The sequence below is a fragment of the Malania oleifera genome, chromosome 10 (assembly GCF_029873635.1).
Source record: "Malania oleifera isolate guangnan ecotype guangnan chromosome 10, ASM2987363v1, whole genome shotgun sequence".
Lineage (NCBI taxonomy): Eukaryota > Viridiplantae > Streptophyta > Magnoliopsida > Santalales > Ximeniaceae > Malania > Malania oleifera.
The window spans coordinates 5,697,130-5,768,770 of NC_080426.1; the positions used below are offsets into that span (position 1 = coordinate 5,697,130).

General features: G+C 37.8%; 6 protein-coding genes across 11 annotated transcripts; 3 read left to right on the forward strand and 3 right to left on the reverse strand.

Moving 5' to 3' along the window:
* The first annotated feature begins 10,437 nt into the window (after positions 1-10,437).
* LOC131167017 (uncharacterized protein At2g39920) lies at positions 10,438-14,309 on the forward strand. Of its 3 annotated transcripts, none has more exons than XM_058125742.1 (5): positions 10,438-10,687; positions 11,256-11,371; positions 12,184-12,625; positions 12,930-13,130; positions 13,889-14,309. In XM_058125742.1, exons 2-5 carry the CDS (start codon positions 11,302-11,304, stop codon positions 14,103-14,105), a joined length of 930 nt encoding a protein of 309 aa, XP_057981725.1. In that variant the 5' UTR covers positions 10,438-10,687; positions 11,256-11,301; the 3' UTR covers positions 14,106-14,309. The 3 variants fall into 3 exon arrangements, with proteins under 3 accessions (XP_057981725.1, XP_057981726.1, XP_057981727.1); XM_058125743.1 differs by having other exon boundaries at positions 10,469-10,585; XM_058125744.1 differs by having other exon boundaries at positions 10,479-10,687; positions 12,187-12,625.
* Positions 14,310-15,358: 1,049 nt separating this feature from the next.
* Positions 15,359-18,123, reverse strand: LOC131167018 (L10-interacting MYB domain-containing protein). The gene is made up of 3 exons (XM_058125745.1): positions 17,745-18,123; positions 16,135-16,480; positions 15,359-16,062 (listed from the first exon to the last, which is right to left on the reverse strand). Exons 2-3 carry the CDS (start codon positions 16,474-16,476, stop codon positions 15,610-15,612), a joined length of 795 nt encoding a protein of 264 aa, XP_057981728.1. The 5' UTR covers positions 16,477-16,480; positions 17,745-18,123; the 3' UTR covers positions 15,359-15,609.
* A 2,341-nt stretch (positions 18,124-20,464) lies between these two features.
* Positions 20,465-21,878, reverse strand: LOC131167021 (glucan endo-1,3-beta-glucosidase 2). Its single transcript, XM_058125747.1, has one exon. The coding sequence runs from the start codon at positions 21,763-21,765 to the stop codon at positions 20,620-20,622; it is 1,146 nt and encodes a 381-aa protein (XP_057981730.1). The 5' UTR covers positions 21,766-21,878; the 3' UTR covers positions 20,465-20,619.
* A 1,061-nt stretch (positions 21,879-22,939) lies between these two features.
* LOC131167022 (uncharacterized protein At2g39910) lies at positions 22,940-44,495 on the reverse strand. 3 transcript variants are annotated; one of them, XM_058125750.1, is made up of 10 exons: positions 44,375-44,495; positions 43,757-44,297; positions 43,575-43,661; positions 25,827-26,017; positions 25,083-25,278; positions 24,697-24,761; positions 23,848-23,949; positions 23,662-23,761; positions 23,295-23,424; positions 22,940-23,144 (listed from the first exon to the last, which is right to left on the reverse strand). In XM_058125750.1, exons 1-9 carry the CDS (start codon positions 44,413-44,415, stop codon positions 23,416-23,418), a joined length of 1,332 nt encoding a protein of 443 aa, XP_057981733.1. In that variant the 5' UTR covers positions 44,416-44,495; the 3' UTR covers positions 22,940-23,144; positions 23,295-23,415. The 3 variants fall into 3 exon arrangements, with proteins under 3 accessions (XP_057981733.1, XP_057981732.1, XP_057981731.1); XM_058125749.1 differs by having other exon boundaries at positions 23,295-23,437; positions 25,827-25,981; positions 44,375-44,471; XM_058125748.1 differs by having other exon boundaries at positions 23,295-23,437; positions 44,375-44,471.
* Positions 44,496-44,663: 168 nt separating this feature from the next.
* Positions 44,664-47,552, forward strand: LOC131165969 (putative pentatricopeptide repeat-containing protein At3g13770, mitochondrial). The gene has a single exon (XM_058124160.1). The coding sequence runs from the start codon at positions 44,664-44,666 to the stop codon at positions 47,550-47,552; it is 2,889 nt and encodes a 962-aa protein (XP_057980143.1).
* A 17,572-nt stretch (positions 47,553-65,124) lies between these two features.
* LOC131167023 (LIM domain-containing protein WLIM2b-like) lies at positions 65,125-69,125 on the forward strand. Of its 2 annotated transcripts, XM_058125752.1 has the most exons (7): positions 65,164-65,444; positions 65,528-65,675; positions 65,800-66,011; positions 66,326-66,425; positions 66,522-66,556; positions 66,682-66,771; positions 68,651-69,125. In XM_058125752.1, exons 3-7 carry the CDS (start codon positions 65,877-65,879, stop codon positions 68,858-68,860), a joined length of 570 nt encoding a protein of 189 aa, XP_057981735.1. In that variant the 5' UTR covers positions 65,164-65,444; positions 65,528-65,675; positions 65,800-65,876; the 3' UTR covers positions 68,861-69,125. The 2 variants fall into 2 exon arrangements, with proteins under 2 accessions (XP_057981734.1, XP_057981735.1); XM_058125751.1 differs by lacking the exon at positions 65,528-65,675 and having other exon boundaries at positions 65,125-65,444.
* The last annotated feature ends 2,516 nt before the right edge of the window (positions 69,126-71,641 follow it).

A 71,641-nucleotide genomic window follows, 5' to 3' on the forward strand; every position in this document is an offset into this window, starting at 1 on the left:
TAGACTTCGTCGACGACATCGTATTTTGGGGATAATAATAATAATTTCAAGGAATTGCCAGGGCTTCGTCGACGAGTACATAAGGAATTTCGTTGACGAATACATGGCTTCGTCGACGAGTACATAAGAAAATTCGTTGACGAATACAGGGCATCGTCAACGAGAAAATACCGAGAGAGGGTCTGGGGCAGTCTGAATTTTGTCGACGAATTTATTGAAGGATTCGTCGACGAAATAAATTCGTCGACGAAGTGACGTGTCTCGTCAATGAATCTAGCCCTATAAATAGTGGAAAACCGAGATTTTATCCATTTATCCGCGCCCTCTCTCTCTCCTCTCTCTCTCTCTACGACTTTCTCTCTCTTCTCTTTTGTATTCCGGCCCCACCAGTCACCGGATCGACGATCCATAGCTATCACAACGCTCTTGACAGAGTTATCTACAAGTTTGCCAGAGCGGATCGTTGGGAAAATAAAGTTGGATTTCATCCCAAATCCAGGGTAAGGTCTTTTATTTAGTTTTTGACTTCTTGGCAATTATAGGAAATGATGTAGGTTAAGAAATACTGATGGTTTGTTTTGGAGGATTATGTTTTTAAGATGTTGAGTTAGGAACCCTGCGGGTATAGAGCCAAAATTTTATAGGGGCTTTTCAAAGTTAAGGTAAGGGAAATATGTTATGCTAGGAGTTTCCTTAATGTTATTAGAGATTTCATTGACACATGTTTATTTCAGTTTATTATACAGTATTTACAACTTATGAGTTTAAATACTTGTGTGGCCTAAGTAGACTTTTATGTGACAGTGCAATTTATATAGCTTTTATAATACATACATACATATATATATATATATATATATATATATATATATATATATATATCATACTACACTGAATGTATGAAAGTAGTCAGTATATACAGGTTTTTCCCAATATATGGAATTAAAGCAACGACTCATCACTGCCCCGGTGCTGACAATTCCATAAGAAGAAGATGGTTTTGTGATCTACAGTGATGCATCTTGGAAAGGGTTCGGGTGTGTATTAATGCAACAAGGGAAGGTCATTGCATATGCTTCTCGACAACTCAAGGACTACGAGAAGAATTATCCCACACACGATTTGGAACTAGCAGCTGTGGTATTCGCACTAAAGATCTGGAGACACTATCTCTATGGTGAAAGGTGTGAGATTTTCACAGACCATAAAAGTCTCAAATACTTTTTCACACAAAAAGAATTAAACATGAGATAAATAAGATGGTTAGAATTAATCAAAGATTATGATTGCACCATCAACTATCACCCGGGAAAAGCTAACATGGTAGCAGATGCATTAAGTTGAAAGTCAATGAATGCGTCAGTCTCGGCAATGGTGACCCAACATCAAATTATGATGGACCTGAAAAGATTTGGTGTGGAAATAGTGGAAGGAAATCATCAAGCTCTCATTGCTAATCTGGTAATCCAACAGACCTTACCAGAAAAGATTAAGGCTGCACAAATGGAAGATACAGAGCTAGTGAAGATTATGGGTAAGGTACAGAGTGGACTGAAGGGAGACTTTAACATCTCTGACGATGGAGTTTTGAGATTCCAAACTAGATTATGTGTGCCTAATGACAAAGATATCAAAATAACAATCTTGGAAGAAGCTCATCGATCTATTTATACAGTGCATCCGGGAAGCACGAAGATGTATAGGGACTTGAGAGAGTCTTTTTGGTGGAATAACATGAAGAGGGAGATTGCACAATTTGTGGAACAGTGTCTTACTTGTCAGCAAGTAAAGGCTGAGCACCAGAGACCAGCAGGACCACTGCAACCACTCCACATTCCTCAATGGAAATGGGAGCACATCTCCATGGATTTTGTAACTGGGCTACCTCCAGCACTCCATGGACAGAACGCCATCTGGGTGGTTGTTGATCGTCTATCGAAGACTACTCACTTTATTCCAATCAAAGTTAACTGCTCTATGACCGAGCTTGCAGAGTTATATGTTCAAAAGATAGTTAGAATACATGGCGTGCCCATGTCTATCGTATCAGATCGAGATCCACAATTCACATCACAATTCTGGAAGAGTTTGCAAAGAGCCTTGGGATCACGACTTACTTTTAGCACAACATTTCATCCTCAAACTGATGGACAGTCAGAGAGAACCATTCAGATATTGGAGGATATGTTGAGAGCTTGTGTACTGGATTTCAAAGGAAGTTGGATTCAGTATCTACCGTTAGTTGAGTTTGCCTATAACAATAGTTATCAGTCCAGCATAGAGATGGCACCGTATGAAGCGTTATATGGTCGAAAGTGTCGATCCCCCTTATATTGGGATGAGGTTGGCGAACGACAAATTTTAGGTCTTGCGATTATACAATGGACCTCTGAGAAAATTAAGCTCATCCGGGACAAAATAAAAACCGCTCAAAGTCAGCAAAAGAGTTATGCGAATACCTGACGGCGTGAGTTGGAGTTCGAAGTGGGGGATAATATATTTTTAAAAGTCACTCCAATGAAAAGAATCATGAGGTTTGGGAAGAAGGGCAAACTAAGCCCCAGGTATATTGGACCATTCGAGGTATTGGAGAAGATTGGTCTAATCGCTTACAGAATTGCCTTACTGCCAACACTATCGAGAATTCATGATGTATTCCATGTCTCAATGTTAAAGAAGTACGTTCCAGACCCTTCTCATGTAATAAGTTACAAGTTATTAGAAGTTAGTGACACTCTATCATATGAAGAAGTACTAATCTAGATTTTAGACAAGAAGGATCAAGAGTTGCGCACAAAGAAGATTTCACTGGTAAAAGTGTTCTGGTACAACCATGACATTGAGGAAGCATCATGGGAACTAGAAGCAGAAATACGCCAGAAATACCCACATCTTTTCAACGATAGTAGGATCGGATAAAAGTACAACATTATACAAGGTACTTATTTAAATCTTTGTAAATTTCGAGGACGAAATTTTTATAAGGAGGGGAGGATGTAATAACAAAAAAAAAATGAATAATAATAATGGTCATTTATTTAATATCAAAATGAAAGTGTTTCTCTGTTAGGATCCTTGATTCCATGCTTGATGCCTAAGAAAGACCTTGTCTAAGCGAGTGCTCAGAGACCATTGCGGCTCAGTCGCTCCCTAGAGGTCGGCCTGGTCAAAATGAAATTTCATAAGATAAAACAGAGTAGAAACTATTTATATACGTAAATAAGTACATAAAATAATGTTTTGACTGACATAATTTGTAAAAATATATGATAAAATAATAATAATATAAGTATCCTATGCGGGGCCCACAAGACTGTGTGGGGCCCACATAAGTCTCGAAGCCGTGTAGAGGTTTACATGAGTCTCGAAGCCGTGTAGGACTCATAAAATCGTATGAGGATTATTGGAGTTACGTAGGATCCATTTGGGTCTCGAAGTTGTGTGGGGCTTACATGAGTTTTCAAATTTTAAATTTAATTCTTGTTAAAAAATAAATAATAAAATAAATAAATACTAAAAATAGTTTAAAAGTAATGACAATGATAATAATAATGATAATAATGATTAATAAAAATAATAAAATAATAAAATAATTAATTAACTAATTGATTAATTTATTAGGTAAGTGATTAATTAAAATTTTATTTAATGAGAATGGTGACAAGTACTTCCACATGACCTTCATCCTCATCTCATACTCAACCCATACCTTACCCATCTCTTGCTCATTCTTTAATTTTAAAAAAATTATAATTTCACCCCTCTCCCCATACTTTTACAAATTCCATTTCTTCCCCAAAATTTTCCTATAAATAGGGAGCTCTCAACCTTCATTTTTCACAACAATTTTTTTAAAGAAGAGAAGGATTAGTGAGTGAAAGAATTTGTGGTGGAGAGAAAATATTTGAGTAAGTTCTCACTCACCCACTCTTTCCGATCTCATTTCTAAGAGATAGTCACTGTGTTCGTAGTACAAGATAAAAGAAGAGGTAAGTAAATCAGATTATGTTAGATTTTCATTTAAAATTTATACCCGAGTTTATTTGTAAGTAAATTTCGTTTATGTTACTTTGTTTCGTAAAATTTCCTCGAGTTTATTTTTTTATGCATATTTAATTATATCAGTTTTAATTTTAATATTCTTACATTTATTCTTGGGTTAAGAAATATTCTAATCCACTCGGGTAATTTTCAACATTTCTTTCTATTCAAAAATAAATAAATAAATATTTTTAACACAAAAATTGTGTGGCATGAGTTTATTTCTACGTTGCATGTATTTATGAAAATATGAGTAAATATGAGATTTTTACGCTATTATTTTAAATTGCATAAATTATAATAAGATGATTTTAAAACCCCTTATGGCAACGAAAGTTCAAAGTTACAGATGCTCGGTACCGCAGCTTAAAGTTTAAACGGATTAGAGTGCACCCACACTGTTTACAGGGTGGTTATTTATGTTAGTGAATTTCTCCTGAGTGCACACCTGATTCCGAACCAGGATTTAATAAGGAAAATTTCATTTAAAGTTTACGTACGTTGATTTAGTTTGGTCTGCCAGCCAGCTAAGTTCAGTCTTCGGACCGCACAACCCAGTCATGGGGGTAAACATGACTTATGACAAACAGGCCTAAGAGTGATTTTTTTTTTTACAATATATGTTTATACATATTTAATTATGTGTACAAAGTTATTGATGATTTGAAGGAAAAGTATAAGTTTACATGAAAAAGATCATTCTGGTGCTTAAATGACGATATAAGGAACACGTATAAGGAAAAGTATATGTATAAGTTTACATAAAAAAGATCATTCTGGTGCTTAAATGACGATATAAGGAACACGTATAAGGAAAAGTATATGTATGTTTATCATTAAATATTTTTATAGTTTTAAAGTTAAAAGTTTAATTTAACAGTTATAGTATATGATTATAAAATTTTACTGTTGTAATTGATGATAAAAGTTTTATACAGAAATTTTTAAATTTATATTTATTCTAGAAGCAATTTTGAAGTTATAGTATTAAATATTGTTTTACGAAATTTTTAAAAAGCTCATTTTGGCCACACACTAATAATAATCTTATTTACTTACTGAGCGTCGTCTCACTCAAATCATATTTTTATTCCAGATAACTCTGAAGGACATGTCGGAAATCAGGCTTAGCAAGCATGCGGGTGGGTAATATTAGTATTGATTAGAAATATTAGTATGATGTCAAATATTTATGTTTGTGTAATTTTCTTCTTTTGAAATAAATGATTGTAATATGGATAATTAGTGCTCTAGTTTAATAATAATTGAGTTTATTTACTTCCGCTATAAATCAATAGTAAAAAGTAAATATTCCAGACCCTTCGGGGTTGGTGTGTTACACGTAATACCCTTCATCTCAATACCAAAGTTACTACATCCATCGTATTTATAAGTACACATTCCAAAAGAGTCCTAGGGTCACTTCTCACAAAACCCATCTGACCCTAACAAAATACTTACCCTTCAAAAAGGACAGGTCAACTGTATCTATCTCAGCGGAGCTTTATCCGCTCTCCTATTTGGAGCTCTTAAAATGTTTATAAAATTTAGGGGTGAGACACCTTTCAGTAAGGGAAATAAACTAATACTAGTGTGTAGCAACATGAGTATTCGTGTTATACATAAACCATATATAAGCATATTTAGTAAAATGTTATATCATATCTGAGAAAACATATATCATCATAGCATGGCAGAACATATTGCATTTTCATAAACATAATTCATCTCATATAATAATAATAATATGAAAACAACTCTGGTAGGTTAGCTGACTGTTGTCATGTATTACCCCCTCTCATGACTGGGTTGTGTGGTTCGAAAGCGGGACCCGACAATGGTTGGTTGATCACTGCCAAGTCAAAAGTACAGTTTGTAAGTCCGATGGGTCTGCCAGACCTGGTCCATACACTAGGGGCGCTCACACTTCTTAAAACCACATCGACTATTCGTCCTCACGCTACTCTGTACAGCAGCGTTAACACAATATCGTGATGATCACGAACATATAGCATCGATACCGTGCAAGTGCTAGCCTAGACCAAGCCAACCAAGTTCTGATAACATATAATATATAACGAAACTGTGATACATGAATATTTCATACTATTAATTGCCAAAACAATATCATCACATCATTTTGCATATATATATATATATATATACACATCATGAAAATCATCGGCCCATATGCCGGTATTTCATATTTTACCATAGCTCGGCCCGTACGCCAGCAAATCATATCCATAGCTTAGCCTGTACGTTGGCAAATCATATCCATAGCTCGGCCCGTACGCTAGCAAACACATCCATAGCTCGGCCCGTACACCGGCAAACATATCCATATCTCGGCCCCTACGCCGGCAAACATATCCATAGCTTGGCCCGTACACTGGAAAATCATATCCATAGCTCGGCCCGTATGCCAACAAACATATCCATAGCTCGGCCTATACGCCGGTAAATCATATCCATAGCTCAGCCCGTACGCTGGAAAATCATATAAAATTCTCGGCCCGTACGTCGATTTTTCATTATAAAAATCCATATCTTTATCATATTCCCAGAAAACAGTATTTCATTATAATTTCTACTCATGCCACACGAAATAGGTTTCATATATATTTAAACATATCATCCTTTTACAATAGTATTTCCCAAACATAAAGCATATATAAGTATATTTATTTTCCTGAAATCAGATGTTGTAATAACATACATACATTTTCATAAAATAACTAGTTTAGTATATCCCCTTACCTGATTCCTAAAGAGCCCCTAAGAAAACAGTCCTGCATTCGGAGGGTTTCCCATTCAACACCCTGAAAACGACATTTCCCATAACTAAAGTTCAGTATTTCTACGAGTACTACGCTTTCTACAACTGTCAAGAAGTCAAATATTGAGTAGAAAGCCTTACCCTGAATTTGGGATGGATTCCGAACTAATCCCACTAATGATCCACTCCAGTAGATTTGCAAAGAACTTCCCCAAGAGTGTCGTGGTGGCTTTAGATCGTCGAACTGGAAAAATATTGACCCGAAATCTTAGAGAGAAGTAAGGGGAACTGAAGAAGGAGAGAGAGAGGACTTCTGCGGCAAAAATCAGCCATGAAATGGCGTTTAAGGCTACTTATACACTAGCTTTCGTCGACGAGCCACGTCACCTCGTTTACGAACTCTCTCTTCGTCGACGAAATTTAGAATTACCCAAAACCTCTCTTGGTATTTTCTCGTCAACGAAACACACCTTCGTCGACAAGCCCAATATTCGCGTTTGTCGATGAAGACCTGATTTGCCCCCTTTTTAATTTCCTTTTTCCCTTCCTTTTATTATTTAAATATTATAAATCCTCTAGGTTACTACACAATTAGTGGCCAAAGGCTTTCATTAGCAGCCTGACCTTGATTATCACGAGACATTCAGTTTTGTGGTTAAACCTTTGACAATTCGTCTCATCTTGTCCATTGCTGTGTCTCGGCATTGGGCATTGCGTCGGCTAGATATTGAGAATGCCTTTTCACATTGGAATCTTACTGATAATATCTTTATGCAATAGCCTTAGGGCTTTGTTGTTCCAGCTCATTCTACATTTGTGTGCAAGCTCAACAAGGCAATTTATGGGTTGAAACAAGCTCCAAGAGCTTGGTTTGATCAACTCAGTTCCTAGTTGCTTGAGTATGGATTTCTAGTCTCCAAAGCCGATCCTTAATTCACTTTTCATTTTCAATACTATTGTTGTTAAAATTTTCCTGCTTGTCTATGTCGATGACATAGTGATAACTGCGTCTAACTCCTCTGCTAGTGATACCTTGATTGCTGCCATGAGTATTGCCTTTCCTGTTCGGGATCTTGGGAATTTGTATTTCTTTTTGGGTCTTGAAATTGGTCATACCACAACTAGTTTATTCATGTCCCAATGAAAATATATAAAAAATTTACTCACTCGCAGCAACATGCTTCAATGCAAACCCATGTCCTCACCTATGGTTGCATCACTTAAGCTTTCTAAATTTGATTCACCTGATTTTGCTGATCCTGTTCTCTACAGAAGCTTAGTTGGAGGTCTTCAATACCTCAATTTTACATGCCCAGGTATATCTTTTGCCGTAAATAAACTTTACCAATTTATACACTCACCCAAACTTACTCATTGGAGTGCACAAAAAAGGGTCCTACGATATCTCAAGGGTACAATCAACCATGGTTTATTTTTTACTTCTCACTCAGGTTTTGTTCTTCAAGCTTATTCTGATGCAGATTGGGGTGGTTCTCTAGATAATCGAGAATTAATTGGTGGCTCTTGCATCTACCTCGGTAACCATTTCATATCATGGGGCTCTAAGAAATAGAAAACAGTAGCTAGATCATCCACTGAAGCTGAATATAAATCCTTGGCATCTTCGGCAGCTGAATTAATATGGCTTCAAACTCTTCTCAAGGAACTTGGTATGTTTTTACCTCAAGCACGAACATGCTGGTGTGACAACCTTGGTGCAACAGACCTTTGTGCCAATCCTATTTTTCATTCAAAAACCAAGCGCATGGATATCGACTACCATATTGTTTGAGATCGTGTTGCTGCCAACACACTCAGAATTTTCTTTTACAGCTCCAAAGATCAACTTGTGGATATTCTTACCAAACCGTTAGTTGCAAAAGAATTTAATCATTTGACAGCAAGTCTCAAAGTGGTATTAGCAGTTATACCAATCCAACTACAGAACAGAATAAGTTGTAACCAAACATATTCTCTCCTATTAAATTGTAACCATTTTTTTATTTTTTCATTTCTCATGAAATATATATATATATAGACACAACTTTCATAAATAAAATACACAGAATACACAGCAAGTTTCCCATTGCTGTCAACATTGAGTGTGCTGGTAAACAAATTGAGTCCGACTGATAAGATGAGAACCAATTTTATCATGACCTTGAAGGGTTTTGTCTCGTCTTCTTCTTGCACTTTTAATCTTTTTGTCTTGGGGTGTGAAGGTTAACTTGAAAAATTCAGTGAAAAAGTATACACAATGGTCCAAAATATTTCTGGATGCAATAGCTTTGGCTGAGGTTGAAGGGTTGCATTTGTTTTATTTATCCTGTGAGGTCATGTGTGTCGGGTTGGTTGCGATAAATGTTGTTGATCAAACACGCAATAAGGTACTTATCTTTTTTAATGTTGGAGTAGACTCTAAAAACCTTTTTTTTTTTTTTTTTTTTTAAATGGTTCGCCTAAACACACAATTGAAGCTCTAAATTTAATATTAGGTAAAATTAGAGAACAAAAATTAATAATGTATCTAATTCTATGGTGTTTTAAGACTTTTATTCTATAATAAAGAACAACTGTGTTATGCATGGTTTTCATGATGAACATTTGGCATTCAAATTTAATAAATATAAGTTTTAGGTCATGTGAAAAGACAATAGACAAATAGCATTGGCCCGTGAGGAAAGGTGGAATGGAGAAGCTAAGAAAAATATAAAGATTTAAAATTTTTCAAACATTATTAGAAGAGTACTAAAAAATAAAGCATAATATGATCTCCATCCAATTACAAGTTAAAAGAACGGGTCCATGGTGACCAAAATAAAAATCTCTTGGATTGAATTTTACCTATTGGCAATTTTTCAACTTAAAAAATGTTCAAAGGGATGATCAGAAAACAATCAAATGATTGTTTTTTTTTTTTTTTTCTTTTTCAAATGCAATTAGTGAGAACCATATATGGTAACTGTGCAGGACTGAACTGTAGATTGGTCGTCAAACTCACCACTCCCAACGGCTTTAGGATACGTGGCAGAATGTATGTGTTGATGTATTTTAATATTATTATTTTATTTCTTATTTTGGGAATATGTTCTTGGATATTCATATTTAATTAAGCCATTCATTCATTCATGTATTTTATAAATGAATCAGATTAATTATATGATTGTATCTTGAATCTAGGTTTATTTCTATTTAATTTATACTTATCTTATTTATTAAGTACACGAAGAATCTTGAAATATTAGCATAATACACTAATATCTTCTTTTCATTCTTATTATATCATCTTTCCTTTAAGTTTAGAGAATTTGACAAGTAAAAAAATATGTTTTTAGTATAACTTTAGACTCTCTGTTTGTGTAGAATTTCGGGTGTATCTCGTGGGAGAAATGTCTTGAGAAGTTTTATTATACCGGTTCATGAGTTAAGTCAAATAACTGAGAGAGCTTGAATCTCTTTAAAGAAATCGAGATATTCGTGCCTCGGCGTATTTGTAAATAGTATTTATATTTACATTTTTATTTGTGTTTAAGTTTAATACTTTTTGTTTTTATTTTATTAAATTTCCTAACAGTATGTCCATTTTCTTAGAGAAATCAGCGGTGCAAATAGTGATTTGGGGATATAATTCCCATTTTGCCTCTTGGAGTCTTGGGGATAAAAGGGTCAGTCCTCAGAGTCCGACGGTCCTTCCGCACAATCATCCATAGAACGAACTTTCGTGAGGCGAAAAGAAAGGGGAGACGCAGCCGCAGAGTGACAAAGGTAATGGCGGCAATAAATCGGAATTTGGGCATTGTTTCTCCTAATTTTAAAGCCTGCCCATTTGCCACGCTTAGGAATCAGTCTGTTCAATGTTGCTCTCAGGTAGCTAACACATTCCTTCTCTCTTTCTCATCAGCATCAGCATCATCATCATCATCTTGTGTAAGAATGGATGAATTCCCTTTGGTGGGCATATGTCAAGTTTTAGATTTGATCTCTCTCTCTCTCTCTCTCTCTCTCTCTCTCTCTCTCTCTCTCGACCATAGTATGAGGATGTGGACTGGTGTGGGCATGAATTCTGGGTTTGATGGATACTTGCCCGGTGAGGGCGTAAAGGAACTAATTACAGATCTAATTTGTTACATGAGTATTTTCTGCAAAACTAGATTATTATGGTTAGATGGAACTGTTTAGAAGGATAACTCTTATTATTACACTGTATAGAGACCAAAAAAAAAAAGTAGGAACTTTACTGGGACTTCTGCCTGTAAATGTATTAGGCAGAGAAGTTGTGATGGTGGCTAGCCGTCAGGATGGTAATCATAAACGAAGCAGCTTGTAAATTTCAGAAGTTGAAGTAAATGGGTGATAAACCATTTCTATTTCCAGTCGTCATGTGTGTGCAAGTACTGGGATGGCTTATATCATATGCAACTGTTTCTGTTGGCAGGTGATTCTTCTACGGTAGATCTCATCTTGCTGATAGACTTTGGCTCATGTCTGCTTATGGTCATGAAATGGAGCGGGGTTACTCCGCCCGAAGTCTTTCCAGTAGGGAAGGTTCTGGTATGTCATGCCCTTTTCTCTGCTAGCTGCCGAGTAATATGCCATAGCTCAATTTAATGCTTTGTTGAGAATAATGGGATTTGATTGTTCATAATAACTGTCTATGAATGGCTTAAAAAAATTTAAAAAGCAAAAAGCACCTTGCAGCTACATCAACATGAGATCCAAAATTTAAGGTCCTCTGGCCTTGGATATACTGGCAAATTGAACACAGAGGGTTATTGCTGATGTCTAATTGTTTCTTTTTTGGTCCCATCATAGATTAGGTAGAGAAAACTTCCACATTTCAAGTTTGTAGCATAATACTAGCATGAATATGTCTGGAACTTGGAAAACATTTAAGGAAAGAAAAATATGAAGGAATTTATATTTTCATGTTTGGTTATTAAGGAAAGTGAAAAAGAAAATAAAAAAAATATACAAATTTTATGAACAAAATTTTGATTCTACTCATCATTAATATTCAATTTTTTCATATTTTCAATCATATTAAAATAAACTTTTATTTTCAATAGTATTTAACATAAAAAGAAAATACAATGGAAAATGAGTTTCCTCCTCTTTTTCCTTTGCTTTCCTTTTTCCAAGTAAAATTCTTGATCCAAACACACACCCTGAAGATCTTCAGATTGGATTCTTTGGGTAATTTTAATATAAATATAATGTCCATCCTCTTTACATGGATTGTTCATACATCATTTCTTAATTTCTTTTCTCAGCTGGATAATTTTGAAGTGTTGGCATACATTTTTAGCAATATCTTTAACCTCTGATTTTGTATCATCTGATTTTTTTCTTTTACTTGGGTGCAGCAGTGGGAAGCCATTATATGGTAGAGTCAGGGTTCTTTATAACATCATTTGCCGCAACAATCTTCATTGGTGGCCTTATAATTGTTGGGGTCTTATTAATAACGTTGCTAATTGCATTAACAATTATGCTACAATCTTGTGAAAGTAAGAGCGCAGGGGCTGTTGAAATTTCGGGAGATGATTACAATTATTGCAAAATCTATGCAATGCATGCCGAACTTAACAGCTTGGGAGTAGATGATTTCCCTTCAATTTGCAAGGATCTTACCATCCCATATATCAAAGAAGGCCAATATTTAAGAGATCTAAATTTTTCTACGTTGCTAGCTGAGGATTACTTCAACAGTTTTATGCCACTCGATGATGGTCTAGATGTGGTCTTGATGGACATAGATGATCTTCTTCCTTCAAATTTTCATTACAACAATCAGTTGTTGCACCAGTAATTTCCCTTAACCTGTTAATATAATTGTTGTCATTTTGTTGTGGAATGCATATTGCACCTCTCATGTTCAAATATTAATCATGGGGCATATTTTAGGCATTCTTTTAACATGCAATTGTTCATTGCTCTGCTCGGTTGGTAATATTATATCTTTGCATCTATTCCTTCCCCAGTCTGATGCATTGCCTGCTCTTAGTTTGGTGATTTCACAGATAATGTCGTTGCTTACTCCTTTACAATTTGTCTCCTCTTATCTCAAAAAATATGCCTTTGGATCTTATATTATTTTCTCTTGGAACAGATTCAGTAAATTTGATTGTGATGATTGTGTTGAAAAGGCAAAAATTTTGAGGTGCACTACCATCCTGAGATTATATGTGAAGCTTCAAGCAAGTGGGTGGCCTTTGATCTTGTTATCGAGGAAGCCTGAGAAACACCGGAATGCCACCATAGAGCATCTTTTATCTGCTGGTTTTGGAGGTTGGTCCTCTTTGATTATGAGGTATACTTCCTATTCCCGTTCTTTTAACATTGCAACTGAATTCATTAATAGAAAATGACAAGAAATTTTGATACATTATTGTACCTTTTGTATTCTTTATTAAAATGCTGAAGACAACCAAACATCACATGATACCTTGTAAGGTATTAAGTTTCTTGGAGATACTGGGTTTCACTAGGTGGGGTTTTTGGAAAAGAGATAAGGCCTTCATAAAACACAGAGAGGGTGCTGTAAGGCAAAGGTTTTGCAGTCACCAGAAAATGTATACTCTAAAGTGGAGCCTGCTTCCTGTTTTTTAAACTGATGGGAAATTTCTAAAATTTGCAAAAAATCTTGTGTTGGTTGGCATTTTGTGTGATTGTCTTAGATTGGAAATGTAGATGTTCTTAAGTTTTGGGGATTGTGTTTCCTAGTTTTTCCACACCATCTAAGGAAAAGTTTGTAGAAATAGGTTCGTCACTTCCGAGCTATTACCTCTTTCTATACTGCATTCTGCAGTTTTTTTTTCAGTTTCTGGGTTATGCTTCTTGCTTCTGTTCATCATGTAATCTCCTGTCCAATTTGATAACTTGAACACTAAACTGCTCCTGGTACTGAATCTTTCGGATCCCATTAATCTGTATACATAGTTGCATATATTACAAACCTGCCATTTCTCGAGTTCCTATGTATTATTACAGTCTCTGCAGTTTTTTACCCCTTATTTGGTTTCATATTGGCTTTAGCTTCTATGTACACTTGATTTCAACTAATTGCAGATTGGATGATGAAATACAAATGAATAGCTCTCAATATTTTTCAAGACGGAGGGCAATAATGCAAGAAGAGGGGTTCCGAATTGCAGGCACAATTAGCAGCCAGATGGATGCTTTAACTGGCCCATGCTTGGGAAAGCGCATTTTCAAGCTTCCAAACCCTATTTTTTACTACAATTCTGAGCATCACTTCATAGAAAGCACAAATCAACAGAGATAGATCACATTCCATGGGGACTGACCTGATTTGTTCTCCTGTTTTTTCACTTGGCACTCTATTCGGCAACACTATGTATGCCCTTGTCCAAACTACGTTTGCTCTGCCTAAGTATATAGTTGTGTATACAATATTAATAACAATCACTTGTAATTATTAAATTTATGTATTATGGAAATGAAAATTCTTCATTCATATTGAGTATAATTTATGGCATTTTGTATTGAGAATGTTTTAATTGAGGATTTTATAATGGAAAAGAAAAGAGAAGAAAATAAGTTGGAAATCAATTTTGTCTATCTCAAGTAAAATTAAGAATGAAAATTTATTCAAATGTAACTGAAAATTGAGAAAAGTGAAAAGGATAACAATATGTAAAAAAATAATTGTTCATTTGTTAAATATTTTGTTTTATTTATTGTTTTTTAAAAAGTGAACACACACACACACACACACATATATATATATATAATATTCCTTTCATATTTTAAACTTCCAAACGAGGCTTAGTGTTTCTACAGAAGAAGCAAATTGCCTCAACTAGTTCACCAGATGCAAGTTGTTTGCGAAGGCTGATCTGATTGTTTTTGAGACATTTCTCAATGTGTTGGCAATTGGCATGCGAATATATTGTCTGAACAATATTGACTGGATTTTTTGACAGGCCTCTTATAATTAAATTAGTATGATACAACCATGTTGTGGATCTGATTCTCTAGGACTCTTTTCACCAATCTGAAATGGCATGTGTTGCGGTGGAGTGAGTATTGACACGTGACAATATTATATATATTACCTTTGATAAACATTATTTGCCCTAAGCTTTGCTCTGGAGGGTTATTGGATTATTCCCTGATCAATCTATATTCAGTTTCCAAATAGGTTCTTCCAACTTCATGGTCTCAAGTTATGCTAAGTTGTCCCCTGTAAAAATAGGTCATTTTCATGTCCATAGTAGGGCATACTAGGATGATCATCAAGTTATTGGTCACTAAACTTTTTTAAAATTTTTTGTTTGTCTGCCAATTTTTTTCTAACATGGTTGCCATACAATTATTGGATTAAAGTTATAGCAATATTGATAGTAATAACTAAGATTGTAATGATTTAGAGATTACATAAGAAGGGAGAAAAACTGCAATGACTAATACAAAACCTTTACAGTGACCAAAAGTTCCTCTCTAAAACAAGTTTGCCTCCTTTCCGATCACCAAAATAACAATCACATTAATCAAATAAGAATTAAGAACCAAAAATGATAAGCAAGAGGAAGAGAACACATATTTTCCAGGTCCAAGATGTTTCTACAAATTTGATATGCTAGTGACAAACAAACAAAACAAAGATAAATGTACTCGACGATAAATTTGAATATTTAAAAAATTGAGTACAATTCCCCTAGCAACAACAGACTGAGAATTCTAAACTAACATTCCAAAAAAGTTTCAACACGACCAAATCCAAAGCTACCTTAGTTGTTGAACGAGTCCAAAACACAAAAGCCACCCTAATGCAAAGGTGGACCAGCTGATTTCCGCCATTGTAGCCATGCAACCCTTATGCCTGGAGTCTTCAGTTGAAGGAAAATTTCCCGATAATCCTTCTTAAGGAAGACATCCAATGCAAACAAGTACAGCTCGCTTCCAGGTTCTACTTCCTCAATCTCGTCTAGACATTCAATGCATTCCCCAATGCTATAGTTTCGTTCTCCTTGAACAGATTGAACTGTTACAGTGCTCCTCGATTCTACAGCATCACAGTGTTGCTGAAATTTCCTATAAGGGATTGCATTTTCCGCAACCCTTATAGGCAAAAGTGAGGAGGCTGAACCATCATTCTGCTTTCTACGCTGAGTTGGGGGTTCTGTTTCCCCAATAGTCACTGTTCCATCAAAGATGGTTTCCAGTTGGTCAGCGAGCTGGAGCTCCTTATACCGAAACTGTGCAGCATCTGGGTTTGTCTGTCAAAAAATAATGCTGTTAATAATCTGAATTCTGTGTGAAACCTTCCTCATTTCAGTTCAATAGCATACCTGCAAATAGTTAGTCCAATCCTCTTCACTTGCGCCAAATGTTTGGGTGTTGGGATCCCATTTCATGCTACTAGTGCCAACAAGCTTACACCAGACTTTCCATTGCTCCTTAGTAACATCCCAATGATTCTTCAGTTGCTTCTTATCATACCTCAACCCTGATCTTTTACAGAATGTATCAGCAATATTCCTCCACCCTTCCTTGGTAAAATGTGTCCCAGGTTTATTCCCCTTAAGTGTCTGCTCTAGACATAAATCAACAAATATTTTGTGGAACGCAGGGGTCCAATTGGCTTTCACCTTTGGAGTTGAGGCCCCATAAGTCCTTTGTTCACTTGCCATTTGTCTGCAAATTTAAACAGGCATGAAGATATGATCCATCAACTAATTAATAAATGAAATTCTGACAAGAAAATCAGATTGGAAAAATCCAGCCTCCTTGCAAACATGGAGGGAGGGAGAGAATACACTTGACAAAGTGGAATAGGATCATCCGATAACCAAAAAAACAACTTTGGTGCCCAGGTGGTATTTGCCTGTCGAATAAAATGGCACCAGTAAGCTTGTATGGATTACTCTGCTTATGCAACACCAATTATATTGGGTCAGCACACATGCACTCGGGGCATCTAGGTCCTCACAAATCACAATATCCATGGTGCATCTCTACCATCACAACGATCCACCATTTTTAAGCAGCAATGCACATTTAAGTATTGAACACTTCATATATCATCTTTGAATGTCAAAATCTCAACCCAGTGTCTTGAATTAGATAATCAAATGTCCGGAAAAGGAGAATAATAGAATTAGTTAGGAACACTGAACAGAAATGTATTCCCATAACCTCTTCAGCTTTTCTAGCTGGTTGGGAAGGACTCCTTGTCCTCCAAATCTTGTATGCTGTTTCACTATTTTAATAAAATTGTTTTTTCTATATTAAAAAAAAAGTATTCCCATAAGCCATTTAACAACTATGATGATTTCATAGATGAATACCTAGAAACCCAATGAACCGCGGATGGAAGTAAAAGTAAATCCTGAAAAACATGGCTCGGTATTTGTTGTTTTTCTACCTCTTAAATTTGAGATAGTTGTTGACTTTCCCCCTGTGTCTGTGCATGGTACCAATTACCAAAGGAAAGTAGGAAAACTGTTTAGCAGAAAAAAATAATAATAATAATTTCCCCCCAACCAAACGGGGCAATAGAATGCAGTCCCCAAAGATAAAAAGTACGAAATACATAATTTATACCCAAATGATTAAAGAGCATTCCATACATTCCTCAAACAGATGTTTCTGAACGACCCCATAAACCCAGTTGAATGAACAGAAAGGTGTACAGGAAAGAAGCAAAATTATGAAATTTATAGCAATGCAATCATTTAATTTGCTAATTTCATAAGACAAAAGACAACAAGAACACCAAATCACAGAAAAGAAATTGAACAAACCCAGACGAATTCTAATTCCATCTTGTTAATTCTCCAACCGCGATATGAAAAGGTGAAGCACGGCACAACATACACAGCACGCCAGACAAGGGATAATCATAATAGGAATTTAAGAAAAATACATAAAAGGAGAATGAAAGTTGTATTGAACTTACCCGGAAAATCGCAAGATATATGCGGGATTAAATCCTTCTGATTACAATTATCAAAGGCCTCCTTGAAAAATGCAGCCAAAGAATTAAATTGGAGAGAAATCGTCTCCTCGAAAGAAAATGTCAGCACAAACTTCCGTATGATTGAAAATTTGGAAGAAAAGAATCAAGGACGGGTGATAGATAGCTAAAGATCCAACACCATAATTCACGAATTATAGATAGCTAATGATCGAAACAGATATATCTCTGGGAATTGGGATTCCACAGAGCAGCACTTCGGGAACCCCACACGGGAACAAATTTCATACGGATCGGGCAAAGTGGTAAACCTAATGGCCAGAGAAGGTTCAGATTGTAAGAACTCGGCTCCATTTTTATTTACCCTAAAACGACGTCATTTTTGTTTGGAACAACAAGAAAAAAGGTCTATATTTTATTTTCAATTTTTTTTTTAAAAAAAAGTACAAGCTTTGCTCTTCTTCTTTTTTTTTTTTTTTGAGTAAAATGATATGTTAGTCCTAATAGTTCTATTTTAGTCCCAACAATTTTGATAAATACAATAAAGGATTTGTATTTATTAATTTTATTTAATTAAGTACCCATCTAAAATAATTTAGTAATTATAAATTGGAGGGTAGAAATTTAGGAAAGCCCCTCTGCTCTATGGATTATTCAGCCAAAGTATATATTATTTTTAAATCATTTTATGCTAATTATGCACTTAAAGTCATAATCATTTCACAAATAAAACTCCTTAAGATTTTTTTTTTAAGACTCTACGCTCTGAACAAATACTAGTGATGAAATGTGTAATGTTGATTCAACAATATTTTATGTAAGGAAAATTCACTAATATTTTTAATTAGATTTAATTAGGATAATAAAAATAATCGTAAAAAAATAACAAGTAAAAATTCTGAATTGTACTAACTAAAAGTATAGGAACTAAAATAGATTTCGATTTATAATATAGGGATTAACTTATGTTTCACTATTTTTATTTAACAAAAAATTCTAAGCACTTTTTATTATTTTTTGAAGAATTATAATTTAATTTCATTATATTTATATGGAACAAACATAATTTAAGTTCAAAAGAAGGGCATGTCCTTCATTCAATGCCCACATGAGTCCAAAACCATGCATGCCAACCTTAGAGATATTGCACCAACAATTTTTTGGTATGTGAAAATGGTTTATTGTATATAGTGTTGTTTTAGTAAAACAAATGCAACAAAATCCTTGTCTTTTTGTTCAATGAGTGATCTTGAGGCCCAACATGAAGTTATACAATTAGGAGTGGTGGTATATATGCAAACATAAAAAGTTTCTTACAATTATTTACACCATGTAAGAAAAAAAAATGCTAATGGTATGTAATATAAGCTCCTGTCCAAATTTTGAGTGATAGTACGCCAAATCCTAAAATGCAAAAAGTTTACCGCTTAAAATGGTACTAAAAGATGGGTTTTGTTCCCTACGAATCAAAATTCCAAGAAATCTTCCAAATCAAGTTTAATTGTCTCCTTCTTCAAAACATTTGAAGCACCAACAATATTTTATTCTTATTTTTCTTTCTATTATCACAATGCTTAAAATAATGTCGCATAACTTATTTAAAAATGTATTGAGTAGATTATGCTCAAACTTAAACAAAATATACTAGTATATTATTATTGCTGATTCACACACGCGCGCACAAATGCAATCTCCTTCATCTTCAAAGGGTTTTCTCTTACACAACTTAGCTCCCGTTTCCTATCATCTTTCATCTTGATTTGGGTATGCTTTTCCTTTTGGCTTTTCAATTACTTTAAAAGTTTTTTCTGTCTTCACAAAAACTATAGTGAATCCAACAAAAACAACTCCAATCATCTATTAAAATAACCACTAAGAATCACTACCATTAGGTCAAGAAATTTTTTTTGGAAGCCTCAATTACAGAGTAAAAGATAACTCATCTCCCATTGCATATATATATATATATATATATTTTCCATTTTTCATAAGAATCAAAACTTACAATTTCAATATAAAAATCACAAGTTTTAACTATTAGAACGTTTCCTAAGAAATAATTCAAAAAAATTCATTTTTCAAAAAAAAAAAAAAAAACTTCTTGAAAAAGGAAAAACGAAGTAAACTAAGTGCTAGAATTTTTTTGCCAAGCACGCAGCTTTGTTTACCCCCACACATTATTATTAATAGAGATTTTAACTTGTTAAAACTTAATATACATTATTACCCCCACATTCTAACAACTTTAAATTTTTAGATGAAGTGGTAGACTAACATAACTCATCGCCAAATCTTGCATTACTAAAAATAATTCAACACCATTTTCTCAACACACATGCTTGAAACTTGAATAATTCATGTTTGACATCTTAAGTTTGAATCCCAAGGATGGAAAAAGTAATGAGAATTAAGAAAATGTGTTATCTCTTGCCATGCAATTCAAACTCGATAAAAGAGAAATTCCAATAAAGAGAATGAAACAATGAGGTAAGTTATCATGCGAGAAAGAAAAACCATTTGAAAAATCATTATCAGAGCATTTCAGAGAGCCTTCAACAAAGTTCAAAGAAAAAAGGAATTTAGCTGCTCAAAATTCTCCTGCGCAGCATTACTACATTTCTGCTCTGCAAAATCTGCGTCGTCAAAACTCAGAACGCCCGCTGTGTATAGCACCATTTTTCAAGAAAGAAAGACCCAAAAAATTGAAGAAGAAGCTTTCCATGTTCATAACGAAGCAGGCAGAGCACATTTCCCCCAAATCCCAATCACCAAAAACATCCATAAACGCACGTTATCGCCAGACTAGGGAGAAATTTATACAGGGGTTTCTCCAGATTAAGCAGCCAAACACAAAGAATCAAATCAAGACGGCGACGGCCAACAAAGAACACCACCCCATATTCAAAAGCACGCCGATTCTGTCGGAGCGAGAGAACTGGATGCTGTACTTCTTGGTCATGTTGGGAAACAGAATCCCCCATTGACGCCCCGCTCCCGCTTCCGATGACCCCTGCTTCACCTCTCTGTCCAACAGCTCGTATATGTACGTCGCCGCAAGCCCTTCCTTCCTCAGCGGCGTCCCCAGCCCCGACCTCAGGTGCCTCACCAGCCCCTTCACGTACAGCTCCGCGTAAACCCAGTTCGCGTCCACCTCACCATCCTCGCCGGAGCTCGGCCACCCCGTCTCCGTCACCACCACCGGAATGTTCTCGTGCCCCGCCACCGCCATCGCGCTTATCACCGAGTCCACCATCATGTCGAACAAGTTCCGGTACCGGACTCCGGTGAGCAGGTCGTCTCTGAAGTTGAAGGGGTTCTCCTGAAACAGGGCGTAACCGATGGGGATCTCGGAGTGGAGCCTGTAGACGTTGTAGGGGTAAAGATTGATCAAGAAGGAGGAATTGGTGTCCTCCAAGAACTGCAGGAGGGGTTTGATGAGGATCTCGGCGGCTGGCTCCTGGAACTCGGCGGCGGAGGGAGGGAACGACGTCGTCATGATATTGATGAAGGAGAATGTGCTGGAGACGGAGATGGTGCGGATGCCGATATCGCGGAGGCCGAGGTGGATGTTGCGGATGGCGGGGAGGAGGAGGTCGGCGAGGTCGGAGGAGTTGTCAAGGATGTTGTTGCCGACGGAGATGGTGCATATGTGGGCCCGGGGGTAGAAAGGGACCACGTGGCGGTAGAGCCAGCGGAGGGCGGCGGAGCGGTTGGCAGCGATGGAAGGAATGAGGTAGTTGGGGACGCTGAGGAGGAGGGAGGTGTTGGAGTAGGCGAAAGCGCGGACAGTTAACGGGTCGGGTTCCGGCAGTCGGACGGAGTCTATTCCGAGGGAGTCGACGGCGAAGGCGACGTGTTCCGGCGGCGGATGATGGGGGGTTCTGGGGGAGAAGGTGACGCCGACGACAGGTAGAGAGGTAGCGCCGGGGAGTGGGGAGAGAGAGAAGAGAGTGAGGAGGGAGGAGAGGAAAAGGGTACTGGCTTTCGTGAGGGAGAAAGACATGGTGGGTGGTTCTTGGTGGGTTTAAGGGAGTGATCTTGTTTTCTGAGATTTGAGAGGGGAGAGGAAGAGAAGATGGAAAATGGTTATGGCGACTGGCGAGAAAAGAGTGTCGGGCACTGCGCAGTCTGCTTAATTTAGTTGGGACTGAAAAGGGGTGGTGACAGTTGATACGGTTATTTGGGCGGTTAGAGCAGTAACACGGTAAGGCCAGAGTGTGAGCCCGACGTCCATTAAAAATCAAGCTTATCCTGGAGTGTTTGGTCAATGAGAAAAAATCAAGCTAAATTGACATATGAGCGTCCGGAAAAATGCCGATGGCCCGTCCTTTATTTGGTCAATGTGAAAACCTGAGGTCAACTAAGGATGCTTTGCAGTATCAAAATTTAGAACTGCTCGATAATAACTCGTTAAACTCTTTTATTAAACTAAAAGAATAGATCTCAAATTAAATCACACTCGGCTTGTTAAACTCATAAGGTAACTTATTTATCAATTCATTCAACTAACTTCGTGTCAACTCACTTACTAGCTCATTTATTGGATCACTAGTAACTCATGAACAAATTGGTTGGATGTTAAACTTATAAACTAACTCAATATTTATCTTGTTAAATATTTGATTTTAACTTTAAAGTACATTTTTCAATAATTATCTTAATTAGTTACCAATTAATTTAATTAATTTAGTAGCTTAGCTTGTTTATTAATTTAGAAACTATTTTAATCAAATTGAGTTTGAATCTAAACATGAGCCTTTGAGCTACACAAAAACTTGGCTTATTTATTAATGTGAAATGAACTTTAATCGAGTCAATCTCGAGCTATTTTTCAAATAAACGAGTCAAAGCTTGAGCTAGCCACAACTCTACTCAACTCAACTCGATTATAGCCTTATTATCATAGAACCATGAGAATATTTACAAAAAAATTATAAATTTTTTTTTTAAAAAAAAATCTAAAATATTACACTAATAGTAATAAAAAGATCATTCATTTTTTGCAGATTAATTCGCTTGGATCCTTTGCAAAATTAGCCAACTATATATTTGTAGATCTCTTAAATTTAGATTTTTATTGAATTTGAATAAAATGTAATATAAAATTGTAATAAAATTTATCTAAACCTAAACCTAAATTCAAGATCTGAAATTCATGCTTTCAAGCACACGTAAAATTGCAAACGCAAGATTTTTAATATCCTTTTCCTGGATATAATGCTTTTACAGAACATAATTTACAACCATAAAAATTCTATCACTGGATCAAAAAAGGGGTGAGCCCCAAAGAAGAACCCTAACCCTCACAGTTTGACAACTGTAGGATCAAAGAGCATGTAGGCCGCAGTAATTCTCGGATTTCGAATTCCATTCCAAATAAAGCTGCCAAATAAACCAAAAATTTGAGATAAAATTAAAGAATCTGGCGGTGAAAATCAAGAATCCCATTGTTAAAACGTTGAAATCAAATGTCAGGTGCAAAAATCAAGAATTCCATTGTTAAAACGTTGAAATAAAATGTCAAATTGGTACCTGTACTCAAAAAATAAAAATGCCTCAATGCTGTTTAAGCACTGGCATTTCTGCCAAACATGGTATATACTCAATGCAGAAGTTCATGTTCTTCCACTTTCTGCAGGATCATTGGTTATCATCATACCACCTGCATACAAAATCTAAATGCAACAGCTTAGCATAATAGCATACACAGGTATCAGGAATTCAGAAGTTAGGACAGTCTTAACACAACATACAGTATGTGTGTCGGAGAAACAAGATCGAGCTGAAATAAAGGGGTTTTCAGAAAGCAGAGAAAATGGAAATCCAACTGTTGCAGTTAAACCAGATTTTAAAACTTGAATTTGAATGAATTAAGACATTTTCATGGCTGAGTTTCTACCGTTGCAGCATTTCTTGCACAGAAAGATGGGCCAAGAGTTGTCAAGTTTGGATCATCCCTGTGTTTGTCCCATGCTGCTTCAAACTGCCGGCCCTTGCACCTTCAGATTTCAAATGAATAAATAAACAAATAGAATAAGACGAAAGATGAAGAACAAGACAGCCATAGCCACTCTATAATCCTTACTGCCGAAGCAAGGTCAATATCTGAAGAATGTGTGTTCTGATTTCTTCTCGAGCCTTTCTCAATGCTGCCTCCTTGTATATAACGGCAAGTTCATCCACCAATCTGACACCAAGAGACATGAGATTAAACAGAATGGAATCCATAAGGATAAGCTTAAATTGCTGCCAATCTAACTACTTCCTCTTTCCCTAAGTAAGTTGGCTTTGGAATAGGTTAACCACTAAAAAGGAGACCGCCTTTGTTTTTTCAGAGGCAACCTAAGAAGCTAAAGAATTCCCAAAGAAACAATATGCTTTGTGTTGGATAGAGTTCCAAGATTACAATGAATGCAGTTCACTTGTCTTAAAGGTGAATTTCAACTGTAAATTATTGATGTACTAAGCTTGAGCCTCATGCAGAACTAAGAACAATGTCAAAAATACAGAAGTCCTGCATTAACAGTAGTTATTAGACAAAAGTTTTAAGCAAAAAGCAGTAGTTTCACCCCTTTGTTTCCTGATACAAATTTATACTTCAGTAGAAAAAAGAAAAAGGAAATACATTCATAACCATAAGAGGGATCATCATCATGGTCTGGCAGAATGACATAAAGCTGCACAAGTAAAAGGGTTTTATGGTACCTGAAATAAGTCCATTTCCACATTTAATATGGCTTGCTTCTTGTTCTAATTATTAAAAAAAGTAGATTTCAGAATATCACCTGATCCTAATTTGCTGTTTGATGAAGGGCTTACATATTCAATTCCAATACTATGTATGACATGATGAAATGGTTCATTTCCACGAGAAATCTCAATGCCAGCTAACATTCAATCTTATGTGGGTATAAAAACAAGCTTAATATTTCACCTTTCGATATATGATGTGCTCCTTATCCATGTTAACTTTATGACTGTATGGAGTCGTTTAAGGACCTGCAAGAACAAAAGAGCAAATGAGCAATCATTGATATTTGAAGTCAAGATAAACATCAACACCAAATGATCTTTTTCTCAGCTTTTGTTGATCACAAATGCCAAAGGAAACAGTTGTGAGTCAGTGGAACAATCCAAAGTTCCGAACTAAGGATAAACAGTAAAACAAAAATTTATTACACATCATTCGTTCATTTTGAAAATCTGATGCAAAATTGTCGAAAACATTTCTTGTTTGACATTACTAGGCAAATTTAACAATTTAGTTACAATAGTCTTGGACATATGGTTTAAAAAAAAATAAGAAGATGTTGTTCTTACCAGTACAACAGTATGATCATCATCAGCATGCATCCACTGAAAAAAAAGTGGAAATATGCGCCTGAAATGAGCTAATAGCACAAGACCCACGCCGTGGAAAAGTGGCTCAACAAATTCAAGCCATTCAATACGGCGTTCCTTATTCCTTGGTTGCCGTTCTAAGTGACTGAACATCTCATTCAGCATCCTTTCAAACCTGTGGGTAAACAAGAATGAATGAAGCCTATAATTTTTTAGTTCCCAAAGTTGGTAAATACACATTAAATATCAATACTATTGTGCACATCTAGAGATTTAATTTAATCCATATTCCATAGCAATGGCCTTCAACTCCATCAAATTCAATTTAGAGGAAAACTAAAGTCTGCAACTTAATTTCAGATAATAATTAAAACCTATTGAACAAAAGAAAAGGAAAAAACTTAACATCAGATTTTCATCATGTTGTGGAAGTCATTCACTCATCAGTTTGCTTACAAAAGAAAATAAAACAAGAAAATTTTTAAAAGTGAATGAGACTGCAGAAGACAAAACCTAATCCTTAGTTTTCTAAACACCAATTATATTATATTCATTCCAGAAAAGCCTCATTGCTCATCATTACAATTCTCATTCTGCACAATTCTATAATTCTTTCGATTATTATTATTTTTTTTTAAAACTCTGTAATTCACATGTCTTCACGTCAGAAAAATCTAAGCATAAACATGAAGGAAAGTTTTATATTATATAGACAAAGTATACCATGGGCTACGAGGATTACTTCTCTGGATACAAGTTACTAGCAGCACTGACATCTCAACCACAAGTTGCCATATTTCATCATTGGAAGCAATATTTTGGCAGCATGCATCAAGGACTACATCTTCATACCACCCAAGCTCAGCAGCATTCACGTTCTTTGCAAGATGTATAAAGCTAATCATGCTCTGCCCCTAAAATTATCAAAGAGAAAGTGTATCATACAACAAACAAATTATGATGGAAATGGTATATTCATCTCCAATTATTGTTCAAACAAGGATCCATGCACATGCACCACCCCAAGGGCATTCACAGAAGATATTCAAGTAAAAAAACTCCAACGAATATCTTCCTGGATTCAATAATGGGAGAGAATTGCCCAGCAAATTTTCCAGGAGGGGTTAAGTCCAGGCTGACAGTGTCTTTAAGCATGGGTCTTGGAGAAAAATATATGGTGTCTTTAACAACAGCAACTCAGCAAGAAGCCCTTCAAGGCAAATGCCACTGAACATCCTTTATAATGCAAGAAACACAAGCACTATTAAAAATACGAAGATCTGTAGCTAAAGGACCAGTATTAGTTCCCCGAGGACTGATAGGGTGCCAATTATCAAAAAGAAAAGAGGTAAGAGTTTCCATCACCCATACTGTCTTTGATGCAGTTATAAGTGGCAGCTCTAACTCTAAGAACCTTTCCCAAATCCAAGAGGTATTTTTCTTTTTTTCCTTCTTTTTTTTTGGAAAGAGGAGGGGAGGTGGTGTGTGTGCTTAGGGCTATTGCCAAAATACTTTTATTATCCAGAAACCCATAAAATAGGCTTTGAAGAGCATAAGAAAGAGGAGCTTAGCAGCAGAGACAGAATTTCAGTCTGCAATAGAGTTTAAACCAAGACCCCCTTCAGAAAAGGGTCTATAGACTTCAGCCCAAGCTACCTTCCAACCTTGAGAATGCCAATCTTTGCCCTCCCATTAAAATTTCTGCTCAATGCCCTTGATAACAGCAGCAGGGAGAAGCATAGTTGTCAAATTGAGATTCAAATTGTGAATCAAGATTCCAATTTTGGGAATTGAGAATTGATAATTGAGTTAAATTGTGGGATTCAGTACAAATTTGCAAAATCAATTCTAAATGACATGTGAAGGAATCAAGAAAAAATAAAAAATAAAAAAACAGAACTTTTGGTGTTTATTAAAAATCAACAATGAAAAAAATATTATTTCATGCATATTCTTTCTCAAATAAAAAAGAGAAAAATAATTAACTTAAAAAATGATAATAATTGAACAAACTACTAAAAAATGAACCAACTTTTGAATCATAACAACATAATGAAACATGAGTACCACCTTAGTCGATGAGTGTTCTGCCCCTTCTTCTAATGGAAGAAAACTATACTCCTCCAAGAGTGAAGAATGGTTTGTGAAGGCAACATAAGACATGAAGTTCTATTTACTCCTATGTTTTTAGCACAAAACTGACGTAGGCAAGGGATGGTTGATAATTGTGTAAAAATGGAAGCAATTAAAAAAATGTGGTTTTACACTAGTAGGGCTTGCCAGGATATGACAGGTTTAGAATCATGTGAATTGATAGATTCATATCAATTTATTAGATTCAGGAGGTGAATTGATAGATTTGGCAACAATTTAGTTGTTTCTAGATTCGCTACTAAGATTTGAATCAATTTGGTGTAAAATTGACATAAATCATATGAATCAAATCACGAATCTTAAGACTCTTAACAGCTATGGCAGAGAACTAAAGCTGAATACCAGTACCCTTGTATGGTAAGAAGAACTGATTTAATAAGTGCAGTCTTCTTGCTAGGTAAGATGTTTGTTTGTCCAACTATAAAACTTATTAGAAATCTTGTCAACCAACAAATCACAATAGAAACCCTCTTAGCAACAAGGGACATATCAAGGTATTTTACAAGTAAAGTTCCCTCTTCAATGCCCAGAATCTGTTGGTATTTTATGGGTGTTTCAAATTGAGCTTCTTAGACTTGTCCCACATTGGAAATGTGATCAACTTTTCAACCAACTTTTAAACTTGCACAAACTAGAAGTAGTATCTTCTAGTAGTGGTCTAGATTATGGCCCATAGTCAACTCATGCCACACATGTGCCGCCTCACTTTGCATGCACTGATCAGACCACCCTTTTATACTGGCCATCAACATTTTCGAATTATGGGCTGTTTCAAGGGTTTAATTTTTGGTTTATGACAGCAGCTTTCTTTTGTTAATTCATGTTTTAAATCTGCATTTATTTTAACAAATTCTGCAACAACAATCTTCTTATGGCTGCATTTGAGTAGTCATAGGCTTTTACTTCAAGCCATTAGCTAGGACTTGAGGTTACCCCTCTGGTGCAGCTTATAGAAGGCTTGCTCCAGCTCTTTCCATCCCATCCCAGCTCTTATATTCTCTTCTCTTCTCCTCTAATTCTCACTTACCTCCAGCAGTCTCTGCTGATTTCTGGCAGCTTCCTATACTTCATGAAATTTGAGCCTGCTGTGGTTTTGTCCATCAATGTTACTGTTGGATTACCACTTCACCTAAAAGCTTAGGCAGTTAAGTTGTGACCCAACAATTTATATCAAGCTTTAATACTCCACTGCACTTGCAGCCCGACAGTGCGTGAAGAGAGAAAGACATGATAAAAAACACCCATTACAGGTATAACACATAATAAATGCGGGCAATGAGACTAAGACCCAAGACCTCTTAGTAACCAGCTCTAACAAAATGTTAGATTATCACCTTACTTAAAAGCTTAGGCTATTAGGTTGTGCCAACAATGTATATCATGCTTTAACAGTTACCAAATACTGTATCTCTTACAGCACTGCACACAAACATGAGCAGTAATCGTAGAGACCGAGTGTGCAGTGACTATTTGCATCAAGAGTCATTCTCCATAGCTGCAAAACCGGTTCTACGGATTGTGTTCCTCCCCCGCCTCAGCTCTACTACAGTAATCGTCTGTTATTTTCTCTGTTTAATTTGTCTGTTCGATTGTGATTTTCCAACAAAAGCTGACTTATAATTAATCCTTTTTACTTGCTCTGGAATGGAGGAAGTAAAAATGGTTGATTTTGAGGGATTAGAAATGAAGCTTGAAAAGAGGGCGAAGAAGCGAAGAACATGTTTGATGCTCATTACAGAACCAAAGTCCCCATATGAAAAGATCATAAGATCATTAGCAAAACTCAGGTTTGTGATAGAATTCAATTTACACCAACTGTGAAACTTAAATCCACCTTGTAAAACTACCCTATTCAAAGCTTGGTAAGCACCTCTATAGCCGTGACAAAAAGGGAGGGTTAAATGGGATCACCCTCTGTCAAACCTTTCTCCCCCTTAAAAAAACCTTTGAGTTGAGCCATTGATGAAGATTGAGAAATAAAGGGTGAAAATACACCCTTTGATCCAAGAAATAAATGGCAGAGGGGTTTTAATGGCAGTCAAAATGGAAATTATAAAGTTCCAATCAACTGAATCAAAAGCTTTCTTGATATTATCCTTGAGAGAAAATTTAGGAACAACAGCTTTCAAATGGTAGTTGTGACGCAAGTACGCAACTCTTGGGCAAAGTAATATTTTACCATAAATAGTCCTCCTTTTAACAAAGGCTGTTTGGTTTTTAGTAATAAAAGCACCCAGGCAACTTTGTGGTTTATTAGCTAATATCCTGGTGCCACACTCAAGAGGATATTAAAACAGGCAATAGTGCAATAAACTGAAGAGGATTCAGGATTTTTCACTTTACGAATGTAAGTAAGAAGAGCGGTATTAACTTCCTTTAGCAATTTAGAACTTGCAATAACAGCAACAACAACAAGCCTTAAGTCCCACTAGGTGGGGTTGGCTACATGAAATCTTTTCAGCCAATCCACCCAATTGAAGTCATGGTCCTCCACAAGAGCTATTAATTCTTCTCTCAATACCTCATTTCAAGTTATTTTAGGTCTGCCCCTACTTTTTTAACAATCAAAAACAATAACAACCACACTCCTCCTCACAGGTGCGCTGCTTGCCCAGCATTTCAAATCCCCAAACAATGCAAGCCACCCCTCCCTTATCTTGTCTTCGCCCGGTGCCATGCCTAGTTTATTGCGTATATGCTCGTCCCTTAATTTATTTCTTAATGTTATACAACTCATCCACCATTCAACCTTAACATTTTCATTTCGGTAACTTAACTTTTTGTATATGTTATTTCTTAGTTGACCAACATTATAATCCATAAAGCATAGTGTTAGGGAGTGACAATATAATGGAGAAAAGGGGGAGAGAGATACTGCTATAATTGTATTCTCCAGGGATTTAGAATGAATATATGATTATTTGTGTTAACGTTTGTATGGTTACTCTCTTGGATTTGAAGAATATAAGTAGTCCTTTTCATTATGGTGTTTTGTTGCCTTGGATTGTGATATACCTGATTGTTGTAGCCTTATTCCGTGTGTGTGAATATATTGCTCGTGTGATATCATATTGCTCCTTGTTTCTCTTGAGTATTGAAACTCACTTGGTGCTCGTGCTTGCAGGCTTGAACATGTGAGATTTGGCTGACTCATCCGGGGAGAGCTCTCAACAAGTGCCGCACAGCCCCTACTTGAGTTCCATTTTGGGGTCCGGGACAGTTGGTATCAGAGCACAGTGTGTGCGAGCATCATGAGCGATAACATGAGAAACAAGTCTGGAAAAGTATAGCACATTGAAGTGCTTGAGACAAAACTGTTAACCTTGGAGACAACTTGTTGTGAACTCCAAGGGTTGGGGGCAACATTGATGAAGGAGAAAGGCGTGCCAACAGAGCTTGAGGCCACTGAAGAAAACCCTAGAGGAAATCTCTATGGGGTATCAAAATTTGAGGAGAGACTTGAGGAACTTGAAAAATTCATTCCACGTATAAAATCCCTGAAGAAAAGGCCAATAGAGCTTGAGGCCTTCCAAAGGAGTATCGAGCAGTTGGAAGCCTTTGAGAGTTGGCTAGAACATATTGAGGGCATATTGCCTTCTCTTTCATCCCAACGGGGAGAGCCAATAGAGCTTGAGGCCTCCCTATAGGAGCTAACGGATAATTTTGATTTCTTTGCAAAAGATGTTAAGGAGTCCATCACTACTTTGAACGAAAATTTGAAGGAGATGGCCAATGTCCAGAGTGGTGTGACTGTGGACCAGGTTCAGAGGGATTTACAAGAGATGAAGGTGAAAGTGAATGCAGTGGCGCAAATAGCCCGAAGGCCAATTGCGGAACCAAGTGAGGGTTTTCGATTAAAGGTACCGGAACCCAAAAGTTTTGGGGGTACACGAGATGCAAAGAAACTGGATAATTTCTTCTTTGATATGGAGCACTACTTCATGTGTTCACGAGTTGACCTAGAAGCGGACCGCGTAAATATGGCAACCGTATACGTTGTTGAGGATGCTAAATTGTAGTGGAGAACTAAATGAAATGATATTCAGCACAATAAGTGTGTCATTAACACTTGGGAGGGGTTGAAACAGGCGTTGAAAACCCAATTCTACCCAGAAAATGTAGAGTACATAGCACGATGCAAAGTAATGGAATTGCAACAGACCGGCTCAATAAGGAGTTATGTACGAGAATATCAGGCCTTGATGTTAGACATCATAGACATAACTGAATCTGATAGGCTATTTCATTTTCTCCGGGGTTTTAAGATATGGTCGAAGAATGAACTACGCCAGCAAGGTGCTAGTGATCTCTCTTCCACCCTCGCCGCTGCTGAACGGTTGGATAATTTTTCAAACAGTTCTGGGAAACGAAATTTCCCCATGTCCGCCAATAATGATTCTAGGCCCAATAAAGTGTATAAGTCCACAAATGGGGGAAAGGACAGGGAGATAAATAGTTCTTGGAAAGATAAAAGAGCACCCATGACTAAGGAGTGGAGGGGCGAACAAACAGGTGGTGGGGAGCGTCGGGTGCCGATCTCATGTTTCCTTTGCATGGGACCGCATCGAGTGGCGGATTGCCCTAAACGAAAGGTTTTGAATGCTCTAAAGGCCCTTCGAGGGGAAACCGAAACCCTGAAAGCAACCCCAAAAGAAAAACAGAATATGGTGGGAGCATTGAGATTTTTGGGGGCATTAGAGCATCAGGTAGTTACCAAGTCATCTCAAGAGAAGGGGTTAATGTATGTTGTCCTACATTTGAATGGAAAGAAAATCAAGGCCATGATTGATACACAGGCCACCCATAATTTCATTGCTGATTCAGAAGCCCAACGGTTAGAATTACAAGTAGACAAGGATGTGGGGAAGTTGAAAGCAGTGAATTCTCAAGCGTTAACCACGGTGGGAGGAACACCTAAAGTAGCTTGCCAAATGGGGTCATGGTTTGAAACAATTGACTTCACCGTGGCACCCCTCAATGACTTTGATGTGGTATTGGGGATGGATTTTCTTAAAGTGACACGCTCTATGCCGATCCCAGCTGCAGATGTCTTGTGATAATGGGAGATACACCTTGTACGGTTCCCGCAGCCTACAATACTTTCGATGAGAGGAAGTTGCTTTCAGCCTTCCAATTCAAGAAGGGAGTAAAAAGGGGAGAACCTTCTTTCGTGGTTCTACCAGTAGTTTCAGAAAATGAAGAAATAGGCGAATATCCAGTTGAAATTAAGGAAGTTTTAAAAGAGTTCAAGGAGGTAATCCCAGACTAGCTCCCCAAGGTTTTACCACCTCGACGATAGCTTGACCACGAAATTGAGCTTTTTCCAGGAGTAAAATTGCCAGCACGTGCCCCTTATCAAATGGCACCGCCTGAGTTAGCTAAACCTAGAAGGCAACTAAATGATCTAATTGCAGTAAGATTCATCCGCCCATCAAAAGCACCTTTTGGGGCCCTAGTGTTATTCTAGAAGAAACAAGATGGAAGTTTGCGTTTGTGTGTAGATTATCGAGCTCTTAACAAGGTGACGGTTTGCAACAAGTATCCCATTCCATTGATTGCCGATATTTTTTATTAGTTAAGTACAACTAAATATTTCACTAAACTAGACTTGAGATCGGGATATCATCAAGTGCGCATTGTAGAGGGAGATGAACCCAAGACCACTTGTGTCACCCGGTATGGAGCATTTGAATTCCTTGTCATGCCTTTTGGGTTAACAAATGCACCTGCTACCTTTTGTTCTTTAATTAATCAGGTTTTTCGGGACTACCTTGATCAATTTGTAGTCGTTTATCTTGATGACATAATGGTTTTCAGCGCATCCTTAGCAGAACATAAAGATCACCTTCGGCAGGTTTTTCAAAAACTCTGAGAAAATCAGTTATATGTAAAAAGGGAGAAATGTGTTTTCGCTCAAAAGCATATTAAGTTCTTGGGGCATATCATTGAAGAGGGCCAGATACATATGGATTCAGCAAAAGTACAAACCATCAATGAATGGCGAGCGCCTACATCCGTTAGAGAACTGAGATCTTTCTTGGGGCTAGCCAACTACTATCGAAAGTTTATAGAGGGGTACTCTAGAAGAGTTGTATCGTTAACAAATTTACTGAGTAAAGGGATACCATGGGAGTGGTCAGAAGAGTGCCAATCAGCATTTATTGAATTAAAGAAAAAGATTGTAGGAGATCCTGTGCTAGTCCTTCCTGATGTGACAAAGCCATTTGAAGTACAAGAAGATGCCTCAGACTTTGCATTAGGGGGAGTTCTTTTGCAGGAAGGGCATCCAGTTACTTTTGAAAGTAGAAAATTAACGAGTGCCGAATGGAACTATACATGTAGCGACCCAGAGAATTTATAATATTTAAATAATAAAAGGAAGGGAGAAAAGGAAATTAAAAATGGGGCAAAGCAGGAAGCGTTCGTCGACGACGTGGCATATTGGGCTCATCAACGAAAGTGTGGTTTGTTGACGAGAAAATACCGAAAGAGGATTTGAGTGATTCTGAATTTCGTCGACGAGGAGAGAGTTCGTCGACGAACTATCTTCTTGACCTCGGCGACGCGGTGACGTGGCTCGTCAATGAAAGCCAGTGTATAAGTATGCTAAAACCAGATTTTTCAGCAGAATTTACGCGAGGAACTCCTCTCTCTAGATTTTCGTCCCTCCTTCCTTCTCTCTAAGATCTCGGGCTAGATTCTCACCGGTTCGACGATCCAAAGCCACCACGACACTCCTGGAAAAATTTTTTGCATATATACCAGAGTAGATCATTGGTGAGGCTAGTTCGGAATCCATCCCAAATCCAGGGTAAGACTTTCTACTTAGATTTTGACTTTACGACAGTTGTAGAAAGCGTAGTATGCGTAGAAATACTAAAATTTAGTTCTGAAAAATATTATTTTCAGGGTGTTGACCAGGGAACCCAACGGGTGTTGAGTTGATTGTTTTAGGGGTTTTTTCATGAATCAGGTAAGGGGATAAACTAAGTCAGTTATTTTATGAAAATGTATGTATGTTATTACAGCAACTGATTTTAGGAAAATAAATCTATTTATATATGCTTTATGTTTGGGAAACACTGATATAAAAGATGATATGTTTAAATATGTATGAAATCTATTTCGTGTGGCATGAGTAGAATTTATAATGAAATACTGTTTTCTGAGAATATGATAAAGATATGAATTTTTATAATGAAAAACCGGCATACGGGCCGAGCTATGGATATGTTTGCAGGTGTACGGGCCGAGCTATGGATATGATTTGCCAGCGTACGGGCCGAGTTATGAATATGATTTGCCGGCGTACGGGTCGAGCTATGGATATGTTTGCCGGTGTACGGGCCGAACTATGGATATGTTTGCCGGCGTATGAGCCGAGTTATAGATATGATTTGCCGGCGTACGGGTCGAGTTATGGTAAAATATGAAATACCGGCGTACGGGCCGATGATTTTCATGATATACGTATATATGCAAAATAACATGATGATATTGATTTGGTAATTAATGGTATGAAATATTCAGGTATCATAGTTTCATTATATGTTATATGCTATCAAAACCTGGTTGGCTTGGTTTAGGCTAACATTTGCACGGTACCGCTGCTCTGTGTTCATGATCATCACAATATTGTGTTAACACTATTGTACGGAGTAGCGTGAGGTTGGATAGTCGATGTAATTTTAAGAAGTGTGAGGGCCCTTGGTGTACGGACCAGGTCTGGCAGACCCATCGGACTTACAGATTGTACTTTTGACTTGACAGTGGTCGGCCAACCACTATCAGGTCCCGCCTTCGGGCCACACAACCCAGTCATGTGGGGGTAATACATGACAATAGTCAACTAACCTATCAGGGTTATTTTCGTATTATATTATATGAGATGAATTATGTTTATGAAAATCATGTATGTTCTGCCATGATATGAGAATATATGTTTCCCAGATATGATACAGATAGTTATACTGATATGTTTATGTATGATTTTATATAGAACACGGAAATACTCATATTGTCACACACTAGTATTAGTTTATTTTCCTTACTGAGAGGTGTCTCACCTCGAATTACATGAAATTTTCAGGAGCCCCTGATAGGAGAGCGGATAAAGCTCCGCTGAGATAGTACTTTGGATCTACCCTCTTTAAAGAGTAAGTTTTGGTGGAGACAGATGGATTTTGTGGGAAATGTCCCTAAACTTTCTTATGGGATGTATATACCTAAATAAGATGGATGTGGTAACTCTGGTATTGTGATGAGTGATGTTGGGTTTATGATATTATATGATTTTATGTTTCCTGCTGCTTAGGCTTTCATACTATATTTCTGATGTATCCCTGGCACCCACGGGTCCAGGTTGATTATGATATGCTAGGTTTGTCATGTTGGTTTTGTTATATTATGGAAAAAAATAATAATAATTTAAAATTAAGCAGGTCGTTACAGTACAGCACAGGAAAAGGAGCTTCTCGCTGTGGTACACTATCTCCGGGTGTGGAGGCACTATCTCTTGGGGTCCAAATTTATGGTAAAAGCCAATAATGTGGCAGTTACTCACTTCTTGTCACAACCAGGACTAACTTCAAAACAAGCCCGTTGGCAGGAGAAGCTAGCTGAGTTCAATTTTGATTTTGAATACAAAGCAAGGAAGACAAATGAAGTGGCGGAGGCTTTAAGCAAAAAACCGAATTGGCAGCATTGAAACTCATAAGTCATTTATCAACTAGTAGGGTGGCATTACCTTTGAAAGATCTTATTAGGGAACATTTAAGCACAGACCAGCAGGCGCAGACATTGAGCAGACTAATAGCAGAACGGAAGACACGTCAGTTCTGGGTAGAGGATGGGCTGATAATGACTAAAGGCAGGAGAGTCTACGTGCCCAAAGCTGAAAATTTGAGGAAAACCTTACTAAAAGAGTGCCATGATACATAGTGGGCTGGTCATCCCGGATGGCGAAGAACTCATGCATTGATTACACAGGGGTACTATTGGCCGAATATGCAAGACGATGTGATGAGTTATACCAAAACTTGCTTAATTTGTCAACAAGACAAGGTAGAAAGAAAGAAGACCTCAGGTTTGTTGGAGTCATTGCTAGTTCCTGCAAAGCCATGGAGGAGTGTCTCTTTGAACTTCATTTCTTCATTGCCAAAAGTAGAGGAGTATGACACAATTTTGGTGGTGATTGATCGGTTTTCAAAGTATGCAACTTTCATACCAATCTCGAAGCCATGTTCAACAGAGAAGACAACTCAACTATTCTTCAAGCATGTGGTGAAATATTGGGGTGTTCCAGAAAGCCTAATCAGTGATAGGGATGTCAGATTCACTGGGGGATTTTGGGGTGAACTCTTTCGCTTGATGGGTTCAAACCTTAATCTATCCACCAGCTACCACCCGCAGACAGATAAATAAACCGAACGTTTTAATGGAATGCTGGAAGAATACTTGCGAAATTTTGTTAACTCAAATCAGAAGAATTTGGTTCCTTTACTGGACACGGCACAATTCTATTTTAACTCTATGAAATCTTCTGCGACTAATAAAAGCCCTTTTGAGATTGTGACAGGTCAACAACTGACTCTCCCGCACACTCTGGATGGTCCATACAAAGGAAATTACCCGAAAGCATACCAATTCACAAAGAATTGGTTGCAAAACATCGAAGTCACTCGAGCTCAGTTAGAAAAAGCATTGAAGCGCATGAAGAAATGGGCTGACAAAGGGAGACGACCACAACAATTTGAAACTGGAGATCTGGTTCTTGTAAAAGTGCCGCCAAAGACATTTCGATTTCTTCGCGGCAAGGATAAAAGGCTTTTACGCCGTTACGAAGGTCCAATCAGAATGATCGAGAAGGTGGTACATGCATCTTATCGGCTTGAACAACCAGAGTGGATGAAAAGCCACAGATGACCAATCCATCTCATGTTTCATGTAAGCAATTTAAAGTCATTCCACACAGATGAAGCAGATCCGCACCGACAAAAGATAAGGAGATCAACAATTTCCAGAAGACAGCTTGTAAACAAAGATGTTCAGGAGATCATTGCAGACAAAGTCGTCAATGCAGAAGGTCGTCAACAACAACAATATCTAGTTCAATGGATGGGGCTGGGGGAAGAAGAGAACAGTTGGGAAAAGGCAGAAAACCTTCAGCATGCCATACAAAAGATTGAAGATTTCAAAAATTCGAAGACAACATCATCAACTTCAACATCGGCAGAGTGAGGAGGTCTTCTACAACACATCGACGAGGACGTCGATAAAATGAATGGGGGAGGATGTTAGGGAGTGACAATGTAAAGGAGAAAAGAGGGAGAGAGATACTGCTATAATTGTATTCTCCAGGGATTTAGAATGAATATATGATTATCTGTGTTAACGTTTGTATGGGTACTTTCTTAGATTTGAATAATACAAGTAGTCCTTTTCATTATGGTGTTTTGTTGCCTTGGATTGTGATATACCTGATTGTTATAGCCTTATTCCGTGTGTGTGAATATATTGCTCGTGTGATATCATATTGCTCCTTGTTTCTCTTGAGTATTGAGAGACACCTGGTGCTTGTGCTTGCAGGCTTGAACGTGTGAGATTTGGCTGACTCGTCAGGGGAGAGCTCTCAACGAGTGCCGCACGACCCTTACTTGAGTCCCATTTTGGGGGTCCGTGACACATAGCTGGCCTTATAGCCGTCTTATAGAACTTTCCTTTAATTTTAAGGGCATTCTACAATCGTGACACATAGCTGGCCTTATAGCCGTCTTATAGAACTTTCCTTTAATTTTAAGGGCATTCTACAATCACACAACATGCCTGACGTACTCGACCATTTAGATTTTGCAAAGAAATATGAAATGGCAAAAAGAAGATTTTTTCCAATAATAATCCAACATGATTTGTAAAAAATGGCATTAAAGCCATCAGGCCCAAGGGCTTTATTATTAGGAAGGGAGAATAGCCTTTTAGTTTCAGCACTGCAGACAGAACCACCAAGCTTTGACTTGTCTTCATCAGACTAAGAGAATTCAAGAAGGTTTCTCAAGAAAGAGATGTCTCAAGGAGTAATATCTTTATTTTTAGAACCAAGAAAAGATTGATCATAGTTAATAAGAACATTCCATGGTTTTAAATGGCAGTAGTGTATAGCATAATGTTATGGTAATGGGTGTAATGGGAAGTGAAAGTAGTGGATGTTACATAACGGAAGCGGGTGTAACAATGATTTGGAACATTGATGGATATAGATTTTTTTTTCTCATGGGTCCCAAAGTTTCTACAAACTTCATTTTTGTCCCCACTAAACTGAAATATTTATTTATTACTGTCATTACCGTATTTGTTAATTTTTTACTTTTATTTTCAGGGTCCACTCTCTTATGCTTATCATTTCTAATGTTTCATTTATGTCAAGATTATGACATTTAAAAAAAATTCATTTTTCAAATCAATAAAAAATAATTTTTTAAAATTGAATATATATATATATATATATATAAAATAAGTGTTTTAAGAATTAATAATTTTATTTTTACTACAACAAAATCACCATCTAGTATAGGTTCCCTATCCCTAGACTTGAGGATATGCTTGACATGCTAGTTGGCTCTAGTTGGTAGTCCAAGAATGACTTGCATGGTGGGTATCACCAAATTAGAATAAGATAGGGAGATGAGCGGAAAACGACCTTTAAGACCCAGGACGGTTTATTCAAGTGGTTGGTCATGCCATCTAGACTTTCTAATGCACCTCGCACTTTCATGAAGGTTATGACATATATTCTACAGTCATTCGTAGGAAATTTCCTAGTGGTCTACTTTGATGATATATTGGTCTATAGTAAATCTAGGGAGGAGCATTTGATACATCTTCATGAGGTCTTTGCCACCTTGAGGGAAGCAAAGTTGTTTGCTAACCTCAAGAAGTGCAACTTTCTACAATCTAGTGTGCTCTTTCTTGGTTTTGTGATTTCTGCATAGGGAATAGCCACTGATCCACTGATCCAGAAATGATTAGAGCCATTTGAGAGTAGCCTGAGCCTCAGACTAATACTGAGGTTCGTAGTTTCATGGCTTGGCTACTTTCTATAGGCGATTCAAAGGGCATTTTGGCACCATCATAGCTCCTATCATTGAATGTTTGAAGAAAGGACAGTTTCATTGGACCCTATCAGCTACTAGAGCTTTTAGAGAGGTAAAACAGAAAATGACCGAAGCACATGTACTTAGGCATAGTGTTTTTTAAGTGGCTTGTGATGTCTCAGGGATAGGTATAGGTGGGGTCTTCTTGAGTTAGGAGGGACATCCTATAGCATTTTTCAGTGAAAAACTCTTAGATGCCAAACAGAGATATAGTACATATGATAAAGAGTTTTATGTTGTAGTGAGATCTCTCCAACATTGGAGATACTACTTGTTATCCCAAGAATTTGTACTCTCCTCAGACCACCTTGCTTTGTGATATTTGAGTTCGCAGAAGAAGTAGAGTGCAAAGCATGCTAGTTGGGTGGAGTTCCTTAATGAGTACACTTCTTTTCTTAAGCATCATTCGAGTGTTGAGAATAAAGTGGTTGATGGAATTAGTAGGGTCACAATTATTCTCCATATCTTGAAAGTTGAGGTCATTGGGTTTGATCATCTGAAGGACAAGTACTCCACTTGCCCTGATTTTGGGATTATCTTTCAGGAGGTGAGTGAGGGCCCCCGTAGGGATTTTGTAGATTTCATCATCCAAAAGGGATACCTATTTAAAGGTACTAGGTTATGCATTCACCGTACTTCCTTTAGAGATCTTTTAGCTTGGGAATTGCATGCCGAGGGGTTAGTTGGTCACCTAGGGAGGGATAAAACCATTGCCTTACTTGAGGATAGGTTTTACTGGCCTTCCTTAAAGAGGGATGTTGCTAGGATAGTGTCTCAATGCCGCACCTATCAGTTAGCCAAAGCTAAGAGACACAACACTGACCTTTATATCCCTCTACCATTGCCACTCATGCCTTGGAGAGACCTAAGTGTGGATTTTGTTCTTGGACTCCCCAAAACAGCTCGGGGACATGATTCCATATTTGTTGTTGTTGATAGATTCCCCAAGATGGCACATGTCATTCCATGTAATAAGACTTCTGATGGATCTCATGTAACTAAATAGATCTTTAGATAGGTCGTCAAATTACATGGGTTGCCAATCTCCATAGTGTTTGATACGGATGTAGAGGATTTGACACCTTACTGAGGCGCTTTTGAGCCTCCTAGTTTGCCATTTGATGCCCATGCAGGTTCAGCTGCTCCTCAGCCTCCCTCTATTTCTTGAACACAGGAAACAGTGAGTCTCCTCATGGTGGTTTTCATCATTGCTTGGTTCAGTGGAGAGGTCAGCCCGAGTCAGACACTACATGGCTTGCTGAGGATGATGTTTATGACAGCGCTCCTGACTTGCTGGAGTCATATTTGCAGTCCAACTCTGCAGAGCAGAGTTCCTTTCAGCCAGGGAAGAATGATGGAGGACCACCTATACCCCCCAGGCCGCCCATTCAGCACACGTATTTTAGGTGTAGGTTTAGGAAGGTTTAGAAAAGACTTCTTTGTATTTTTAGAGATTTTAGTATTTGTAATTATGTGTTTAGTTGGGTCCTATTTGTAAATATGTGTTAGTTGTATTAGAGGAATAAGTCTGGACATGCAAGTTATTGTACAGTTATTGTTTTGAATCACATTGCAGTTCCCCTCTCTGCCTCTCTCTCTCTCCCCCGCAGGTACTGCTATTCTTCTTCTTCTTCTTCTTCATCCTCCTCCTCCTCCCTTCTCTTTCTTCCTTCTCTTATCTCTCTTCTAATTCTGTCTCTCACCCCTGTTCTGTTCTGTTCAGTATTCCTCCTGCTGCTGCTGCTTCTATTCTTCTTCTTCTTCTTCTTCTTCTTCTTCTCCCTCTTCTTTTTCTAATTCTCACAATTCTAACATCTGTCCTACATCAGTGAGTAATCCAACAATTAAGATATCGAAATGGGTATCTGCTTCCACTTTGAGACTTAACTAAGCCAAATTTAGAGATTCCAGAGAAATGGTCTGACACTCGAGGAGGAACAACACAACTGCTAATAAACTCAGAGAGATGAGAAGCCTATCCAGCTTTCTTGCGACATGCGCATCACTTCTTTTACTTGACCAAGAGAAAAGAGGGCCAGTGAAAACAGCATCCTCCAAGTTAACTTGAAGAAGAAAAAATATAAACTCCTCGACTCCAACCATGAAATTAGCAGAAACAATGGAAGAGATTTCATCAGCATTCAATGCTGGGGCAGTGACCAGTTGATACATGTCTATGGCTGAAAGGAATGATGGTAGCAGGGCTACGGAGCTGGAAGGCAGAGGGTGGCTGGTGGCCATGAGGAGTGACTGTTTTGAAGCTGTGATAGGGGATTGAGATGAGGCTTCGAAATCAAATTGATGCAGGACTGATTGGCAAAGATATGGATGCAGGAAAATGGAGAAAAGGATAGGAAAATAAACAGGAAATTAAAGAAATAAAATTAAGACAAAACTCAACAGGGATGAATGCTCAACATTCCAATCTGCCTTCGTGGTTACACATCAAGCCTTTATATAGACTTTCTTTTAATACTAATTAAGTAAAAAATCTTTAGGAATTTAATACAATCTCTAAAAATTTAACATCAAATCCTAATTAATGAAACATAGTATGAAACCCCCTAAAAAAATTTAGACCAACACATAATTGTCAAATATTTGTATCTTAAAACCCTAGACAATCATGAAGACTAGCTATTCATAATGCCCCTGTATTATGTCTACGTCCCTATGCCTATGGTAGACATAAAGCTCTTGCAGAGTGTCATCCCCATCACCTTTGCAATTGGAACATCTTAAAGAATGGGTGTGGATATGTGGAGGAGACACGATGCTTCCACTCTAAATTCTAATTTCTTATTTCTTACTAGTATTTCTCCAGGTAGTTATCTAATAGTTGAAAAACAAGAGATTCTTGGAGTTTGTTTTCCTAACCTGTATTCTTGTTTCAAAGTAGACCTAAGAATCATTTATAAGTGCAATTATTAGATAGATAAAAATGAAATTGCTGTTCTAAGTTTTGGAGAAGATGATTTGAGTACCAAAAACAATTAACTGCATTTCCTTTATAAGGCTCGGATATTATGCAAATTTGCCAAAACAAAGAATAGTCATCAATAGAAGTGCAAGAAACATAAGACGCCAAGGTAAAGGGGAGGAGAACTACAGTACTGTATCTGAGCAAGTTGTCAAAAAGCAATCTTAGGATTGTAGTAAAAGGATTTGCTGTGAAAATAACGCCTCTTCCAACAATGCACAGCGGAATAAACGTTGTAAAGGATCAAACAATACCATATGCAACAATCTAAAACAATGAAATACAAAATTATTCCACAACCATAGCAATATAAAGAAAGTAATAATAAAGACAACGACACCAGGAATTACGTGAATCGGCAAAGCCTACATCCACAGGAGCAATTGGCAAGAGATTTCACTATGAAAATCAAAGATACACACTCAATGATCTCTCATTCTCTCACCCTTCTCTTACTCTCTTACATGTCAAAATATGCCTAGAAGAATATATATAATAAGCCCTCGGAGGCTTCCCCCCGAATCTCCAACCATTACACCGTTTACATTCAAAATTCAAATATTTTCTCAGCGCAGAAGCACTCATCAACGAAAACAGGGCACTCGTCGACGAGACAAAAAAGACCATTCGTCGATTAGTCTATCCACTCGTTGACGAGTCTTTAAACTCTAAGATTTTCTGGCTCTCGGTATCTCCTTGTCAACGAGCACTCTATGCTCGTCAATGAGTCTTTGTTGTTGCTCTGCACCAAGACCATGATCCATATGTTTTTCACCCTTTGTTTATAAAACCCCCGAAGTATAAGAGCCACACCATAAACAACAGGATTAATTATGGACCTGCTGAAGACTATATTTCAAGGAGACAATTTTGTGATCTTCTGTTAGGAATTTTTTATTCTCATGTTTTTCAGGATTTAAGTTTTGATGAAATTAAACTATCACTTCTTAAATCTCCAATATAACAGGAGAAATTTTAGGAATGGAAAATGGATTTCTGAAGGCTTAATTGGGCAGGGGTAGTGAGGTAATATCAGATACTCATACTGAGTGAGGTCTGTAGACACAGGGCATGGAACTTTCATACCAAGATATCATAATCCTATTCTATGGAAGCTGGAATACTAACAAAACAAAAATTAAAAAGGAATCAGACACCAATTAGGAAAAAATAATAATAATCAAATACCTTCACTTCCGGAGACCAGTGGTCTAGAGCTGTCAATGCACAGGGAATCACCAAGGAACACAACTTTCCCAAATGAGGATACTCAACCTGAACAAAAACACGATGTAGCCAAAAACAACACAATCGACATCTAAATCACCATTTACCCTCAAGTATCAACTACCAAAGCCAAAGGCACAAACCTGCGTAGCAAACCATCTAAACTGATAAGCAGCTACAATGGCATACGCAACAGGAACCCTGGCGGAAGCAGCAGATATCTCAGCAGCTTCGTCCGAAGCGTCAATCGAACTCTCCTTTATACTCGCTTTGATCGAAGGCAACACCTCTGGCATCAATTCCACCACCAATTTCTTCTCGTCTGACACCAAACTGTGATCCATTCCCAATTCACCAAGCCTCTTTGACTGTCTCGAGTCGAAGCTGGAGAAGAAAGCTTCGGAGAGCGCTCGAAAAGCGGAGGCTGCTGTAAACGAGAGGTCCTTGGGAATCCAGGAGAGTTGTTCGTGAGTCGAACCTTCGGAGGAAGCTAGAGCTGCGCAGCAGAGAGAGAAATCCTTAATTTCGCTGCAGATTCGGTCTTCTTCTTCAGAGATATGGTCGTTTGAGGGAGAGGTGCTGCGTGGGAGAAGGGACTCAAGCATGGATTTGATGGAGATATTACTGCCTTCTGGTGGAGTGTACTGTATTTGTTGTAGAGATTCTCTGATTGGTTCGGATAACCTAGAACAGAGAGTGTTTTGAGAGAAGAGCCATATATGAACTGGGGAGAGAGAGAGAGAGAGAGAGAGAGGACTTACCGAATGAGATTGCGACGGAGGGTCGGCAAAGAATTCGACATTACGGACTCAGTTCGGCTGCTTAGTACTGATCAGTGATCGCCGTTGAACGGTGAAGAGGACAGAGTGGGAAATATGGCACGGAGGTGAATTTGAAACGACGCCGTCTCATACACCCACATCAAAACGACGTCGTCTTACATATTCATTTACCCAAAAAAGGTCCCTTCAGGCCTCATTGTGGGTTGGTTTGCCCTGGCTCGTTTCCAATGTTAGTTAGCCGTGGCCGGCTCGTTTATGTAGAAAACAAATGCTAGTGGTTCTGAGGTCTCTGCAAAGGACCTTCTGCTCATGGCACCAGCCTCAGTCTCTAGCGGAGAAGCTCTCTCTGCTTTCCGCACAAGGCCGCCTCGACGAGGCAGTGCGAGTCCTTGGCACCTGGAGCCACCAACTGACCTTCGAAACATACCTTTCCCTTATCCGTTCTTGCATCAAATTCAATGCCTTTGGCTATGGAAGAGAGATCCACAGATGCATGATCGAAGTTGGGTTCAAACCCAATTTAGTTTTACAGAACAATATCGTCATTATGTATTCAAAATGTGGGTATCTTGATATGGCCCGCGAAGTGTTTGAGGAAATGAGTGATAGAAATTTATTCTCTTGGACAGCAATGATTGGAGCATATTCTGATCATGGTGATAAGGAGGAGGCATTTCAATTTTACAAGAAAATGGTTTCTTCAGGAATTAAAGCAGATTGTTTCGTTTATCCTATGGTTCTGAAGTCATGTGCTGCAATGAAGGATTTAAAAGGAGGGCAGTGCGTACATGCAGATGTTGTAAGGAGTGGGTTTTGGGGTGATCTTGTTGTGATGAATTCTATTGTGTACATGTATGCTAAATGTGAAAGCATGGGAGATGCTGAAGGAGTTTTTAACGAAATGTTGATTAGAGATGTTTTCTCATGGACTACGATGCTTGTTGCCTATGTTCAGGCAGGTCATCATTCAGAAGCATTGCAATTGTTTGATGAAATGTTGCATTCTCGAGTTAGACCTACTTCAGCCACTTTAGCAGGGATTTTGCCCCTTTTCTCTGAGCTGGGTTCCTTGGAAATGGTGAGACAGATTCATGGTCTGGTAACTGTAAATGGATTTCAGTATGAGAAGTATGTTGGGACTGCACTCGTTGATGTATATGCAAATTGTGGAAGTTTAGGTTATGGGCGTCTCATTTTTGATAGGATTAAGGAGAAAGATATTTCGTGCTGGAACATTATGATCAAAAGATATGCTCAAGCTAATCTTTATGATGAAGTAATTCATTTATTACAACTTAGGCATTTGGATGGTAAAAATTCTGATAAATCAACATGGGATATTCACACTCTGTTCCCCATTCATGGTTTTCTCAAGATGCTAAGACATCTAGAACGTGCTGATGTTAGACCTAGTGAGATATCTGATACATTTTTAGATCTGATTTGTGAAAATGTAGAGAACATCAAACAGGCCAGAGAACTCCTTCTCTACTTTAGGAAAAGTGGCTGTACCTTGAGTGCTGCTGTAGGCTCCATCCTCATAAGAATGTGCTCTATATTTGGAGAGGTGGAAACTGCTCGAGAAATTTTTGACTTTGTCAAAATAAAGGAACCAGATTGTTGGAATGCTATGATTGCCTGCTATGCTTACAATGGGTCCGCCAATGACGCCTTTGAACTTTTTAGTCAAATGAGGAAGAATGGGGTGGAACCTGGTTTGATCAGCTGGAATGCTATAATTGCTGGCTATGTTGGCATCTCTGATTTTGAAGCCGCTTTAGAAATTCTCTCTAAAATGAAATGGACAAACGAAAAACCTGACATAGAAAGTTACAATATTATTGTTCCATTAATTGGGAGTGTTACAAATCTTAGTATGGGGAAGCAATTACACAGCATGATGCTTAGAACCAATTGTGCGATGAGCAAATTCCAGTGCACAGCTTTGATCAACATGTATGGAAACTGTGGGCATGTGAATTATGCCATTAAGCTCTTCGATTTAACAGACCATAAGGACTTGGTATCATGGAATGCAATCATCTCGTGTCTTGCAAAGAATGGGTCTCTTAGTGAAGCTTCTAGAGTCTTCCATGAACTGAAAGTGTCTGGGCTAGAAGCAAATACTATTACTTGGACTGCTCTAGTAGGGGGCTATGCAAAGCATGGACTAGTGGATGAAAGCTTGAAACATTTTCGAGAAATTCAATTAAATGGACTAAAACCCAATTCCATCACTATTGCCAGCATTCTCCCAGCTTGTGCACTGACAGCAACATCATCTCATGGAAGATCCATTCACTGTCATATCATAAGAAATCGCATTGGGTTGAAGGATCCATTTGTTTCAAATGCTTTATTGGACACGTACATCAAATGTGGATTCCTGGAGTATTCTGAGCGGATTTTTTGTGGACTGCACAGAAAAGATATTGTTTCCTGGAACATAATGATTCAAGGATACGTGATTCATGGAAAACCAGAAGCTGCCCTCTCCTTCTTTGATCAGATGCTGGTAGAAGGGTTTCATCCTGATAGTATCACCCTTGTGGGGGTTATTTCTGCATGTAGCCTCGCTGGGATGGTTGATGAGGGATGGGTACATTTTTGTGACATGGATTCAAGGTACGGGATAATGCCTCAAGGGAAGCACTACGCATGTATGGTAGACCTGTTGGGACGTGCAGGTCTCTTTGAGGATGTGCAAAATTTCATATCTCAGATGTCACTGGAACCAACTGCAAGCCTTTGGGGTGCTCTTCTTTCTGCCTGCAAAGCACATCAAAATGTAGAGATGGCTGAGTTTGCAGCAGGGCACCTCATGGAGCTACAACCTGAGAACTCGGAAAATTATTTGATACTCTCTGATATTTATGCTAAGGCAGGAAGATGGACTGATTTTGTTAAGATCAAGAACATGATGGCCGCCCATGGAGTGATGACACTATCTGGTTGTAGTTGGATCGAGATTGGGAACTGCATGCATTCTTTCATGTCCGACTATCCAATTCAAGATATTGAAGAGGAATTGTACAGTACTTTACTGCATTTGATGGTTGTAGTGTTCGAAGAAGGGTATGTGCTAGAGACAAACACCATGAATGCAGAAGCTTCAAATTGGCATTGGGACGACTTGAAAGTCGTTATTTCTGTATGAAGTGTGGGGTGGAGATGAGTTCTGTTGTATAGATGAAGCTGTCCAAACATTTTTCTTTTTTGACAATGAAAATAATACCTTCTCAAGCACACTACAGCCCTTTGAGTTCCTCACGCTTAACGGTCTGTAATATTTTTAGTCTGCTGACAATTTATATTGCGATTGCCATAGGTGCAAACGATAGTATTGTTGCACAAAGCAGGCATGCGCGTTGTCTAGGTTCCTAGGTGAGGCAGTTCCTATGGTTTTGAGGAGGGTAGAGAGTAGTTGTTGCAACGTGAAGTTCATAGAGATTCTGTCAATTTTAGGGGAAATTTAAGGCTGATGTAAGGTAGCTAACTGTATAGAATTTTGGAATTCATCTTCTCCTGAAGACTGCAGAAAGAAATTGAAAAGTGTAGTCAAGGAGTTTCTTTTATCAAATTAAGAAGAAGAAAAAGTTTAAGAAATGCATGTTCAACCTTGACTGCCTCTGTGAACTTTGAATCTTTGAAAACAGAGCAGTGTGCAGGATTGGGGATAAGCCAACAGGAATGCTTTTCATACGTGCTTTCACGTAATAAGAGGCTATCATCTTCATCCATCATGGCCATTAAAGCGCGTGCAGAGAGACTGTCTCATGCCACTTCCTGCCACAGCTAAAAAGTGAAGCAATCAGTATTTACCCATTACTCAAGCCGGCTCAAATTAAGCTTCATTAATTTCAAATAAGCTTCATCAGCCGTGGTGGTATTCTTCTCGTGTACTAGTATGGATTAATTATTTTAAAAATTGCATTTATTTTCAAGCTTTGAATTTTAATTTAAAAAAATTAAGATATAATTTAATATAGTTTTGCACTATTTTATCTAATAAGTATCAAATAAATGTTTTTTTTTTTTTTTAAATCCCAAACATGAACAACTCAACTCACTCAGCTAACATAAGTTTGGACCATATTTGTCGTAGGATAACCGTTGTAAATCACATAATGCATAATTAAGATCTTCGGAATCACTGCTTAAATGTGAAAGAGTTTGGAGTTTGGAGCATTATGTGGTAAAAATGTTTGAATTTGTGCTGTATTTTTCATCAAAGAATGTTTTGAGTTGTATGTTACAGCAATGAATATGGTAAGGGGAGTTTTATGACAAAACTAATAAGATATTTGGATAAATTTTGATGGGAGGATGTCACGCTCCGAACCCCGAAATGGGACCCAAGGGTGAAAATGTAATCTAATCTGTCCCTATATTATACAAATCACCATAGATACATTACAAAGGATGAGGGTCCGACCCCGTGGGGTTCCTAGGTACCCTAAACACATCCAAACACAATCATATACGCAGCGGAAAAATGTCATCTATATATATATATATGCAGTACCATACCAGAGTCTATACAAGAACAGACACAATGCTCTATCAAAAACGTACAAATGAGTGCCCAACACATCCCAAAATGGCAACCCACCAAAATTACAGTCCTAGCGCTAAACGCAGTACACCGACCACTACGCTCCCTACACCAAGACGCTAGTTCCGGTTACCCAAAGGACCTGTAAAAATGTACGTACAGCAGGGGTGAGACACCTCTCAGTAAGGAAGAACACAGGTTATATCTGTAACGTCCCTCAATAAAATATAACATAACAAATAAAAATGGTCAACCTGAACCCGTGTGTAACGGGGACATCTGTCAATCACAGCAAAAGCCTAAGCAGCACTAAAATAAAATCTCAATCATTCAACCATGAAACATAATACCAGAGTTATTTACATTCCCAAAATACTGTATTTATTTACAATCTTTCAAAAAGTCAAAAATGACACTAGAACCATACAACAAAAATCTCCTAGTCCTAGTTCGACGTTTACCCTTCTAGTAGGGAAGCACCAATCACTCAACGGCGGCCCTGACCAGCCAGTCTCTCTGGGTTTCGTGAAAATTTAATTAATGTTGGGGGTGAGACACTTCTCAATAAAGGAAAATAAACTAAATACAGTTGTGTGGCAACATGAACATTTAAAGTACTTATACATATACAGTACATTTCATAACTCTAGAAATAATTATAATATTATACTGGATGATCATGTACTTTCATAGTTGTTAATAAATCATAACATACATAAGCATCTGTTATCACTGTAATTACATACATAAAACATCTGTTGTAACTATAGTACTGAAAATATACCCAGGATGAATAGTTAGCTAATGTCATGTATTACCCCCCATGACGGGTTGTGTAGCCCGAAGGCGAGACCTGACAATGGCTGGCCGACCACTGCCGGATCAAATATGTCTGTAGGTACGATGGACCCGCCACACCCTGGTCCGGACTGCCAAGTGGACGTCCACACTCTACTGAAAGCCACATCGACTATCCATCTCCCATCCCCTCGTGGGACTGTTAGTACTAATCTGAAGTAGATATCTCTACACATATAGCTATGGTACTGAGCCCTGAACTGAACTAAACTAACATCCTGGTTGTAATAACATATAATACATGAACATACATAACATCATCACGGTCTCGTGCCGAAAACATAGATACGGCCTCGTGTCGAAATCATACATATGGCCTCGTGCCAAAATCATAATAAATACGGCCTCGCGCCGATAACATAATAAATACGGCCTCGCGCCGAAACATAAATACGACCTCATGCCGATAACATACATGTGGCCTCACGCCAATAATCGTTTCAGGTATTTATATTCTGAAAATAACACATTTATCATATATTCATCAAACTCTGTATAGCATAATTCGTCCTTTCAAAATACCTGAAAATATGTTTTGCTCGTAAAATCATTCATATCATGATTCGCTTCACATAAAAATAATGTTCATGCCACACATGTGCTGTTAAGTCTTACTTCATATTTTAAAATCATCATTTCTGGCATCTTATACATACATATACATTTTCATCACAATAGCAGTATTTTCCAATCATACATTTCATATGTAATATATAAAGATAGCATAGGCTTTTATGAAAATAAATGTGCTCATAATTAATAATAATATGCATGGAAAATTATTGCTTTAGTTTATTCCTTTACCTGGCTAATGAGAAAGCCCCCAAAATATCCTAGGCTAGCTCCCGTATGACTTCCTGATCAACACCCTGAAACTCAAAACTCCCAGTAGTAAACATCAGTATTTTCATGCGTACGTCAATTTCTATAACTACCATGAAGTCTAATTTGGCTTAAAAAGCCTTACCTCAACTCTGAGATGATTTCCAACTTCGTTTCCCCAACGATCCGCTCCGGTAAACTTGTAGGAAACTTTGCCAGGAGCGTCGTGGTAGCCTCAGATCTTCGATCTGGCGTAAAACCAGTCCAAAATCGAAGAGAGAGAGTGAGAGGGGCGAAGAGGAGAGAGAGAATGAGAGAGAGGAAGCTTCAAATGAAATAAAAATTGGATTTTTCATATATATAGACAGCGGAATTCGTCGATGAGCTCGATCTTCGTCGACGAGTTCTTCATAAATTTCGTTGACGAGACCTTGTATTCGTTTACGAAATTCAGGCTGCCTCTGAACCCCTCTCGGCATTTTCTCGTCGACGAAGCCCTGTGTTCGTCGACGAAATTCCTAAAGACTTTGTCGACGAAACCCTGTGTTCGTCGATGAATTCTACGGCCTCATTCTGTTTTTGTCTCTATTTCCCTCTTTCTTTATTACTCAAATTTTCAATTTAAATTCGGGTCGTTACAATATAGGTGTGTGGCATTTGAGTGCTATCATGATACAACATACACGCAATTAAATGCATTCTAGTACTAATTTACACAGTGCATACACGCACACATACGGCGGCCATTTATACGCAGCCCCGTCACAATACATACACATGATCAGTAATCCTCAGTGTCGTCACACTATTAGGCCCGAGGCCGGCCCGCGACATATGGCGTTGGCCCGTAGCCAACCCGCGAACACAACGCCACCGGCATATGGTTAGTCCCTGACTCCCATGGCATCGTACCAGCGCTAAACTAGTAGATCCACACCCTTCGGCCTGATCTGCCGGAATAGGCTCACGCCCTCGGAGCCATTTTTCCTATTTCGGGTTCTTACAATCTCCCCTCTTTACAAAAATTTCGTCCTCGAAATTTGCCATCTCTCATTCCCAGATTCATACATACAATCAAATACATAGACACAACTCAAGAGCGAACTGGCGATCATCACAACGCAGTCCCATCATACACATACACATAGACACAACTCAAGAGCGAACTGACGATCACCACAGCGCAGTCCCATCATACATATACACATAGACACAACTCAAGAGAGAACTGGCGATCACCACAATGCAGTCCCATCTTACACATACATATACATACCCTCACTTATGGCGGAGGAATACCGTGGTTACATATACAACAGTCTCAGGAGTTACAATACCCACACTCCCGACGACTAACCACCTATCCCAACCCACAGTAGGATCATGTACAAGTGCTCAAAATAACTGTGGATACTTCCAGCGTATTTCTGTTTCCAATTCCCAAGAAGCTTCCTCAACCTCGAGGTTTCACCACAATACCTTCACTAATGGTATCTCTCTAGTACGAAGCTTCTGAACTTTACGATCCAGATTCTGAACAGGTATCTCCTCATACGCTAAAGTATCCCCAATTTCCAACTCATCATAACTAATCACATGTGAAGGATTCAACACGTACCTCCTCAACATGGAGACGTGAAACACATCATGGACCCTTGAAAGTGCTCGAGGTAATGCAACTCTGTAGGCTACCGGACCCACTCGCTAAAGTACCTCGAATGGTTCAATATACCTCGGGCTCAGCTTGCCCTTCCTACCGAACCTCATCATTCCTTTCATCGGAGCAATACGCAGAAATACCTTACCTCCCACTTCAAACTCTAACTCACGGCGGCGAACATCTGCATAACTCTTCTACCGACTCTGAGCCGATTTAATCCTCTTTCGGATCAAATCCACCTTCTCATACGCCTGCTGCACAAGTTCAGGTCCTAACACCTGACGTTCATCAACCTCATCCCAACACAAAGGAGATCGACACCTCCGACCATACAAAGCCTCGAATGGTGCCATCCCGATACTAGATTGGAAGCTGTTGTTATAAGCAAACTCCACAAGTGGCATAAACTGTATCCAGCTACCACCGAAGTCTAACACACAAGCTCGCAACATATCTTCCAATATCTGTATCGTCCTCTCTGATTGTCCATCAGTTTGGGGGTAGAACGCTGTACTGAAAGTAAGCTTCGTTCCCAATGCCTCCTTCAAGCTCATCTAGAATCAGGAAGTAAACCTCGAGTCCCGATCTGATACTATGGACACCGATATCCCGTGCATTCTCACAATCTCATGCACATACAAATCTGCTAGCCTACTCAAAAGATAACTAACTTTCATCGGTATAAAATGAGCAGATTTCGTCAATCTATCCACGATTACCCAAATATCATTCTGCCCGTGAAGCGCTGGTAACAAATCGGTCACAAAATCCATGGAAATATGCTCCCATTTCCACACCGGAATAGGCAAAGGCTGCAATGGCCCTACCGGCCTCTAATGTTCAGCTTTCACCTGCTGATACATCAGACACTGCTCCACGAACTGAGCAATCTGCCTCTTCATACCAGACCACTAGAAGGTCTCACGCATGTAGTAACCGGGAAAATAATAATAATAATAATAAAATTTAATTTAAAAAAAATATAATAATAATAAAATAATAAAATAAAATTAATTAATTAAATTAACAAGTAAAATGAATAGTATGATAAGGAAAATATATATATATATATATATATATATATATATATATATATATATATATATTGAAGCATGTATATATATATGTGTGTGTGTGTGTGTGTGTATGTATATATATATATAAGTAAGTTATTATGATATGTATTTAATATAAAGGTTAAAGGTATATATATATATAGAAAGTGGAAAGCTTCTTCAAGAAGCTTACTTGGATATTTTTTATAAGTGCTCTCTCTCTCTCTCTCTCTCTTCTCTCTCTCTCCTACGACTCTCTCTCTTCGATTCCGGGCTAGTTTTACGCCGGATCGACAAACCGAAGCCACCACGACGCTCCTGGCGAAGTTCTCTACAAGTCTGCTGGAGCGGATCGTCAGGGAAACGAAGTTGGATTTCATCCCAAATCCAAGGTAAGGCTTTATATTCAATATTTGGATTTTTGACAGTTGAAGAAAATGATATACGCGTAAAAATACTGAACTTTAATACTGAAAATTTTTAGTTCCAGGGTATTGATTGGGAACGTTGGGAATCATCCCTAAGTTGAGGTAAGACTTTTTAAGTCGAATTTGACTTAGTGGTAGTTATAGAAAATGTTGTACGTACGAAAATACTAAACTTTAATTCTGCAAGTTTTCATTTTCAGGGTATTGAGTTGAGAACCTTGTGGATACGGGGAAGATTTTCTTAGGGGCTTTTCAGGAATCAGGTAAGGGGATAAACTAAGCTAGTTTTGTTTTGAGAAAATGTATGTATATATATATATATATATATATCATCTGGTTTCAGGAAAAATAAATATATTTATATATATGATTTAAATTTGGAAAATACTGTTTAAATGATGATATGTTGAATACGTAGAAAATTTGTTTAGTGTGGCATGAGTATAAAAATGTTGTGAAATACTGTTTTTTTTTTTGAATGGGGACAATATGGATTTCTATGATGGAAAACCGGCGTACGGGCCAAGATATTTTTATATGTATATGTGATTTGCCGGCGTATGGGCCGTGCTATGTGGATGAGATTTGCCGGCGTACGGGCCGTGCTATGTGATTTGCCAGCGTACGGGCTGTGCTATGTGATTTGCCAGCGTACGGGCTGTGCTATGTGATTTGCCGGCGTACGGGCCGTGCTATGTTAAAATGTGTAATACCGGCGTACGGGCCGATGATTTTTATGATACACGTATATATGTGAAATGATATGATTGATGTGAAAATAAATGATATGAGATATTTATGTATCACGGTTTTAGTATATGTATATGATATCAGAACCTGGTTGGCTTGGTCTAGGCTAGCACTTGCACGGTACCGTTGCTATGTGTCCATGGTCCTCGTGATCATGATATCTGTGTTAAAGCCACTGTACGGAGTGGTGTGAGATTGGATGGTCGATGTGGTTATTTTCAAGAAGTGTGCTGTTATCGCCCCTGGTGTACGGACCAGTCTGGGTAGACCCATCGGACCTACAGACTACTGTTTGACTTGGCAGTGGTTGGCCAACCATTGTCAGGTCTCGCCTTCGGGCCACACAACCCAGTCATGTGGGGGTAATACATGACAACAGCCAGCTAACCTACCAGGATTGTTTTTATGTTATTATTATTATGATGTGAGATGAGAAATGTTTATGAAAATGCAGTATGTTCTGCCATGTTTTGATATGCATATGTTTTCCCAGATTTGATAAACAGTATTGAATATGTTATGTATGGTATATGTAGAACACAGAATACTCATGTTGTCACACACTGGTATTAGTTTATTTCCCTTACTGAGAGGTGTCTCACCCCTAAATCTTATTAACTTTTCAGGAGCCCCAGATAGGAGAGCGGGAAAAGCCCCGCTGATATAGTACGGTCTATCTACCCTTTTTGAAGGGTAAGTTTTGTAGGGACAGTTAGATTTTGTGGGAAATGTCCCTAGGTTTTATTTTTGGGATGTATATATGAAAATACAGTGATTGTAGTAACTCTGGTATATTGTGGTATATGGTATTGAGATGTACATATTTGTATATTTTCTGCTGTTAGGGCTTCTGCTTGATGCTTTGATATATCCCTGGTGCCCATGGGCCTAGGTGGATTGTGACCTGCTGAGCTGGAATGTAAGATGTGATGATAATTTATATAAATATATATATATATATATATATGCGAAAAAGGAGCAGGTCGTTACAGCGCAAGTCCCGATACATCTTTGTACTACCAGGATGTACCGTATACATAGAACGATGCGCCTCCTCTAGAATCGTCCTTCTAATCTCATCATCGTTCAGAACACACAGTCTGGTCCCAAACCTCAACACACCTCCTTCAAAGATGTTAAACTTTGTAGTCAATCCCTGCTGTACATTTTCCATAGCCTCTGCCAACTTTGCATCACTAGCCTGCGCGACTTTTATACGCTCAAATAGGGTCGGTTGGACCACCAAACCAGCAAAAGAAGCCTGATGATCACCAACCACCAACTCTATACCTAAGCTCTCCAAATCCCGTCTGATGTGACACTGAGTTACAACCGCAGATACAGCTGTAGGTCCTGACTTCCGACTCAACGCATCAGCCACCACATTTGCCTTCCCTGGGTGATAATTGATCGTGCAATCGTAGTCCTTAATCAACTCTAGCCACCGCCTCTGCCTCATATTCAACTCCTTTTGCGTGAAGAAATACTTGAGGCTCTTATGGTCAGTGAATATCTCACATTGCACCCCGTACAAATAGTGTCGCCAGATCTTCAGTGCATACACAACAGCAGCCAACTCCAGATCATGCGTAGGGTAATTCTTCTCATACTCCTTCAGTTGCCGAGAAGCATACGCCACAACCTTACCCTGCTACATAAGCACACATCCTAAGCCCTTCAGAGACGCGTCGCTATAAATCATAAATCCACTATCTCCCGAAGGAATGGTCAACACCGGAGCAGTAACCAGCCGGTGCTTCAACTTTTGAAAGCACTGCTCGCAATCATTGGTCCACTCAAAATGGACTCCCTTCCTGGTCAATCGTGTCAAAGGTCCAGACAGTTTAGAAAAACCCTCTACGAACCAACGATAGTAACCCGCCAGTCTTAGAAAACTCCGAACCTCCTGCACATTTTTCGGCCTTACCTAGTCAACCACAGCTTCAATCTTGCTAGGATCAATTGATATACCATCCCCAATAACCACATGGCCTAAGAACGCAATCTAACTCAACCAAAACTCACACTTCTTCAGCTTAGCATATAGCTCCTTCTCTCGCAGAGTCTGTAAAACTAACCTCAAATGTTCCCGTGCTCTTCCATACTCCTCGAGTATACTAGAATGTCATCAATAAACACCACCACGAACCGATCTAGGTACTTATGGAAAACCCTATTCATCATATCCATGAACACTGCCGGTGCATTCGTTAACCCAAAGGGCATGACTAAGAACTCGTGGTGGTCATATCTGGTTCGGAAAGCCGTCTTCGCTACATCTTCCGCTCTAACCCTCACCTGATGATATCCTGACCGTAAATCAACCTTTGAAAAGACCCGCATACCCTGCAACTGGTCAAAGAGATCATCTATACGAGGTAAAGGATAGCGATTCTTCATAGTTACCTTGCTAATCTCACGGTAGTCAATGCACATCCGCATCGATCCTTCCTTCTTCTTCACAAACAATATTGAAGCTCCCAAGGGCGAAACACTAGGTCGAATGAATTCCCCTGTCTAGTAATTCCTGCAACTACTCCTTTAACTCCCGAAGTTCTATTAGAGCCATTCGGTACCGAATTTTAGAGATCGGTGCCTTACCGGGCAGCAATTCTATCGCAAACTCCACCTCACGATCTGGAGGTAAACTGGGTAAATCATCTGGAAATACATCCGGGAACTCGCTGACCACTCGAATGTCCTTGAGTCTCAACTTATCCCGTGGCGGTTCCTTTATACAAGTTAGGTACCCCTGGCATCCGTCTAAGAGTAGCCTTCTCGCCTGTAGTGCTGACATAATCTGTGGTGCTGAACACACACACAATCCCACAAATTCATACTTTTGCTCCCCAGGAGGTCTGAAAACTACCACCTTCCTACGACAGTCAATCACAACATAACTGGAGAATAACCAGTCCATCCTCAGAATGATATCGAACCCCGAGATGTCGTATACCATAAGATTCACCGGTAGCAGCTTTCCCAGAATTTCCACTGGGCAGTCTACCAATATCTTCCTACAGAAAGACACCCTCTTAGATGGCGTAGTAACAGATAACACCTCATTCATGTCTCGGGTCTCAACCCCACACCGTCCCATAAAATTCACAGACACAAAGGAATGAGTTGCACTCGAATCAAACATAACAGAAGCTTTATGCGAAAGCAATAATAAGATACCTGTCACCACGTTACCTACATGCTCAGCGTTCGCTAGAGTAAGAGAATATACTCTGGCCGGCGCTGTATTCGTCTGAGTGGTTCCCTGAGGTATTTGGTTGCTCCCTCGGTCCCCACTAACTATAGGCACATCTCGCCTCGGTGCTCGACAATCATGAGACATGTGGCCTAGCAGGCCACAGTTGTAGCAACTACCCCCAAATGGCCGACACTCACCCTCGTGGTGCCTGTTGCATCTGGTACAACGACCACCAGTCTGGCTCCCCTGAGAATCCTAGCGCTCGATATTCTAGCGGTAACTCGAGCTCTTACTTCTCTTCTTCCATGATTCCTGATGAGATCTTGTCCGAGAACCAGAAGGTACTGTCCTCTTCCTCGATTCCTGATCCGCCTCATCCTCTCGAATATCAGTCTCGATCACTGTGGCCTTATCCACCAATACCGAGAACTCATGGATCCGAAGCATACCCACCAGTTTACGGATATCCTTCCTCAAACCCTTCTCGAACCTCCGAGTCTTCTCATACTCGCTCGAGATCATACATGGTGCAAAGCGGGACAACTCTATGTATCGAGTCGCATACCCCTGCACCGTCAAACTCCCCTGCGTCAGAGCAGAAAACTCATCTGCCTTTGCATCACGTACTGAAGCCGGGAAGTATCTGTTTAAGAACACCTCCTTGAAACGGTTCCATGTCATCTCCTCAGGACCGACTCTCTGCCTCTCCAGTAGACTCACCGTAGTCCGCCATCGACCCGCCTCCCCAGACAGCTGGAAAGTAGCATAGAGGACTCGCTGCCTATCCGTGTAATGCAGAACTCCTAAAATCCTCTCACTCTTCTCCATCCAGTCCTCCGCTGTCGTCGGGTCAGGTCCTCCAGAGAATGTCGGAGGATGCATGCGTGTGAACCTCTCAATGGTGCACCCCGCAACAGTAGGAGAGCGCTCGCGTCTCCTCACACTCCACTCGATCTCCTACAATACCTGCCTCATCAAACCTCGAGGCACAGAAGGAGACTCATCACTCACAGTCTCCTTGGAGCCACTTCCTAAGTTATTATCCTTGGGTTCCATGCTGTAACATAATAGGAATCTATCAGTATCCCTACAACACATACAGTTAACATAATAATCTACACTAATCGTGTTAACTACTCCCTACCAGGTCTAGGCCTATCCTATCACACCGACATGAAAGTCATCAATGATCTGCCCTACTTTTACTGGAATCATCATCCTAGGAAAAACACGGAATACAGTCGATAATTCCAGGTCTAGCAACCGAACAACCCTCAACCAACTCTACCCAGATCCACATCCTATACTCTGGTATATACTCATAACTAAGCCTAACCAAGTCTACAAGATCTAGTAACCTGGTTAGCTCTAATACCAAGCTGTCGCGCCCCGAACCCTGAAATGGGACCCAGGGGTGAAAATGTAATCTAATTTGTCCCTGTATCATACAAATCACCACAGATACAGTACAAAGGATGAGGGTCCGACCCCGTGGGGTTCCTAGGTACCCTAAACACATCCAAACACAATCATATACGCGGTGGAAAAATGTCATCTATATACATATGCAGTACCATACCAGAGTCTATACAAGAGCAGACACAATGCTCTATCAAAAACGTACAAACAGGTGCCCAAAACATCCCAAAATGGCAACCCACCAAAATTACAGTCCTAGCACTTACCTAACGCTAAACGCGGTATACCGGCCGCTACGCTCCCTACACCAGGACGCTAGTTCCGGTTACCCGAAGGACCTGTAAAAATGTACGTACAGCAGGAGTGAGACACCTCTTAGTAAGAAAGAACACAGGTTATATCGGTGTGTGACATTTGAGTGTTATCATGATACAATATACACGCAGTTAAATGCATTTTATTACTAATTTACACAGTGCATACATGCACACATACGGCAGCATTTATACGCAGCCCCGTCACAATATATATACATGATCAGTAATCCTCAGTGTCGTCACACTCTTTGGCCCGAGGCCGGCCCGTGACATACGACATTGGCCCATAGCCAACCCGCGAACACGGCGCCACCGACACATGGCTAGTCCCCGACTCCCATGGCATCGTACCGGCGCTAAACTGGTGGATCCACACCCTTCGGCCTAATCTGCTGGAATAGGCTCACGCCCTTAGATATAGAGCCGGACACTCTTGCCCACATGGCAGGCGGTAAAATACACGCCCTCGGATATAGAGCCGGACACTCTCAGTACCTGGAATCATTTCAGAACCGCGTTCCTACTAGCATTTCAACATATCACACACACATGCATGCTCATATAACCAAACAAACCACACTCATTTGGTAATCTAAATCATGGTTTTCCAAACAAATACAATTTAAACAAATTCAAGGCACGACCATCCCAATATCACAGTATAAATCACACATATACTCGGTTTTCAACAAAACCCGGGATTCAGCCCGTCGCCCTCTTTTTCCTAAAATTGTAATAATGAAAAACCCATAGTTTTTCCCTTTAGATCCCCCCAAATGAGTAGCCAAAATACACACAGGACCGTGGACCACAGTTCCACCGAGTCCAATTTCAAAAATAACCAATATAAACCTAGTTCCCCTTACCTTAACCCCGTAAGCAAATCCCGAACTCCAAGGTCCCTAAACAGCGAACTGAGTTCCAAAACCTACAAATCACAGTACATAATATGTTCACAAGACAGTTACCTACAAATATACCAGATCAGAATTGAAAGCCGAGTTTTACCTCGATTTTACGCCGAAACCTGAAAATCTCCAAAATGAGATTCTGATCCGTAGAAGTTGTAGAGAATCCTTCCACGATCATCGTGGTAGCTTTCGTTTTCCGATTTCGTCAACGATCAGCGAAGAATTCTAGAGAGAATGAGTAGGGAGAGGTTTAGAGAGAGAGAGGGAGAGAGAGATAAAAATCTAAGTTTGCTTAACTTGGAAGAAATGAGAATTTCCTTTTATAGCCCTTTGACCATGGCAATTTCCAATTTTGCCCCTCTCTTAATATTTAAACCCATTTTTCATATTTCGGGTTCTTACAGAGGGTAAGAGGTTGTCAAGTCTTCTTTATTACTATTTTTATTGAAGGCAAAAAATAGAATAGAACAAAAAAAATAAACTCTTGATGCCACTATATTATTATAATATTTATGACTTGTTCAACTAAAAACGTATCTATGGACATATATTTAAAAGACAATCTTTTGTAGGTCAATCAAGGAAAAAATATCTTGGCCAAAAAAAAAAAAAAGTGGTATTTTTTTATCAACTTCTTTATTTTTTATTTATTTTATTTTTTTGAAAGTCACTAATTTCTAAAAATTTGCATATATGGTAAGAACAACTAGCCCCGCAAAGAGAAAAAAAAAACTTGAATAATCAATCTCAGAATTAAAAAAAATAACCGAACTAATTTGCAACATGACTGATGACTCCAATAATATAATTCAAGTTCAGTATAAACTTTAGTGGTGTAAGAAGAAATTGATAGCTTTGACATTTTAAATATAAAAAGCTAATTAGACTTTTTTATATTTCAAAAAATAAAAAGAAAAAAAGTATATCAATTTAATGAACAAGATTTTGACTTTACGCATTGTTATATTTGGCCTTGCTTAATTTCTAATTATACTAAAATAAATATTTATTTTTAATAGTATTTGATATAAATATATATATAATGAAAAATGAGTTTTTGTAACGACCCGAATTTAAAATGGAAATTTGAGTAATAAGAGAGAGGGAAATAGAAATAGAAACAGAAGGAGACCGTAGACTTCGTCGACGAACGCGGAGCGTTTGTTGACGACATTGCATTTTTGGAAGGAAAAGAAAAGGGAATGGAAACAAAATAAAATAAAGAAGGAAGCTGGCAAACTTCGTCGACGAACATAGGGTTTCGTCGACGAAGTCTTAAAGGATTTCGTCGATGAACACAAGACTTCGTCGACGAGAAAATGCCGAGAGGGGGTTTCTAAGCTGATTGAATTTCGTCGATGAAGATCGGGCTCGTCGACGAATTCTGCTGTCTATATATATATATGAAAAATCCGATTTTAAACATTTGAAGCTTCCTCTCCACTCTCTCTCTCTCTCCTCTTCGGCCCTCTCACTCTCTCTCTCTTCGATTTTGGGCTGTTTTTACGCCGTATCGAAGATTTGAGGCTACCACGACGCTCCTGACGAAGTTCCCTACAAGTTTGCCGGAGCAGATCATTGGGGAAACGAAGTTGGAATTCATCTCAGAGTTGAGGTAAGACTTTTTAAGTCAAATTAGACTTTATGGTAGTTATAGAAATTGATGTAAGCATGAAAATACTGATGATTAATACTGAGAGTTTTGAGTTTCAGGGTATTGAGTAGGAAATCCTACGAGGTCAGGCTAGGATTTTATGGGGCTTTCTCGGTAGTTAGGTAAGGGAATAAACTAAAGTAGTAATTTTTCACGCAATTTATTATTAATTATGAGTAAGTGTATTTTCAGAAAAGCAAATGTTATAGTTGTATATGACAGATGAAATGTATGTTTGGAAAATACTGTTATGATGGTTAAAATGTATATGTATGTATGAGATGTAAGAAAAGCACGATTTCAGAATATGAAGTATAACTTTTAACAGCATATGTGTGGCATGAATATTATTTTTTTTTACGTGAAATGTAATATGATATGGAAGATTTTACGAGTAAGCATGTTTTTAAGTACCATGTAAAGATGAATTATGTTGTGATGGATATATGATAAATGATGTATTTTTAGAATATATATACATGTACCAGAAACGATTCTGGTGCGAGGCCATATTTATGATTCAACGCGAGGCCGTATTTATATTATTGGCGTAAGGCCGTATTTACTATGATTTCGGCACGAGGCTGTATCTATGTTTTTGGCACGAGGCCGTGATGATATTATGTATGTTCACGTATTATATGTTATTACAATCAAGATGTTAGTTTAGTTCAGTTCAGGGCTCGGTACCGTAGTTATATTGTAGATCAGATGTCTACTTCAGATTAGTACTAACCATCCCACGAGGGGATGAGAGATGGATAGTCGATGTGGCTTTCAGTAGAGTGTGGACGTCCACTTGGCAGTCCGGACCAGGGCATGACGGGCCCATCGTACTTACAGACATATTTGATTCGGCAGTGGTCGGCCAGCCATTGTCGGGTCCCGCCTTCGGACTGCACAACCCGTCATGGGGGGTAATACATGACATTAGCTAGCTATTCATCCTGGGTTTGTTTTCAGTATTACGAGTTATAACAGATGTTTATGTATGATATGATTTATCAACGAATATGAAAGTACATGATTATCTAGTATGATATTGTGATTATTTCCAGAATTATGAAATATACTGTATATGTATAAGCACTTTAAATATTCATGTTGCCACACAGTTGTATTTAGTTTATTTTCCCTTACTGAGAAGTGTCTCACCCTTAACATTAATTAACTTTTCAGGAAACTCAGAGAGACCGACGGGTCAGGGCCGCTGTTGAGTGATTGGTGCTTCCCTACTAGAAGGGTAAGCATCGAACTAAGATTAAGAGATTTTGTTGTATGGTCCTAGTGATGTTTTGACTTTTTTGGAGATTGTACATATAAACAGTATATTGATGTTAATAGAAAGTTCTAGTATTATGTTTTATGATTGGATGTTGAGATTTATGTTTACTGCTGTTAGGTTTTTCGCTGTGTTTGATAGATGTCCCCGCTACTCACAGGTTCGGGTTGACTATTTCATTTATTATGTGATATTTTCTATTAAGAAATTGAGGGACGTTACAGTTTTTTTTTTTATTTTTTTATTTTTTTAAATAAAATGTTTTGATCCAAACCGACACATGTAATACGTTTATATAAAGTTGTGTATGTAATAGATGAAATTAATAAGCACGTGTGAAAAATGTAGATGATAGATGTAAAAATTAAGTGAACAGTTATATATTAATTTTTACAATTTATTAGTATTGCACAATAAACTTTTATAAAAACTCCACTATAAATGGCTATGAATTTTAATTTTAAAAACTCTACTATAATTGGGTTTTAATTTTAGTGATAATATTTATTAATTTAATATAATTAATGAGGTTGAATGTTAATAAGTATATGAGACATAAAATTGTGGGTTATACTTGACTTTTGAAAATAGGATTTAGGTCCTAGATTTGAATATATGTGAATTTATATAAAATATAATATAAAATTATATTAAGACTTTATAAATTTATACATATTCAAATAAATCCTCGAATATTATTCCAAAACACTGAGTTAATACTTTTAAAGCACACAGAAGTATAACTATTTTGTGCACTCATTATTAAGGCATTACAAAGTTTATTCCTCATAAATTTTCAAAAAAAAATTCCCATTTTATTAAAATAAAAGCATGCATGGCTTATGTTCAAATTTCAAAAGTTGGATAACAGTAATAATATATTAAAACTAAAGAAACTAACCGCATATAAATGTACCTCAAAAATAGTTAAATAAATGTCTGTAATAATGGAAAAATAATAGCAATAATAATAATAATAAATTTAGATATAAAAAACTTCTTAATAAATCAGTGCATGCATGGGTAGATACAATGGTGCTTTTAAATTATAGTCTGGTCCAAGTGGTGGCCTAGTTTAGTTTTTGCAACAATTCTGGGTGCCACCCAGACCCAGAGAGGAGTCAGAGGACCCACTTGATGATTTGAAATGAACAGCTGGTAATTGAATTAAAGAGAGAAAAGAAAAAGAATTAAAAGAGGATTACAAGTGTTGTTTTCAGTTTTCAATTCAACAGATTTAGAGGGAAAGAAAAAAAAAAAGGAAAGGAAAAGTAAGCCGTCGAAACCTTTTTAAAGATTTTTTGCTATTTTTATTTTGTTTTATTCTATCTTTTTTGTAATAGAAATTTTCTTTCTATTATTAATTAGCCTTTAATGAAATTTCTAAAATGATAATTTTATTATTATATTGTGATTTTTTTTCTTATTTTAGCCTTTTTGGTCTTTTGGATTTATTTAATTGTGTAATATGTAGATCATTAAAGTAATTTTATTTTTTTGAACAAAATATATTTTAAATAATCCAAGAGAGATTGATTATTTACTAAAAGCAATAATTCAAACTATTTGAACCCAAATCAATAAATGTTTTTTATTTTATTTTATAATTTTAAAACATAAAAAAATAAAATAATTTTAAAGGTCCAGCTATAATTGAAACCATTAACTACGGTGATGCATCACAGTGAAGGTAAGATTACAACTTTAAAATATTATGTTAAAATAAATTTTATTTTATTACATTAGAAATGTTATACTAAAAAAAAAATCATGAAATAATTTTACAAATTTACTCAAAAAAGAAAAGAGGAAAGAAGATGAAAAGGCAACGTACGTATTTGGGATCGTCAAAGCGAGGCAGAAAACAGAATGGAGCCGACCATTTTCCAGCCAAAGATAATTTTTGTGTCTTTCAGTCTCCTCTCTCTCTCATTCATTTTCATCATCCACTTCGCTGCGTCCGCTCCTTCCTTCCTCTTCCCACCTTTTTTCCTCCATAAAGCTCCATTCAGCTCCTCTTCTCCCTCCTCGAGGCCTCTTCCTCTGCTCACGATTTCCAGTGTTTAATCTTTGTTCAATTTATTGAGACATTTGTCTCCCACCGAGGAGCTCCTAGATCGACGATCTTTGTGTTTTCAGGTATGTTGACTCGATGTCTCATTCTGACTCGTAGCATTTGGAGCTAGATCTTAGTCAACCTATGTTTTTACTGCTGCAATTAGCGGATCTGTTGTTTTGGATTTGATCGGGGATCGAGTTCTTGGCTTAGCTGCTCATGTTCCGACAGCTTTCGGATCGGTATTCGTTTGGTTGCTGGGAGAAGGAAAAAAGAAAGGAAAAGAAAAGAAAAAATGCGTTCATGAATCTTGTGTATTGTGTTCAATTCTCTTGGTTTCCGAGAAAGAAAAGACATTGTCACTTGCTAATAAGTAGATATTTTCTTCAATTGACACTGATTTCTGTTTCTATTTGCGTGTTGCGTGTTGTTTTTTAGAGCAAACCAAGACAGATTTCTCAAAAAGAGAATCCAGAAGGAGATAGAGAACCGTCAGATCTAGGGCTTGATTAGCAATGTCTTTCATTGGCACACAACAGAAGTGCAAGGCCTGTACTAAGACAGTGTATCCCGTGGAATTGTTATCTGCCGATGGAGTGTCTTATCACAAATCATGCTTCAGGTGCAGTCACTGCAAAGGAACGCTCAAGGTATCATCTGCTTTTGGATTTGCCGTTCTTTTTGTTGCTACAATTGCAATTTTCAAGTGAATATGTTTCGTTTTATGTAAATATCTTTTCCCATATCATACGGCATCTAAATATTTCGTAACTAGAAGCGATCTATGCATTCTGATTAGAAAGATTTGTGGTTGAATTGGATAAGGATGACAGGGCTTATAGATTGGGGATTGTTTGTGCCTTCAATACACATTTTTCATTCTTTCATAATGAACATTACAGTTTTTGCACTTGTGAATCAAATCCTTTAGCCTTTATTGAGGTGGCTAATATTATGTTTGCAGCTAAGCAATTATTCCTCAATGGAAGGTGTTCTGTATTGTAAGCCTCACTTTGAGCAGCTATTCAGGGAGACCGGTAGTTTCAACAAGAACTTTCTATCACGTATGTCTTTTGACTATGACAGATGAGGTTTTAATTTGATTTCTGGCCAATTTTGTATTTATCTGTTTAATTTGCAATGCATTTCATTTTCGGCAGCTGCAAAGTCAGCTGAGAAGTTGAGTCCACAACTGGTAATTTTTTCCCACAACCACTGCATGTGCTTGTATTTAAATTCTAAGAGGACAAATATAAAGTAAGGAATGCAGTATGTTGCCAAGTGTCTTTTTTGATTCTCAGTACCTTATGTGGGTTTCAGACAAGGTCACCTAGCAAAGCTGCTAGCATGTTTTCTGGGACGCAAGAAAAATGTGCTACTTGTGGGAAAACAGCTTATCCGCTGGAGAAGGTGAAGTTAATGATCCTCATTTGTTATATCCTGCTTAAAAAATTGTATGCCCTTTCTCTGTGCATCACAGGCTCTGATTGCAATTTCTGAATGAAGTTTAATTGTCGATCTTGGGGTCTCTGGGTTCTATCATGCTTCTTTTGGTATCATGCTGGACTCTGAATGTTTGTGATGCCTGATTGTTGCAGCTTTCACCCTCTTTTTCATATTACCACAGTTGAAGTGAATCAAGTTATGCTTAGATAAACTTGAGTTGCTTGGAATAACCATGAGGGAGGGGGGGAAAAAAAACAAAGCTTAAATAATTTTCTTTGAAAGAACTTATTTGATATTGGCATTCAAATGTTAAGTGACCTGAACTATAGTTAGATAATCTTGATTTGTTTATCACCATATTCAAATTCTTAGATTTAACCGCAAACATAGTTCTTTGTAGAAAGATAATTTTTAGGAAATGCCAAATGCTTAGGTTGTGAATAATTGTTCTTTTGCATGTATTTGGGTTCAATCTAGTATTGGGTGCCAAAGAAAGATGTAGTTGTTTTGACAGTAGAATCGTAAGATAGTTGATCAGACTAAGATGGAAAATCACCCATTTTGCATGGTTTTATATCATTGGCAGCTTGTTGAAGTACAATGTATGTTGATTCTAAACCTATAGCTCAACTGGTGGTGATGTTGCATTATCATGTGGCATTTGTTTCGTGGAGTCTCAGATGTCCTTCTGCATCATGATTCCTAGAAATACCCAGAATACAGTATTTACTTTTGGTTTCAGAGAATATGATTGATTGGATCCTGTGAATGTGTCAATTGCTGTTGTTGGTTTCCTGCTGGGAAAAATGATAAAAGTTATCTTCTCCAAAATATCCTCAAGTTGGACAGTTGATACTTTACAGAAAGCAAATGCTTTTACGTAATATTTTAGAACAAATTTCAACAGATAATGTTCTAAAAATTACTCAACTCATGACACAATATTAGAATTGCAATAAGATCATAAATGGCCACATAATGTATTTATCACGATATCAAAAATCATTTAAAAATGCTTCCATACGATCTTATCTCAAGTACTTAACCATCAAATTCTGACATCATCTAAAAAATATATCATATAACCATATCCAAGCTATACCACCAAAAAAGATGTTCACACTCCATTCTTATAACTTAGCTGAAATAGAAATGCAATGCATTTAAAAAAGACAGCAGTTGCAGCCTTGCATCCATAAATACTTGAACCACTTTATCGCATGTATAATCTTCAGACAACACAGAAAAGTAGGGTGAGATGGTGTGAGAATATGTTATTTTTTTAATTCTTATTAAAAGCATTCAAGTTTTTTGGGGTTTTTGAAATAGAAATGGAGCCTTTATGAGAATCAGGATACCCATGTATTAAAATGGGAATAGGATGCCACATGCCAGTTCACGAAGTGCGTTGAGCGAACATGTAGGATTCCCAAGAATGTGATTTTCAGTGCTAAAATGTGACCCAAACATCGGAATATTGATGAAACAATGACGATTCTTGGGGAAGTTTTGGTTCATTCGACAAACCAAAAGCTACATCAATAACATATATCAGCGGCAGCTGGCATAGAGTAGTGCATATTTTATGCCATGGTTTATAGTGCCGAATATTCCTCTAACACCATGTGATTTACTGCAAATTATTGTGCTTGAACTTAAAGAATAAAAGCTATGCATTGTGCTTGTGCACTTCTTCTAGTACATCATGTATTTCATAAACAGCAACAACAATAACAAAATCAAGTCTTAGTCTCACTAGGTGGGGTTGGCTATATGAATCCTTTTTCACCAATTTATGCGATCATGGATATCATGTATTTCATGCTTTTAAAAAAAATTTCAGGTAACAGTTGAGAGCCAAGCCTATCACAAGTCATGTTTCAAGTGCTCTCATGGTGGCTGCCCTATAACCCCATCAAACTATGCAGCTCTGGAGGGCACTTTGTATTGCAAGCACCATTTCTCACAGCTTTTCAAAGAGAAAGGAAGCTACAACCATCTTATCAAGTCAGCATCAATGAAGCGGGCAGCGGCCTCAGTTCCTGACGTCTGAAATGCTATGTATCTTTGTTTATCATTTAATTATATGGCTTTGTTTCTACTTGAGTGTGTTTCCTTCTATTGTCATTGGGCTCCATGTCGTCCATATTGCTAAATGGGCAGAACTTGGTCCCTTGCTTTGTTTTTCCCCTTTTTTCACTAATTCATGTTCTCATATTATTGTGTTTGATACATGGAATGCTACTGCCCATAGTTGTAAAATGGCTGTGAGCAGTTCAGGACATTATTTGCAAAGTAACTGTTATTAGCTTCTTTTTCATTTTTTTTTAATATTATTGTTCATCGCAAATATTTGATAGGTTAGTGTGGCGCTGCTCTTCTACAGACTACAATAGTATTGAAAGGCAAAAATGTTAAAATAGGTTGCTTCGTGATTGCATTCTTTCCCCTTCTGATTTTGTACAAAATTGTTTTTGTACCTTCTGATTTTGTACAAAAAAGTTCAAATAGGTAGCTGCTTGATACTTTCTGATTTTGTACAAATTTGTTTCTGCCTTCCTGAGCCAACTAAAGCATTTTTAGAATTATTCAAATCTTGTCATGAGTTATTGGGTTAGGAAGAACGAACGGAATAGAATGAAAATTTATGTTTTACGTGTATAATTTTTCATTTCATTCCATTCATTCCAAACTCAAGACGCTGCCTTGGCACCCGGGCAACTGAAACAAGAATGAACTTCCCTCCCCTCCCCCCTTACCTCTAGGCCCTTGTGTAATTCAGAGGAAGGAAATCAAATTGGAAAGAATTCATTTTACTATGTCTTGCTATCAAGAAAAATGAGAAAGAGAATAATGGATGAATAAAAATTTAATTTTATATATTTAATTTTTTCCTTAATTTTAAATTATATTATAATAAATTTTTATTTTTAATAGTATTTGATATAAAGAGAAAATACGGAAATAAAAGAGTTTCTTTCTTAATTTCCTTTTCTATTTTTCAGATAAAATTATTGCCCTTTTAACTCTTACTATCACATTTTAATAGAAATTGCAATTAAAATATTGAAATGTGATGTTACGTAATCTCTTAAATTGTCTTTGGAAACATGGATTTTAAATGTCGATTTTGAATTTTTATGTATTTAAATAAAATTTAATATAATGTTACATTCAATTACTTAAATATAAATTCAAAATCAAAACTCCAAGTTCAAGTTTTCAAATATGGAGTTAAAATTTGACTAAAATAATTAATGTAATAGGATGATGGAATAATTATTGATAGAACAATAGTTCGTCAAAAAATAATATTTTATTTTAAAATAAAAAACTACAAACTCTGATAGCATCGTAAATTGAGCTTTTTTACGAAATTAATAAAAAACAAAAAATATAAATATGTACATATAGGGCAAAAAAATATTGAATTGTACAAAATCGATTTTTTTGGTATTTAAAAAAACAAAACAAAACATTGCGCAACAATCGTAGCATAGAAAACCAAAAGAAAAAAACATAGAATAATCAAACTAACTTTTGGAAAGTCGGTTTGGTCTTGATACCCACCTTCTCGCGAATGCATGCACGTTGATTACATGAAAAGTTACAAAATTGACTTTCCAAAAGTCGGTTTTGACATGCACTTACCAAACTCATTGACGCACCAAACCATGCAGTTTGTGCACTTATTTACGCCCTCCCCGCGTGCCTCGTCTCCTATTTATTCGTTTATCTCCCTCCCTCCCCCCCCCCCAAAAACTTTCACTCATCCTTTGTCCTTCTTTTTGTTGGGTTATTTCCTTCCATGTGGAGGAAAGCCCAAGTGAGCTTTATTAAAAGCCCAAAGCCCAAAGCCCAGCCCTTTAGTGTGATAACCTAAAGGAAGTTATAAAAAAATATAGGAGATGGGATGTAGTGACCTGAAGAATAATAACATTTTAATAATAATAAGAGGGAAGAAAATAGATACAGAAACAGAATGAGACCGTAGACTTCGTCGAAGACATTGCATTTTAGAGAATAAAATAATTTTAAGGAAACTGCCAAGCTTCGTCGATGAACACAGGGTTTCGTCGACAAAGGTCTGAAGAATTTCGTCGACGAATACAGGGCTTCATAGACGAGAAAATACTGAGAGACGGTTTTGGCTACTTTGAATTTCGTCGACGAACACAGGGTCTCGTCGACGAATTTCATGAAGGACTCATCGACGAGGTGATGTGTCTCGTCGACGAATCCCGCCCTATAAATAGATAAAAACCGGATTTTTACTCATTTCTCGCACTGCTCTCTCTCTCCTCTCTCTCACCTACAAACCCTCTCCCTTCTCTCTTCGTTTTCGGCCTCGCCAGACATCGGATTGACGATCCAAAGCCACCATGACGTTCCTGGCGGAATTCTCTTCAAGTTTGCTAGGACAGATCGTCGGTGGGATCGAGTTGGATTTCATCCCAAATTCAGGGTAAGGCCTTTTAACTTTTTTTTGGCCTTATGGTAGTTATAAGAAATGTTGTAGGTGATGAAATATTGATATTTAGTTCTGACAAATATTGTTTTCAGGGTGTTTTGTAGGAGACCCTGCGGGTATTAGGCTAGTATTCTATAGGGGCTTTCTTGTAGTCAGGTAAGGGAAATATGCTATGCTAGGCATTTTTAAAAAATATTGTGCAGTTTATTAAATAATGAAAATTATGTATTACAGTATCGTGTGGCTTTTGATTATGAATATAGTACGAATGTATATTTTTTGATATTTTAGTATTCTAATTTTATGATATTTCAGTACCATAATTTTATGAATCCCAGTACCATGATTATAAGAATATCAGAA

Excerpts from the sequence above, each read along its gene's own strand:
- LOC131167017 (XM_058125742.1), top strand. The coding sequence starts at position 11,302 with ATGTCTGCTTATGGTCATGAAATGGAGCGGGGTTACTCCGCCCGAAGT. Across the intron at positions 12,626-12,929 it reads AACAATCAGTTGTTGCACCA|ATTCAGTAAATTTGATTGTG; the intron begins GTAATTTCCCTT and ends CTCTTGGAACAG. Across the intron at positions 13,131-13,888 it reads TGGTCCTCTTTGATTATGAG|ATTGGATGATGAAATACAAA; the intron begins GTATACTTCCTA and ends AACTAATTGCAG.
- LOC131167018 (XM_058125745.1), bottom strand. The coding sequence starts at position 16,476 with ATGGCAAGTGAACAAAGGACTTATGGGGCCTCAACTCCAAAGGTGAAA. Across the intron at positions 16,063-16,134 it reads ATTGGACTAACTATTTGCAG|ACAAACCCAGATGCTGCACA; the intron begins GTATGCTATTGA and ends ATTTTTTGACAG.
- LOC131167021 (XM_058125747.1), bottom strand. The coding sequence starts at position 21,765 with ATGTCTTTCTCCCTCACGAAAGCCAGTACCCTTTTCCTCTCCTCCCTC.
- LOC131167022 (XM_058125748.1), bottom strand. The coding sequence starts at position 44,415 with ATGTCGAATTCTTTGCCGACCCTCCGTCGCAATCTCATTCG. Across the intron at positions 44,298-44,374 it reads CTCCGTCGCAATCTCATTCG|GTTATCCGAACCAATCAGAG; the intron begins GTAAGTCCTCTC and ends TCTCTGTTCTAG. Across the intron at positions 23,762-23,847 it reads ATATTGACCTTGCTTCGGCA|GTGCAAGGGCCGGCAGTTTG; the intron begins GTAAGGATTATA and ends TGAAATCTGAAG.
- LOC131165969 (XM_058124160.1), top strand. The coding sequence starts at position 44,664 with ATGCTAGTGGTTCTGAGGTCTCTGCAAAGGACCTTCTGCTCATGGCAC.
- LOC131167023 (XM_058125751.1), top strand. The coding sequence starts at position 65,877 with ATGTCTTTCATTGGCACACAACAGAAGTGCAAGGCCTGTACTAAGACA. Across the intron at positions 66,426-66,521 it reads CAACAAGAACTTTCTATCAC|CTGCAAAGTCAGCTGAGAAG; the intron begins GTATGTCTTTTG and ends CATTTTCGGCAG. Across the intron at positions 66,772-68,650 it reads CAGCTTATCCGCTGGAGAAG|GTAACAGTTGAGAGCCAAGC; the intron begins GTGAAGTTAATG and ends AAAAAATTTCAG.